The sequence below is a fragment of the Neolamprologus brichardi genome, chromosome 2 (assembly GCF_056152115.1).
Source record: "Neolamprologus brichardi isolate AB-2024 chromosome 2, ASM5615211v1, whole genome shotgun sequence".
Classification (NCBI taxonomy): Eukaryota; Metazoa; Chordata; class Actinopteri; order Cichliformes; family Cichlidae; genus Neolamprologus; species Neolamprologus brichardi.
In genome coordinates this window covers 32,215,614-32,287,702 of record NC_142105.1, presented here as the reverse complement: position 1 = coordinate 32,287,702, position 72,089 = coordinate 32,215,614, and the positions used below count along the sequence as shown (strand labels likewise).

The 72,089-nt window shown below is 41.4% G+C and overlaps 1 protein-coding gene across 1 annotated transcript; it reads right to left on the bottom strand.

Annotated features, from left to right (window-relative positions):
* Nucleotides 1–15,767: 15,767 nt before the first annotated feature.
* Nucleotides 15,768–38,419, bottom strand: apln (apelin). Its single transcript, XM_035910193.2, has 3 exons — nucleotides 37,906–38,419; nucleotides 24,389–24,561; nucleotides 15,768–20,092 (listed from the first exon to the last, which is right to left on the bottom strand). The coding sequence occupies exons 1-2, from the start codon at nucleotides 37,970–37,972 to the stop codon at nucleotides 24,395–24,397; spliced, it is 234 nt and encodes a 77-aa protein (XP_035766086.1). The 5' UTR covers nucleotides 37,973–38,419; the 3' UTR covers nucleotides 15,768–20,092; nucleotides 24,389–24,394.
* Nucleotides 38,420–72,089: the final 33,670 nt, after the last annotated feature.

Genomic DNA, 72,089 nt, shown 5'->3' with positions numbered 1-72,089 from the left:
TGGGTGAGAGAGGCCTTTTTGTTGTTGTTATGCTAAGCTAACAGGCAGAATGCTACAGGTATAGCGCTAAACAATGTAGCATCATAGGCAGTGTAGTCCGTGCTGCAGGAAGAATGGACTGCCATACCCGTTATGTGTCTGTGAGCGAGGGAGGGAGAAAAAGGAAAAGTACGAGCTGTCATCGAGCAGAAACGGGAGCTGGAAGCATGTAAATATAATAATAACCACTGCAGCCAAGAAGAGAGCCTGACGAGCCCAGTTGTAAGTAAGCTATTAAGACTCGACTGTACACCGTGTTCGTGTTTTCCTCTGAAACAATAAGTTCAGTTGGAGCAGCCTTTCAACGCCTCTCTCTGTCTCTCGCAAGCAAAGTTGACCCAGACAACAAAGTAAAGCTAGTTTTCGGCTACGAGCCGACACAGAACCCACCGTATTAGTCAGAGGTCCCTTTACTACGGTTAGGAGCCGCGGACCTTCAGTAACAGTAATAAATCACAGCAATAGTACATTCATGTAGTTGTAAACAGCATGATAATATATTAAGTAATCCAAAGTATTCAGAATACGTTACTCTCATTGAGTAATGTAACGGAATACGTTACAGAATACATTTTGAGACATGTATTCTGTATTCAGTAATGGAATACATTTTAAAAGTAACCTTCCCAACACTGCTTATCTGGCACCAACAGCCATACCATCTCCAAAGTCACTTAAATTAGTCTTCTGCTCCAATCAAATGCTCAGTTTGAACTTCAGCAGGTCAACTTGACCAAGTCTAGTGTAGTCTCAGTGTCCTAAAGAGTTGCAGCCATGTGACTGGCTGGACAAATATTTACATTAAAGATCATTTGAACAGGTGTAGCATAGTTTGAAGTGATCTGAAGGCATTTATTCTTTCAAAGGTAATGCACTTCCTCTCACTCACAGCTCACAAAGAGTTCAAGTCCAGGATGTGGTATAGCAGCTATGTATTTGCATGATGTTTTTTAAGCTTGAGTAGTTGGTTGCTTTAAATATTTGCAGATTGCAGGTAATGAAATGATAGGATAAAGCCATTCTTATATCTTTTAAACAAGAACCTTACCAAGAACCTTGGTGTGTTGAAAAGTGTAAAAAGCTTAGCATAAGTTGCTAACTGTGGAAGCTAACAGATGAGTTCAAATTCCGCAAGCTACCAAAAACAGAGCTGACAGTGACATTAGTGAAGTGTTTCTATGACCAACTGTTATCTTTGTATTTTGTTGTCTGCCTCATACTGTGTTAGCTGGCCATAAAAGCTGTCAAAGTAGCGATTATTACTTATTAGAAATGTTAGCTACTTTAGCTACACGATGCACATTTAAGTAAAGCCTTAAATTGCATTTTAAATTTTAATGGGAGAAAACAGTAATGTTTATCTTGGCTTAATAATCTTTAGAAACCATAAAAATGTGATTAATTCTACAGCCTTACTCTTAGTTTCAGAAAACAATTGTGCATTTTCCTAATATACATAATTAAACACAATGCAAGTGGATGAAGACTTGATATTCATTCATATTAGAGCCTAAGGACCTTAGTTATTATTGTTTTCTTACTCTTGATTACACATTAAGAATGAGATTTATAAGTTCTTAGAGAATGTGTGCTGCTCTCTTTTTCCTCTTTAATTGTTCACTGAGGTTGTTAAGTTCATTTTTCTTACCGTCAGTTTCATTTTTGCTGTACAAAAAATACTGCAGCTCACAAAAGCTGCATTCAAACACCATCAAGTGCATCTCATATAAAAGCAATGTGTGCTCTTTTCAGCATTAACCTCCTGGCCCTTCATCATTTTCTCCACCCTGCGGCCCTCCTGACTCATCTCCACTGTGACTCCCTGTGGCATCCGCGGTCAGTGTGCTTTGTATATTGCTGATCTCTGTGTTTACCAGCTATACATGCAGTGTTAGGCAGAGATGTCACTTACCGCACTCACTGAGAGATCTAACATAAGCAGAGCAACAAAGGAGGGAGAAGTCTTTTGGGTTTGTGTTTGATAAACAATTCAGGGGAGATAATTAGTTGATAAGACATCACTTTCATTTAGTCAGGAGACTCGTTTGCATCTATTGCCTGTGAGCTGAGCCCGACTCACAGGCTTTGTATTACCATATGCTGAATTTTTAATCCATTAACTTCCTGAAGGAGAAATGTGAAAGTGCAGATCTGCTCCTGTGGGAATATAGGGTGCAAGGACAGTTCTCTGATATCTGCATATGGCTCATGCTTGCACTCTTATGTACTCTTACAATGTTTACTCCTATATGGCTTGAGAGACTGTCAAAAACTGCTGTCTTCTCAAATAATTAGTAGCTCTGACCACTCAGACAGCTGGCCAATTAAATGTGCTCATAGCTGCTGCTGCTGCTTGATGTCTGCTGGGCTTCACACAGAGGTGTAGATTGGAGGACAAACTCATTTCTCTGTAGTGGGGGGGGGGATGCCAGGAAAGCTTGGCTGTGTCTGAGAGTGTCTGTGTGCTCCTCAGCTGGCTGTGTGAGCAGATAAGAGAGGAGGCAGAGGGAGAGCTGCTGATTCTGGGTTTATACCACCCCCCTACCTCTTCTCCCAGTCTGTCTCTCTCTGTGCAGCTGCAGGTCTGAGAGCTGACCTGCATTAAGACATCAGAAACTCCCTGACAGGCTAATGGGAACAGTTTTCTAGAGCATCTTCAAAAGCTTGTTAAAGTGTGGAGTTTTGGCAGTGATTTAAGGAAATCTGCTATTATGGTTTAAATAGTTCACCTAATCTGTGTTGGCAGATTAGAAATGCCTGGACACCACCCAAACACTTTCTTGCTAACTGATGACTCTGTCTCCACAGCAATGTATTCATCGGACATGTACAAACACACTTTATCTGTGAATGAGTGAAGCTCAGAAGTTAACATTTCTTTAGCCCTATTACGTTTCATGTATTTATTTCCACCAGTGATTATATTGTGCATAAAATCAAACCCTCTTTGTTCTTCTAAGCTTTGCTTTTTGTTGAAACATGCCCAAAGGATTTTTCCATTTTACTGTAACCATTTGCTTTTATTGTTTTCGATAAAACCCTCTGATGCTGATGGAAAAATAGGTTTGGGGTGGAGTGGTCTAGCCAGCGGGCATCTGACAGTGATTTGCTGATCCTTTGCAATTGCATGATGGCTCTCATCCTCTAAGGCCACAGGGCCCTGAGGGCTAACCAATCACTGCCCCTCAGCTTTCTGCTGTTGGCAATTATAGGTCAGTGTGTGTCACGACATCATTGTCTTCCCTTTGAATGGCTCAGCCCGAGCTCCCGCTTCAATCAGTTATATTTTTGTTTTTGCTGTTTAAAGTGAGCTAGATATCCAGTCACCACTGTGACCACGGTTTCCTGATTTATTGCAGTTTGGGTTGCTTAGCAAGTAAAAACGCCGTGCCCTTTTCAGGGCTGTCGACAAATATTTAAAATTTGCATGTATAATCAAATATTTAAAAGAATAGACGTTTGATTGTGAAAACTGTTGTTTGATTGTGGGAGAAAAAAAACATCACCTTCAGCAGCGCGCTGTCTCCCAAGAAGCACAGAATGCAGGGCTGGTTTTCTGCCTGAAAGGTTGTTTAACCCTGCACTGCTGCTGGTTTAATGAAGCTCTTTCCACTCACAATACCACATACTATGTTTGTCAGAGCGAGAGCAGCTGTGTGGCATACGACTGGGGGCTCTCATTTCTTCACACAAGTAGAGAGAGTAAGGGAAGTGAATGATGTAGGCTAACATAATTAGTGGACATAAGTGGACGGATATCAGCTGAGCAGTTGAATGTAAACGGCGTTAACTCACAACATTTGTCTGGTTCCTGTTTGTTTTCCTTATTTTTTAAAGTCCTTTCATTGTAATGACTCTTTCAGGCTGTTTTTACATGTGCAAGTAATGGTTAATGATAACAGAAAGCTAATTGCACACATGAGCTATCTTAATGGTTTAGCTTGTGTCTAAAAGGTTTGACACTTCCACTGTTTTTTACGGTAAAATACAGCTGCGTCTTTGCAGCTCTATTTAACAACAGAAAGCTGTAAAATAGTGCTGCTATATTAGAGCTGCTAATATGTTATCACTAAAGAAATAAGAAATTCTTCAATTATATGGGACTTCCTAAATATAACACGCACACAGCACTGCTAAATATGTTTTAGCAGTGTGTATTCTAATGAAATTAAAAAACAAAATTCTCCTATAGGACAAAATCACCTCTGTAGGATGTAAAAGTAGAAACACACACAAGGTGTGTTTTGCTAGATTCAAACTACATGATATAAACTTAATTATGGCTTAATCTGCAAAGTGTGAGATGTCACTTTGATGTCAGGTTTCTGAGCCTTTCGTGATTTTTCAGTGTTCACAGAGAGCTCTGCCAGCCATCGTGTCACCCAGACATGGAAAGGCAAGATTTTATGACCCTATCGTCACCTAATCTGACACGTTTGCAAGCTAAAACTATCATGTGGTGCCATCACATCCCACCAGAACAGCTTGAATGCACATGTGTCAATATAAAAGTGTTTAATGGATAAAGTTAATCAAGTTGGTTTGCTGTGGTCCTACCCTAAGCCATAAAGCGTTCCCAGATTATGCCAATAAATGACAGCCACAACATACCCTCACTGTGGGGCAGGTCCCTGCAGGTGGGGTAACCAGATCAAATAAAAGGAAGTGAAAAAATTCAGTATATATCTGGATTTAGCAAAAATTAACCAAACACAGAGTTTAATAATTGTGCTATTGTGCTGAACTTTAAGTAAAATTCATGATAAATCCTTTTTTATTGTGCATGATTAATAAAATGTGTTTCTGAACGTGGTCATGCCAGAAAACAGTGTATAACTACTGCAGTATTATGGCTCAGGTTTGTCCTTTAAGGTGTGGGAGAGTCATAGCTAACGTGTGATGTTACACGTGTGTCTGTTTCCTTAGTGGTTAGACAATCATAACATTGGCTAAATGTGGCTATTAATGCTCAATTAACCATCCTTCCGTAAATATTATCAGTTTAATCCAACAAAGACATTCAGCATCTACATCAGCAGTCAGGTGCCAGATGTTGGTGTCGGTCTTTGAGCGTCCATGTGGTGAGATTTGGAACATCGACGCCTCGTCTGCGGTCACATGGTGGCCCATGAGGCAGAGCGATGCCTTCCTCTCAGCCTTCAGAGACCCAGCCCCTTAACTACCCCTTAGAAGGTAATAACGCCGCATGTATCCCCCGATCAGCAGCAAATTGTTTCTTTAGCAGCGTTGAGTGAGAGGGGAAGAGGAGCGTGCTGACGTGGAACTCATCAACGATCTCTTTAAAGCCCAGGATGTGTCTTTAGATAATCTGTGCCGTGTGCACAGCTGATAAACATTTTTGTTTCGGGGTGACACCCGTGCGATCTGCTTACTCACATCCTGACACTGAGCGCGCTGGGTGTAGTCGTGTATGTAATCTGTTTTGTTTTTTTGTTTTCTTTTTAATGGTTGCTAACAAAAAAACTTCAAGGACAAATGGATGTTTTTGATTCTTGTTTGAAGCCGTTGTTAGAGCTATAACTTGCAGGAAGGCACGAGGAAGTTTAAAGGGTACGAGAACCCTTCCTGTAGAAACTGCTCACTGAAAACTTTCAGGGTCCTTTTAACATGAAAGCACGACACAATAGCTTCTTGCAGCTTTGCCAGGTCACATAGATTCCTTTAAGGTGTTTACCACTTTGTACACTAATGCATCTATATCGCTTCACAGACACCTTTGTGTTCATGTAAGCGCCATTAAGAAAAGCTATCAGGGAGATTTGTGAAAGGTCAGGAGATGTCCTTTTGGCCCCCAAACAGGACACAAGAAGAAAGGCTTTAAATCCAAAGACTGTCAGTCATCAAAGTGTAACGCTCTAATGATGGGAAAGTTATGACCCTCATTATATTACCCTATGGGCCAGTGCACTTGCTTTGTTTCTGGCTTATGAGCTAAAGATAATGTGTCTAATCTGAACAGTGTATGTAGAATAATCCGGAATGAAGTCTTGGCTCATCGACAAAGAACTGAAGTGAAGAGAAAGGTGCAAATTCACTCGACACCGTTCCAACATCTTGTTTTCCTTGTTGAGGTTTTAAAAGAGCAGGGGAAGTTCAGAATTAGAGAAAATCCCAAACATGTGTCCATTCGAGTCTTGGCAACTCGCGTAGTCGATTCTTTTTTCTCTGTCACTTCCATCCCAGTCTTGCATTTCTCTACCAGCTGCCTGCCTCCTTGCCCTGTGTTTGTGCTTGCTTTGTTTTTATGACCACTCCAGTGATCCGTCGCCACTGCAGAGCTGCTGGTGTCAACACAGCTGAGGTGCATTATGCGGCCTGGAGTTCCTGCCTCTTACCTGGCTCCAGGCGTTGTTTTTGTGTGTGTTCACTTGAGAAGTGAAAGCAGTTTTATGCATGCACTTTCTCTTGGTCCACATACACAGGGTTTGGGCCGGTGTATGTTTTGGGTTAGCCCCACTTCTGGCCAGCCAGTTATGGCCTTTTGAAAGGCGTCATGTTTATGAAATCTATATATACATGTTTCATATAGGCAGTGTTGGGGAGTAACGGAATACATGTACCGCCGTTACGTATTTAAAATACAAAATATGAGTAACTGTATTCCGTTACAGTTACCGTTTAAAAAGGTAGTATTTAGAATACAGTTACTTTGTTGAAATAAACGGATTACACGGCGGTACTTCCCTGTTTCATATTGTGGCGGGTCAGGACTGTTTGGGTTTGTTTGACAGCTACGTTCTGTTGTTCCAGGCGGCAGCGTTACGGTTGCCATGGTTACAGGGTGACGCTCTCTGCGTGTTTCCTGGGTGAGAGAGGCCTTTTTGTTGTTGTCGTGCTAAGCTAATAGGCAGAATGCTACAGGTATAGCTCTAAAGAATGTAGCATCATAGGCAGTGTAGTCCGTGCTGCAGGGAGAATGGACTGCCATACCCGTTATGTGTCTGTGAGCGAGGGAGGGAGAAAAAGGAAAAGTACGAGCTGTCATCGAGCAAAAACGGGAGCTGGAAGCATGTAAATATAATAATAACCACTGCAGCCAAGAAGAGAGCCTGACGAGCCCAGCTGTAAGTAAGCTATTAAGACTCGACTGTACACCGTGTTCGTGTTTTCCTCCAAAAACAATAAGTTCTGTTGGAGCAGCCTTTCAACGCCTCTCTCTGTCTCTCGCTAGCAAAGTTGACCCAGACAACAAAGTAAAGCTAGTTTTTGGCTACGAGCCCGACACGAACCCGCCGTATTAGCCAGAGGTCCCTTTACTACGGTTCGGAGCCGCGGACCTTCAGTAACAGTAATAAATCACAGCAATAGTACATTCATGTAGTTGTAAACAGCATGATAATATATTAAGTAATCCAAAGTATTCAGAATACGTTACTCTCATTGAGTAACGTAACGGAATACGTTACAGAATACATTTTGGGGCATGTATTCTGTAATCTGTAATGGAATACATTTTAAAAGTAACCTTCCCAACACTGCATTATAGGGTTATATGATGGACTGGTTTGTATGTACCCATTTTCTACTCTACCTACACGCTCAAAGTGCCTTGTACAACATGCCTCATTCACCCATTCATGCCTATTCATACAACCACCTGTTTCTGTGCTTAATTGCTTTCTAGCTAACATTCAAACTATAGTGTTTAGTATCGTGCTCAAGGATATATTGGGATTGAACTACCAACCTTCCAATTAGTGGATGACCTGCTCTACCTGGCTACATCCACCCCAAGTGTGCAACACAACGGGCTTATTTGTGGTGATGTAGTGCTGAGCTGTCTCACCTTACAGCAAGAAAAGTGTGAGATAAAATTTACTGGAGGTCGCAGGAGTTTGCTGAGCTTCTCAAGTATTTTAAAACCAAATTTAGATGTGAAATATAAGCTGGCACGCTGGCTTTTCTCTTTTCACTTTCATAACCCAATTTTAATGTTCTTAATTTGCGTGACAGAGTTGTCTCTTAGTTTTTGTTGAATCAGTGTCGTGTCACGAGAGCCTCTCTGTCCATAGCTTTCAAGCATTACAATCAAAGGTTCTTAATATTTTGACAAAAAGCATGACTTCTTTTTGCTATTTTTGCCAGACGCCCAGAGTAATGAGTGTGTTGGCTGATAAGTGATCTTGCATCCGGTAGCACATCATTTTCCTGTCCTTTACATAGCTGGATAGCAAGTGAGCACTTGCAGACATTTAATGCTAGCTGACAGTAAATAATAGTCCCGTGGTTATACTTAAGAGCACGCCATATATCTTAATTGTCTTAATGTCCTAACATTAGCTGACATAGCATGGTAGCTGAAGGGAAGACTTTGAGCTGTGGTGATTACTTTATATTACATTTATTTGAAGCTTTGATATGTAATAATTTGATTATTTAACACTTTTTGTGAAATTGTAATGGCATTTTTTGCTACGTGGTGACATTCTGCAGTGGAGCAGCATGACTTTTTTCTGGTTTTTCAGGCAAGGTTGGTCAACATAAATACTCAACACGTTTCACATTATTAGGTACACATTGCTAGTAGTGGTTTGGGCCTCTTTTGCCTTCAGAACTACCTCGAATGTTTGTGGTGTAAATTCAACAAGGTGCTGGAAACATTCAACAGAGAATTTGCTCCATGATGACATGTTGTAGATTTGTCAGCTCCACATGATAGGAATCACCTCATTGAATGACATCCCAAAGGTGCTTCATTGGATTGAAATTTGGTAAACACTGAGGCCATTTGAGTACAGTGAACTTGTCATGATCAACAAACCAGTTTGAGATGACTTGAGCTTTATGACACAGCATGGTATCCTCCATAACATCCACATGTTGCAGCTGAAATCAAAACTTGTCACACCAGACAAAGTTTGTCCAATCTTCTATTGTTCAAAATCTGTTGCCTTCCTATCAGCTCTTCTGGTCTCTGACACCAACATGACTTAAGACCATCCCTGGAAACATTAGAGATGGTTGTGTAGCTTTCTGATGCTTAATTTGAACTTGAACACCCGGTTGTCTTGACTGTGTCTATATGCCTGCATACATAGGGTGTCTGACTAATTAGATATTTACATTAATAAGCAGTTAAACCGGTATACTTAATAAAGTGTCCAGGAGTTGTCGTAAGTAGGGATGGGTACCGGTATCCGGTTCTGACATAAACGGTAGTAACCAGACTGAAAAGCAGCGCACATTTCGGTGCTTTATTTCGGTGCTTTTTTTTCCTGTGCTGTGATACACTTTAGATTCTAGCCAATCATTTTACGTTTCCGAGGATAGTAGGCGGGCCCAGGTACGTACGTTCTTTTAGAGCAGAGCTACAGATTAAAAATGCCCAAGGCGAAGCGGTCAAAAGTCTGGCTGTACTTCACAGCAAAAGATGCAAACTCAGCAGCTGCAACAAGTGCTTTAAGCTGATACTGTGATACTGTCAAAGGAGGTAACACCTCAAATCTGATGAAACACCTGGCGACGCATAGCGTTTTTTTTAAAAGCCGAGAAATACGCTGTATTTGATAGCTTGCTGCGAGACCTCACACCGAGCACATCTACTGCAGGTGTGGTGCCTGTTATCGGACCCGGAGTTAGCAACATCCCCCAAAAACCCGAAGAGGAGAGTCCTGGCCCCTAGCCCTGCCAGTGTAGCAGAAATGATGAGGATGATGATGCAGCAGCAGCCGTTCTTCTCTGCGTGAGTAGCTTAATGTTGTTTGTGTGTAATTTACGTTGAGTAGGCTAACCACGTTATTACATTAATGCATGTAAGGTGAACTAGCAAACATCATCATAGCTACATGCGGCTGTCTTCTTGTTTGATGGCAGATGCTCCCTTCACCCTGGCCAAAAAGGCTAAAATGACCAAAGAAAAAGTGGAAAACAGTTAAACATGAGAGGTTTTTGGACAAAATTTGTGTTTTTTCCATTGATTAAGCACTGCTTCCAGCCAAGAGTGATACCATATATGCCCCATAGCTGCAGAAAAGGCTAACATTGTTATCTTTTTACAAAAAAACAGCTGAACATGAGAGGTTTTTGGACAAGTTTGTGTTCTCCATTCTTTAAGCACCGGTTTGAGCACCGTTTAAGCACCAGCACCGTTTCAAAAGTACCGGTTTGGCACCGGTATCGGATAAAACCTAAACGATACCCATCCCTAGTCGTAAGTTAGTGAGCCTGTGTTACCTTAGAAGCATTTTCCTGTAACTTTTGGCTTTTTGATAAACAAAAATGTATTATACTTTAAAAATAGTTTTTAAAAAATGCTGTCCCTTTTAACAAAACATATAGTTCGGGCTGGATCAGGTGACCCTGAATCCTCCTTTAGGTATGGAGCAATATGCCTAGGCTGCTGGGGGGTTCCCATGATGCATTTCTTCACTGCATTTCTTCTTCACTCACCTTTTTTTCCACTCACTGTGTGTTTTTACACCACTCTGCATTTCATTATTACGTATTGTTAATCTTTGGGTCTCATCCACAGTGTGTCCTTATCCTGTCTTCCTCCCATCATCCCCAACCAGTCACGACAGATGGCCCCTCCCTGAGCCTGGTTCTGCCAGAGGCTTCTTCCTGTTAAAAGGGAGTTTATCCTTCCCACTGTTGCCAAATGCTTGCTCATAGGGTGTCATCCAAATGTTGGGGTTTTCTCTCTAGTATTGTAGGGTTGCTTTAACTTATACTATAAAACACCTTGATGTGACTGTTGTTGTGATTTGGCGCTATATAAATAAAATTGGAAGTGAAATGAATTGATGATTGATGATTTTCCTTTGGGAAAAAGCACCTTTTTTAAACTTTATTAATGCAGTAACGTTGTTGATTATGACAAACTGGCATTAATTAAGTCCTGTTTATTTAAATACTACTCTAATATTACTTCTTAATATCATTTTGAAGTACAGTTCTCACAGTTTTGTCAGTTGTGTGGCTTTAAACAGCTTGAGGAGTACCACTCCCTAAAACTCTTGGCTTAGACACGGCATACCTCCATTTGAATCATGGCGTTATTGCTACGTAACGACAGAATAACATTTATAAAAGTAATCAAAACACTTTGCAACACCTGTTTGTTACATATGTGCTTAATTTGCAATCACAGTCTGCACAGCCTCTATAATGTGAGTCTGTGGATTCCAGGTGGTTGAGAGACTGCAGAGAGCTGGGTAATGTCCACGGGTGTGGGTTTGTCAGCGGTTCTGTGGGCTATGTTGGTGGTACTGTGGGAGAGCCAACTGCAATAAAGGTTTTTATGATGTGGTAGAAGTTGATGGGACTCTGCCAAGAGCAATCCAGATGTTACTTGCAAAGTCTGTTTCTATGGTATACATACTGTACATCGGGGTACAGAAGGCACAGAGCGCTACACGTTTCCTGTGTGTTTTTTATCTAGCTGAGGAGAGGCTGTCAACAATTTGAAGAACCTCACGAAAGTTTGGAACTGTGTCTGACACTCATTATCCACAGTGGCTCACCCATCATTTTGAAAGTTTTGTGCTTTTCTCACAACAAATCCCAACACGCAGTCTCAGTGTCTCCTTCACCCACTCTCTCTGTCCCAGCAGTGTACTGGTGGCTGGCAGGCAGTGACACACATTGAGGCAGCGTCACTGGAGCCACTCTCATTCATAGACCTTGAACTCTTTAGAGGGACGTCTGGCCTCGCTGTAATGCCCCACCAGCGCTGGACCTCACTGCCCGGCCACAAGCTGTAACTCTATAGCCTCATTGTCACGCTCCATATCCTCCTGGTGACCCCGAGCCCAATTATACAGCTGACCCAGGCTTGATGACATAACCTTGGGCGTCTTTTGGAGTCTATTGGGACTCAGTGGGGCACCCCATGTCTATCATGACATGTCAGCTCTATGCGTTAACCAGACACTTCCCTGAGTGGTCCCAGTGGGAGTTAGGGGAGGAAGAATGGCTCCCAAGCAAAGCCCAGTGCAGTTCATCAAATAGCCTCCCCAAGGAGTGTTTTTTGGATTAAATATATGATGAAAAAGCATTGTGTGTAAAAACACGTCTAAAAGTATAAACAGAACAAACCAGGAATCTGAATGTTTGGAGACACTATGTCCTGAATTTTTAATTCTTACTGTCAAGAATTCAGAGCTGGAGGAGCCTCCCTTGCATGTAGATATGACACGTATGCACGTTGATCTCATTGCATTTACACATATCCATACTCTCCATGCATGCTCAGCAGCTGTGATGCATTAATGTTCTCCATGCTTAGCATGCACTATAAACTCTGGGAAGGCTACCTGTCACCAATGAAGTGTTCCTCACTGGATGAAGAGTGGATTAACATTTCCAAAGGTGTACTGTAGAGAATAAATTTCTATACAAGATTCAGCTGAAGTGAAAGGCTAACGGTCATAGCTGTCAAACAAGCATGATGGTTTTTACACAAGTAACTGAGCTGACTTAAGACACTTAAAAAGTGTGAGCAGTTCTGTAAACGAGATGGCTGTTTCTGAGCGTTGAGGTTCAGATTCAGACTCGCTTTGTGCTGTGATTTTGAGATTTTAACTGTAGTTAGTTCTGTGTTTCCCTGTCTTCTTGTTCAGTGTGTTTTCCAATTCTTTGGCATTTGTCTTGATTATTTCTGGTTTGTCTTTTCAGGTTGCTTTTCTTTTGTGTCTTGCATTAGTTTTAGTACTTGATTAAATGATTTACCTGTCTTGCTCATCACCTGCTTCCCATCGTTTATCAGTTCCCTCTCTCTATATAAAGACCTGGGTTCTCTCGCCGCACAGCTCTTCATGATATTTTCACTAAATGCCAACAGTGCATGTGTGTAATTACTTGACTAGAAATAACTGCTGCCGTTGCTGGTTGCTTAAGCTGTTGTATTTATTTGCATTTTATTAATGTACCCACCCATTAGCTAAAAGAGAAACAGCTGACTTCCCTGTAAACTGATGCAGTTCTGTGATACTTTGATGCTGAAAATTCATTAACTATTTAACTAAATAAATGAAATATGAGCTATTGTATGTAGGGTGTTAGAACAGACAGGCATAGAAGCACATATCACCAGAGTAATGCATGAACAGACGTGTACATATTAATCTGTAAGCCGTCAAGGCTGTTTATTCTAGCACTAGTAGTAGTAGAAGTGCCACAAAGCTGCATTTTTAAAGAACTGTTTGAATATTGAAAAATGTGGCTCACTATGTGAAACATACCAGTATTTATACAGACAGTGGTTAACCACTTTTATTTTGACTCTTTTACCTTTAGGCTTGCGATTAGTGTAACTTTTTTTCCCTCTGAACTGAAAATCTGAAATCAGTTACCAGAAAAATCTCCAGTACCAAGTATACATTTCTGGCATCCTGTTGCATGGATAACCCTCAAATGTATTTAATACTCTCTTGAGTTACTCATCTCAAAATACGATCAATTCAACCTGCATTCATGCGCCAGTGATTATTTTACCTGTAAAAACTGCAAATTTCCAGAATTTATTTACATCTGATCGCCTCTGTTTATCACAGTACTGCACCGAGAAGTTAGCAGAACTTTTAAAAACTTTTTAATGTAACCAATTGCCTTTTTTAAAAGTCAAGTAACTTAACCTCCTAAGCCCCAAGCCTAACTGACCTCCTGCCTTTTGCCCCCGTATCAGGGGGCGTTGGGGCTTAAGAGGTTAAAAGTTGAAGCTTATCAGAACTCCAACATTTTGATTACATTCAACCTTTTGACTAAAATAAAAGTAAAATATTTAATAATTAAATAAACTAATATTGAATAACTAGAACTTAAAGTTTTCACTCATTTCTCCCATGGAAATAAGATGACATTCCTTAAAAGGAATGACTACAACAGAGTGACTTTTTTAGTTTAGCAAAACTTAATATTTATTGTCCACTTTTGTAATCCTTTACAATTAAACAAAGGTCAAACATCAACTTTAAAAACATGAAAAAGTCAACCGATTGCCTCAATTGCATTGACTAAATTAAACCTCTTAAGTACATTTGTTCAGTTCAAAAATATTTTCTTGGCCTCCACAAATAACACACTTCATTGTTAATATTTAACAAATATTAAAATCAATCATTTTAAAAAGATTATTAAATACTAAAGGCAATATGTACTTTTGAATATCAAAATAGCAGATTTGATTAATTAATTCATTAATTACACTGTAAACTGTTGAAACTTGAAAATTTTAAAATGTTCATATACCGCTGTCCTGGTTCTGCTATTTTTCAATACCTGCATGGTTAACATTCAAAAATGAAATAAACAACAACAAAAAACAAAACAAGATACAGTGATCCAGCGGCTTGAGTCTCTAAGTTAGCTAACAGTTTACCAGCATCCAGTCTAGTGTACTCTGAATGAATACAGGATTGTTCAGTCCCTTGGGATTATTGCAGTAGTAGGTCCAAACGTGACCAAGAAGTTCATCAGCAGTTCTTGGGAGACTTCCACAAAGTTCCTATGAATGATTTTCACAGACTGGTAATGAACTGAGTTGTTCATGGATCACTATAGCCAGTGCCACAGTATCTTCTCAAATCTACCCCATCAGACTCGTGCTAAATGAATGGGAGCAGTAAATTCATTCTTTCAAGGGTAATAAATTGTATATTTCAATGTTTAAATATTTCAAAAATCAAAAAAAGTAATAAAAAGTATTTTTGAGTAGCAGGTACTTAATATGCAAAATAGTTAAAAATAATAAGTTAAACTAACTCAAATAAAAAAAAGTTAGCTGATCTTGTGTTATTTGAGTTAGTAGGACTATTCTTAAAAAATTAAGTTTACATTACTTAATTATTTCATTACTTGCAGTGTGCTTCTTCTACAATTATTTACATGATGGCTTCTGTCTAGGGATGCACCGATACCACTTTTTTGGAAACGAGTACTTGCATTTCAGTACTCGCCGATGCCGAGTACTTAATAAAAACATGATTTAAATTTACAGGTAACAGGTAACACTCGGCGCCTGTGATTAACCCCTTACATGCTGCTCAAACATAGACAGGTCTCAGACCGTGGTATCGGTCCCCGGTATCGGGGGACTTTTAACGAGTACGAGTACTTTAGAAAATGTGGTATCGAGGCCGATACCCGATACCGGTATCGGTATTGGTGCATCCCTACTTCTGTCTGATTTTTTGCATCATATAAGTGACTGCTGGAGCTACAAAGCCAATAAACATAATTTATGTGGTGCTAGGAGCCGTCATTTCAGTTTGATTGTCAGTTGACCACCACTGTTATGCAGATTGAAATATCTCAATGAATACTCAATGGTATTATGTAAAAAGGGGGCTATGAAATTCATAGAAGTCTGTGTGGGTTCTCTGTAACAGTTACATCAGCTTCATATTTTCATATTTTAAAGAAATATTTCAACAATAATTTGAAGTATTTCATTACTATTAGAGAAAGGATATCCACAAGCACCTGATATGACAAGAATCTAAAGTTTTTTACTTATTTTGAAAATATTTACCCACAAGATTAGTCGATAGGAACATTTTGTACAGGAGGATGAAGTCTGCTAATTTTGCTGATTAACTGACTTTTCATCCACAGGAAGTTGAAAATCTTTGCTTCTGTGGAGCTGAGTTAAGAAACCCACTAACAGACATATCTGGATAACACAGCTGTGTCTAAATCCACGGGTGTCGACTCTTTGTCTTATTTCGTCAGTGTGAAGTTTTCCTTTAAAAAAAGCACAGGACGCAGTCTTTTTCTTAAAATAAGATTTTTAATATTACTTATTATCATAAAGATATATTTACACACTTTACAGAAATAGAAAATAAAAACACAAAGCTACGCATGAAAGGAAAAATAAAATAAGTACTCCAAGAGCTAAAGCTTATCTTTTATAAATTAGAAACCAAAAGTTCAAATATGTACACAGTATTTCAACCATTTCTGATACACTTGTTTTATTTATTTATTTATTTATTTATGTCATTTATTTTTGCCCAGTTCAACATCAAAACAGAGACAGGGACTGTACATTTGGCCTGGTGAGTAATATGAGCACACACCATAAACAGGATATAAGTTTCAGGAGTAATACATCGTCTTTCAAATGGTATCTGCTTGAGACCTAGTAACACTGTTGCGATGGTGTGTAAGCCTACACACTGCGTTTCTCCTAAGGTTGTTCTGAACGTAGCTGATTTTTGACACAGTGGTTACATAGATGGAGAACGTGTCGCAATCAAGGCAGGAGGGGCCTGTGCTATTTTGGGTGTAGGAAGTCTCATTTTGAGGCTCCAAGATAATGACAGATCGTAGTCATTTCTCACGGGAGATAAAATCTAGTTATCCTTTGGATTGCCCAGCCGGTGGAAAAACTGTGAATGCATTGGATTGAATATCAGCCACTCGATCCTGCAGACACCCACTCCGAAGGCCAACATGATACAGTTTGATGGGCTAAGGTAAAATCATGGAATGTGCCGTCTGCCACTTCCACAATGAGTGAAATGTTTGGTTCAGTGTAGAGGAATCTTAGGTTTAAAAAAATAAAAACCGTGTGTTTTTTCTGCAATCTTTTTGTGCGCGAGTGTGTGTGTCGGGGCAGGGCGGTTTGTGTCGATAGCTATCGGAGATCAATGGCTAAGCTCATATTTTAAAACCTGTTTCTAGCTTATTCTCATTTCCACCAGTAACACGCATCTATCTCTCTGCTCATCCCCACTCCTTACACACTCCCAGCCAAATGCATTTGGACGAAAATAACTAAACACAGAGGGGGCAAGTTCTCAGAACAAACATTTTTTCTACCAGGAAAACATGCTAACAAGTGCATAGGAACATTACTCAGGCCTTGTGATGGTCACAGAGAAGAGGAACTGGAGAGGAAACATTGAGAGGATAGGAATCGTTTCTCTTGTGTAAGCCTTGCTGGAAAAGACCATTAAGGAAAATGGTTTTGCTCCCCGAGCATAATGTATTGGTTTACCATTTCAGTTTGAGCCTAGACGTGCTTGTCCTTCCACACCACAAGGCCCATTAACCTGATGTGCAGGGGAGGGCTGTGGGCTATGATCTACAAGAAAAGAATGCCTGAAAGCTTTCACGTGTCCACGACATATTGTGCTGCAGACTACTTTTCTATTTTGTTACATCCACAAAAGATACAGCTTCTCACACTGTATTCAAAAAAGTAAGCTTTGGACAACCAGCTAGACAAGAATCAGACAAAAATAAAAAATAAAAATGTCACAATACACTGGAAAACCATTCCATACCAAGAGACTCTTGTTTTCAGGGTGTATTTTTCCAGCAGCATAATGGAATTGCAAAAGTGCAGCCTTGCAAACCCATGCAGAGAAGTCTTGGAGCAAAGCCACGTCTATTTGTTGGGACTCGTTGACATCGGAGGCTTTGGATCAGTGGGATATTTGGCTTTTGATTTTTGTCTTTTTTGGATTCGACTGATAACCAGGCCGAGATTTAAAAAGGGTTCTGTACATAAACATCGGTTTGCTCTGGTCTCTGAAAGGGCAGCGTGGCTGGTGCGAATGGTGAGGATACATTCATGAAAAACAGTGCGGATACAGACGTTGCTCGGCTCTGTAACGATAACTTCTGAGATGGGGAAACATCGATTTGAACCCCGTGTCATGACCCAGTCTACTTCCAGCATCCCAACTCCTGTGGCTTTGAACTTTCATCCTCAGCTCATATCTCCTTACTATCATCCCCAATAATACATGAGACATCCTGAGCAAAGCTGTCTCACTCCCGAGGAGCATTAATGAAATCTACATCTCTGTCTGAGAGGGTATGAAAAAATAATGGTGGAACTGAAATTATTACACTTCACAGTGCCCTAGGATTTAATACATTTTTAATCAAGGTGAGCTTGGCTGGGTGGATTACCACTGTGATTTTAGATGCTCTCTTAATAAAAGCATCTCACGCTGGGACTGAGAAGTCTCTGCATTTTATTATAATATTTGCATGAGACATGGCGAGAGGGAAAAAGTGTTGGAAATCTAGGTTAATCAGTTGCTTATGTGGTCGAAACTGATTTGAAAGAAACGAGTTTGCTGATTGAACTGGAGCGGATTAAAGAAAACAAAAGCAATTAGCAAGTTGCTCTGCACAGCTAATACACAACAACAAAGGATTGTAAGGTGTCTTTTTCTACAGGTCACAGTCCTAATATGTTACATGGTTACACACTGAATCAGCGGGGGGTTCGGAAATTGCAAAGGGGGAAGGGTGCAGTTTCTGTCTAAGCCAATTGAACAATGAGCTCAGACTAAGTGGCCCCGGCCAACCTTGGGGAGATCCATCTGAGAAAGATTAACTCTAGGATTTAATGAGTGTAATGATCAAAGCCGTGACCACCTGTGCTGTGGAAAGGCAGACCAGGAAGGCAACTGTACCCAACATAATGTAGGGAAAGGATCGTGACTGAATCGGAATAAATCATGGCTATATCGATGTATACATACGAGGGAGAGTAAAGATACAATATACGAAAATATGCTCATATACGTTTTAAATGTATTGTATGTTTGTGTCTTGTTAAATAAATGCACAAAATAGACTGCTCTAGTACAAGCCTCTATCACAGCACCCTGAGAAAAAAAGAAATCAAACTATAACACAGAAATAAACATAAACAGTAATATATTCCAGTATGATGGAAAGGCATAGCATTTTTGTCAGTGAAAGATATCGGTCAAAGGGTCAAACCAGCCATATGCTGAATGTTAAAACAGCCAGAGCACTAGTGGTAGGCTGATCACGGCGGCATATTAACTGAGCTCTTTTTGGTCTAATTGAACTTGTCCTCCTTGTGTTGGATTTCTCTTTGCAGAAATTTCAAATGCATAATGTGTCAGTGTATCAAGACTTCAAACAAGAGGTAATGTGTTTCTCGTTTTCGCCCTAACCTTTCGTTGCTTCGCTCCTGGCAGCATTGTGGAGAAGGTTATTATTTGGCACTTCATTAAAAGGCAAGGCGGCCTGTCGGTGGAGCAGACCGCCACTGCCAGTTAACAGTCGTGTAGAGCAGCTGCGCGGGGGCAGCGGTGTGGTGAGAAGGCTGGGGATTGGGGACAGGATTGGGATTTGGGGTCAAAGGACTCATCCGAGGTGGGACATGTTACAGAGCACGCCCGTAAACCCCGCCTCCCAAGGTGTTAATGAGTTCAGAAACACCAGAATAGCTTTGGATTAAAGAATCTCCTAAATGAAGGACTTATTCTGTCACTTTACTAGATTGTTTTGATAGTATGTGCTCTCTTTTTAGTCCGTCTTTGCTTTGCATGTGGACGTACTGTCATAAGGAGGTACAAAGCACCATTAATAATGATAATTAAGTGATGAGAGTGATGTTATTAAGTTGTGACGCTTTTGCTCGTCCGTTTCAAACAAAACCTTTTTATTCCTTTTTCGCATCAGACATCCAGAGTATCACAAGCGAACTTAATATTTGCCAACTATTAAAACTGACACTGCCCCGTCTGCATGATCAGCGCCCTCACCCGACGGTAAAGCCGTTAAATAGCTACACAGCAATGAAATCAGCGGCTGCAGGAACCTTGGATCCGAGACGTGGGAATACCGCATCGTGGAGAAGGGACAGATGCTTTAGGATTCAGATTGTTTTGACCAGGCTCCCTCTCCACCACATGTCATGCAAAGTGTGTGAGACACTCAGGGAGATTGCTATGATTGGGCTCTATTAAGCAAATAATAAGAAAATTGAAAAGAAAAAAAAAACACTTGGGAGAAGACAGAGATAGATAAGTAGTCAGGGAGAGAGAGAGAGAGAAAGAGAGACAGAGAAATAGAGTCTGATAGCTCGGGCTCAATACCCCCCACCCCCCTTCCCTGCCCCCAGTTCCTCCTAGAGCTGAGGGTGAGCGGCTTGTCCTGATTTTTTTTGTGGACAGAGTTGCTTGAAGAACCAGCAGGTGCTATGGACATCACTCTTCAGGCTGGGCAAGCGTAGGCCCTTCATTGCAAGGCCCCCCAAGGCAAAGGAAGAGCATAGAAATCAGAACCTGGGGGAGGGCGCTCAAAGCAGTGCCTGCAAAACAGGAAGACGACACAGAAAAGAAAGTTCATGAGCCCACGCCGTCTGTTTCTCCTGAAAATCATTCAGTCATGCAGACATTAACTTTAGACTATTGTAACATTTGTTATGCAGCCAGTGAAGATGAATGCACAAAAAATATTGAGTGATTAACCAATTTCTTTTTTAGTTTTTGTTTTATTTTGAAGGGATAATTCACAGCGACCCAGGGTTACTTTCATTTTCCACTTATTTGACGTTTTCAGTTCAGTGTTAGTTTACTCTTAGGCCTTTTGATTAGGATCATTTTGAGGGTGTTTGTCAGGAGTGAGATGTCACACCACGTCGTGGAGGCAGTTGTCTCTCCGCCACGTTTACATTCCAGTCTCAGTAAACATGCAGCAAAGACTCAACATGTTTGTTGTGTTGGGAGATTTGACCAAACTGATGATTGACTAAAATTGAATATTTATCTATTATAGTCTGGTTTACAAATATACAATGTCATTTAAATTACTATTTCCTCATATAAAAACATATATGTCTAAAAGATTTATTTAACTAAACTATGCTTTGACATCTGGTTTAAATTTGTAATATTTTGTATTTATGTTCTATGATAACGATGCTATGAACAATCCTGTTAACTAGGGATGCACGGGCGGATACTGTAAAATGTGTGTGTACTCATACTCGTAAAAGTTAACCGATACCATGAACCGATACTAACTTATTTCATTAATCAGAGGGTGGCTTGTCATTTCTGTTGTAGTTTTTTAGATTGGCCACTAGGGGAACATTCCGCGCTAAACAGGCACAGGGTTAGGCGAGTGAGACTGGCGGCTCCAGATAAAAAAGAGAAACTGGAGGCTGCTGTAGCTAGGCTAAACAAAATGTCAGAAGTGTGGACCGGAACAGCCAACTTTAACTCAGGTTTTGGAAAAGCAATGAAAAATGTCAAGAGAAAATCCACGGGCAGTGTGTGTGTGTGTGTGTGTGGTAGAAGTATCGGTTTTTGTACTCAGTATCGGCAAGTACTCAGATCCAAGTATCGGTATCGTATCGGTTTGAAAAAATTGGTATCGTTGCATCCCTACTGTTAACAGTGTGCGCTACCTGTTAAAATCATTTTTAATTTTCTGTTTTACTATTCTGTAAATGCAGTATTGCTAATGTGTTATTATTAGCAATATATAGGCTCAGTAATTTTAGCATTAAATCCATCTATTCATCAAACCTAATCGTTTTCTGTTGCTAGTACCAATATTTTGTTAGTCTTTGTTGTTGATAAACAGAGTTATCTTCATGATAAAAATTGTATTTTAGTCTTTCTGTATATATTTTTATGTATTAATATATTCCTGAGTTTAAAAAGTGTGTTTTTGGCAGTGTTAAAGGTCATCACACTCGATTTCTTACTACGTCTCAACTCACATTCTAGTTTGTAAAATTTTCTATGTGTCATACCTTGTGTTATCTTGCGATAAACTAGAATATAAGTCTGTCCCAGACATGTTTCAACCAGATTTCACTGCCTTCAACTGGAAGACGCAGCAGGGAGTAAGAAAAACAATTGTGTATCTTGCTGTGAAACACAATCCCAACGTTACACTGCGCTCGGGGCATTGGATCACTGCTTGACAATGACGAAATCTTGGATCTTCCCGCATCTTTTATCTTTTCCTGGTCTGTGATAATTTCAGAAGGCTCGGACAACGAGGTTCATTCACTGATAAGAACCTGTTTTTGTTTCGTGATAGCATTTTTCTGAGGTCATGCAATGCCTCGAGACCTGATGTATGGTATATCTAATCACCACTGAGCTGTACTGTTGTTTGTTGTTGTTGCCCCGTTTGGTGTATGGTATGATCTCAGTACAGCAGCCCTCTTGAAGTCATACTCTACCACATAGTGAGCGTATGGGAGAAGATGCAGGCCTGATTTACATTGTTTTGATGGGAAACTCTTTTAAAAGATTCATTCACTGAGCTTTCTCACACTCAAGGCCACTAGGGGTTTTCACAAATTGCCTCTGGCTTTAAATCTAAAATATCCCGTCGTCTTTTAGACTGTCACTGGCATGGCTTAGATCCAAGAGTTGTAATAGCATGGTTTGATCTGAGCCTACTCAAAGAAGATGACCCAGGTCGCTCTCTTTCTTCTCAGAGTGGTTCACATCTGGAATGTGTAATGATGAGAAAATCCAGCTTTGCCTCTGGTGTCATAGATAATAAAAGACGAGCTGTTGTTGACGCTGAAATGGGGTGATGTTGCTAAATAGCTCAGAGCTGGAGGATGGATGATGCCGGGGCAATAACTGTTCTTAATCTTTGATATAAATAGTCTGGTAATGAAGTTTAGGAGAGTAATGACAAATCCATAGACAGTCTGCATGTGTAAGAGTCCTGTCCTCAGCTGGATATATCCATTGAACTCAAGCTTTGATCGAACAAACTGCAACTCCAGCTGCTGCTAGAGGTGGTTTTCCCATCATCAGCACAAACTGAAGAAGAAAGCAGGACACATGAGGAAGAGCAAAGCCTTTCAAGCTGCTTGTTGGACGGACTGATGTGAGACATCAAGTCTTGTGAAGACTTAATTCCTTCAGTCAGGCTGTGAACAAACTGGGACTGAAGAACTTCAGACTTTGAACTCTGATTTTCTTTGGATCATTTACTCAGTGAAGGTTGGTAGTGCTATCACTAAAATGCTGCTAATGGAGAGCCCGATTCCCACTGTGGGGGTGGATTGGCATGGTATGTGGGGAGCAATCTATGAATGAGGTGAACTATGAACTCTGTGAGAATGAGGGGAGCCAGAGAGGGAAGTGAACAAAAAAAGGAAATCTTTAGCTTGTTGTGGTTTAAGTGGTGTTTGCGGAGACGGCATTGTGACTCACTGAGCCGTTCACTTTTACAGAGCTTCACAACTTCCTGAAGCTCCCCTCATTATCTGGCTAAAACTCTGGCACTGAACATAAGCTCTGACCACTCAACTCCGAGAGGATTCTCACATTTTATTGGCAGACCGAGGGAAGTTGTAAGACCCACACTGTCCTTCAAGTGCAAACTACTTTGGCTTGGTCCTTACTCATTGTTTTCACCTTTAGAGTTCTGGAATGAGTTCAAAGGAAGTCTAAATCTAAAAAAGTACAATAAAAAATAATCACCTATGATTGTAAAAATGGCTACTTTAAAGAAAAGAGCTTCCAAACTTCTGCAGCTTTGATCCTTTTTTTCTTAAAACTGATTAACCATCCATTGACACACTCTGGCTGCAGCCTCCTCTCACTACAGCTTAAATTTATGGTGGACCTCTGCAGGTCAGTGTTGTATAGTCGACACCTCCTGCAGGGATATTGTGCCTTGCCTCTCACGGCGTCTGAGGCTGTGACATGCTGACATCAGTAAATTTAAATCTGTATGTTCTGTAAATTTGATCATGTTATTTAAATGTCCGCGGTATATTTTAGTTTCCCATTGAAGCTTTATCTGGTTTTTATTGAAACGCAGAGTTTGTTTTGGTTCTGATCAATGTGAAAAAGTGATAAGTATAATGTTATCTCAGATCTTGGATGAAAGCTTTTTCACACAAAGCCTTGTTTTATTTGACAGCAAGTTAAACATCCCCTCGCAAGAAAAATGGTGCCACCCACAAACCCGGCTCTACAGAGTATTATTTTTGAGGAAAATGTGTTTTAACTGACTTAACCAGGTGGACAGTAAAGATTTGTTCCAGCTGAATTGGCTCAAAGGTAAGATTTCTAAGTATATCTTTCTACTGTATGAGGAAATAAATGAGGTTGACTTAAAAACCACCTTAGTCATAATAGGAAATCATGCAAGCTGGTGGGCTAAGTCTAATAATCTGCTTGCCAACAATAACATCCTTGTGTTGGAGCTCAGTCTGGCTGCCATTAACAGAGTTTTCAGTATTCCTGTAAGAGTTTAAGTTTCCCATTCAATCCAAAACATCCAAAGGGATTCTGCCAACACAGTATTCCAGGACTCAAAATAACATTCCCCCTAGAAATTCCTCTGTGAAGTTGGGTTTCCTCACTAGTCAGCAGTTAGAATTTAATATATCAGGAGGTGTATTGGCTCATATTCTCTGGAGAAATGTGGAGCTCTGACTTGACAGAAAATTGGTCTAATGGGCAAACACAGCAGAGATTAGCACATTGTTTTTTCCGCAAGATATCCATAGAGAGTAGAAGACTTTTACTGCTTTAAATTCGACTGTTTTACTTTGGGTTTGTTGCAGCATTTCGTCAACAAAGCCTAGTGAGTGGTCAGTTAAAGACAAACTCACCTTGCTCTAGAACGGCATGGGCCCCTTGTGGGAAAGACGGGGCCGTGGGCGTCTTCTCTTCGAGCTGGTTGGTCTGTGGGTCTGACCGCCCCTTGCAGAGTTTTGCTGGACCATTTTTCTCACCATAGATGCATCTTGCAGCTCTCTGCCATGCACCGTGGAGGCCATGGGACCTGGAAGACACACAGAGAGAAAAGACCAATTTAACACCTGAAAATTGTCTCGATGATGGTTTTTCACAGTGTTTTTTCATTCAGGATATCTGCCAAGTCCATCAGAGCCTAAGAAAATATGTCACCGGATGCAGAGAAGAATCACATCGGTAATAGATGAGGAAAGAAGAGATAGACATAAATAAGTGTGTGAGAGAGTGTGTGTGGCCTTCTCTAAGCCCACCCAGTGTTGTAGTTCATCAACTCAGTGTGGTCCAAAGGAAAGCATAACAGATACACGGCCATGGCAGAAGCAAAAAACCCCTCAAACCCTCATGTCTCATGTCTCTGTCACCCTCCCTCAAGATTACAAACAAGCACCAAAACTCGTGGAGGTGCATCTCGTTGCAGTGTTTGATCCATTCTTGGGGATGGGTTTAACAGCGTTGGGTCTCACAGAGTGCGTGTGAATGTGTGCATGAGAGTGAACCCAGATGTTTTCAGTCATCTCTCAATAAGTGTGCCCTGATCCCCTTAAGCCACCCCCCCCCCCCCCCCAGCGCTTCATCCCCCAACTCCATTTTTTAATGGTTTGGTCCACCCTAAGTGTCTCTATGACCTTTCAACCTATTACAAACTAGCAGAGACCCCGCACTCCCAACCTCTTTTTGGGGATCAAGAGATCTTCTCTTTAAAATATTTTGCTGCATATCTTTGTGTGTAACATAATATTTATCATGGATGATCTTTCACACCACGCCCAGTTTGTTCGTCCAGTAAAATTTGAGTAAAAGCAGCAAAGGGCTTTGGACACGTCAAAGTGATTAAACGTCATACCAGCAAATAATACAGGTATTACATACACAGCGATGCATTTTTCATTTTAACTAACAAATGGATGTGTGCAACCAACCATTAATTTCATATAATATTAAGTTACTGAAATGGAGCTGCACACTGATTGCATGGGCACTCTAGAGATTTCTGACTTGTAAAGATTGAAGGACTCACAAAAGGCTGACTTACATTTTGTTTCAGATTGAAGTAGAAGAGGAAGATAGTCTGTAGCATAGGTCATACTTGAAAAACTCTAGGTCCTTCTAACCAAACACAATAGTTTCTTTCATTAAATCCCTCCTCTGCCTCAAAAATAACCTTCCCTTATAAACTCCATACCACGGTGTAATCTCAAACTAAAGCCCCAAAGACAGATTGGGGGTTTTAGAGTGAACCTTTCTTGCTTCAGTAAAATACTTTGTTCAGCAACCTTATCTACGCATAAGACAAAGATTTCTTCAGATCCAAACTGCCAACCTTCCTCCTTTCTCTGGGTGTCTCTCATCAAACAAGCTGATTGACATTATTCACATGAGGTCACGACATTCCCGTCTCCCCTCCTCGGAGAGACCGGCACCATTTTTAGAATTCCCCAGAGAATGACCTTCCCTGCCTTTACAAGAGCTGGGGTGAGGACGCAGCTTAAGATAAGTCAGCCAGTTGACTGCATAGGCTTGTAAAAGCAGAAAATACACTGAGGACAGCACTTGAGGAGCTTAGAAAAGCCATAAGTTCCCTGCTTCCTTAAGACTGTTTCCATCGGTTTGGTTGCGGCACAGTCATGATATTAAATGAAGAAGGCACAGCTGTGACCCCGAGGATTTTGTCTGTCTGAAACTTTAAAGACTGCCTCCAGAACTGCATTTAAAACCCTCAAGTTTCTCTAATAGCTAAGATCAGTGTGGTTGAATAGAAGGCAAATTTCTTCAAGAGCAGCATTCAAAACAGTCTTTCTGCAGCCTTTATTAATTAATGACCTTCAGCTGTGGCTTTATGAAGACGTTTTAAAAGACCAGCTTCCACTGAAAAGGAGGAAATAGAGAAGGGTTTCTAGCTTTCAGGTTTAAATAATGGTGTATGGCGTGACTAAGCCAGACAGCTTGTTGAATGTTTTTAACGTATATCCCCGAAACACCAGACATCTCAAGTTGCATTTCCATGCTAATCTTCTCCGGCGAGCATGTTACACAGTATATTTGCGCGCTAACAGTGGGCTAATTCATTGGCAGCAGGGAAAGTCTTGGTTGCATATTTCCGCATCTAAAGCACATCTTTGCCCCTTGGAGCACTAATCTGCGCGTTATCCTTTTGTTATTGTTCCAGACACGCAGTGAATGAGGAACGTTTACTCATTCTGAAGGCATTCGGTTCATTTCTCTCAAATCCAGGGGATTGAATGTTAATACTCTCTGTGTTTGAGAAGATTTTGAGGCTAACAGAAGTTTTATAGGGAGGTCCAGTTTCTCCTCATTCACCCCTGAAACACCTTCGGCATTTGGACGCAGAACACACAGAAACACAATGGAGGAGTCTTTAGCGTGCTTGAAATGAACGTGTTTGTACAGTTTTTTAGAGACAGAGTTCGTTGAAACGTGGCTGGGTGGTCATATTTGGAGGTGGAAGACATGGCAACGGTTTCGGGAATGGGTAAATGGTGCATGGTTTTTGTCAGGATTTAAACATTTAAAAGCCTGCTTATTTTCTGTCCTCCTGCTCGATAGCTCTATGAAGTGAACATGATTTTCTGAGTTAAGAAGAAACATTAAATTGGGGGTTGCAATCCTCCAATCTCCAGCTTTAGAGGGGGCAGCAGGCAGTCCACTTAAAACATACTGACTTTTTATGTCTCACAGTGGTGCCTGCAGTTCTGCTCAAAGCCCAACTGCAGCTGATCTTTGAGTGATGGACTACTTTAACAAGTGCTGCAAAGCACACATGGAGTCAGTCACCGTGCAGACCTACACACACTGCAGTGCAAGATGGTAAAGTAATTGTACCTCAGCTCACACAACTCATCATCCTCTCCGGGTGGCTCAGCCTGTCATAACCCAGGTCCATAATGAGACAATTTAGATGTCTCCTACCATGGCAAGCTGTCAGGCACCGCTCGGCACTGGGGTTTTGAAAGGAGAACATCTTGTGATTCTCCTGACAAATCTCAACTCATACAATGTGCCTATGGGATGGAGAAGTGCAATGAAAGCTGCTAAAAATAAGCCGGGCCTCAGTGATAACACTGGCAGTATAGATTAACTCTTGCAGCTTGTAGGCAACGCATGGAAATGTGACAGAAACAACATACATCAACAGCTAGCCTGGGATCACTGGAATACCTGCAGGATGATTACTGCAGCATCTGTTGCTTGTGCAGAAGATCCTTTGATTGTTTCCATGGCAAGTTTATCATTGGATAACACATATTTCATCTTCATAAACAAAGATATCTCAGCTATCTTACTGCTGTGAAATTGGATCCAGCTTCTGTGGTATCACATTTGATCTTTTCCCATGAGACATCCACGTGTTTATGTCCAGCTGGCACAACAGTAAAACGGCAGGATAGTATATGTCTCACAATAAGAAGCCTCTTATCGCTACTTCAGATGACCTTGGAGCCCCAGTTTTGCCCTCAAATCTCCACACTTTGTAATTTCCGAATTAAAGTTCAATAAAGAAGGATTTTCAGGAACGACTGTTTATTGTCTGTGCTGTTGCACGAGTGAGGGTGGGTAGAAGAGGAGAAAAAGACTAATGATGAATAGCAGCTGGGCTGCTCCCTATTTCCAAGCCCTAATTTCACCACCTCCTAAGGTGATATCTGTTATGTTGTGTTTTTTTTGTGATGGCTGGTGCTCTGTCTTATTACAGCCAGGCGAAAAGTCGAATACTGGCAGCTTATCCCTGTTGATTCTGCAGCAGTCCATCAACGGAGCCTGGAGAGACATACATCTTCCAGGACTTGTCCATCTAGTCAGAAGAGAGAAGAGAAATAGCCGTCCTCTGGTTTAATGCCAAGTTCATCAGCTGCCCTCATAGCTGGCAAGAGCAACCTATATATCACAGTGCTGTGTCAGTGCAGGAACACAGCACAGCAAATGGGCCAGAGCTGCTTATTAATAGTTGTAAAGCTGATTTGTGTGTATTGACTGCCAAAACGACCACATAACAAATGTCTGCTCTTGTAAATGCAGCTACAGCGTAATGGTTTTTCTGCCACTAGGACATAAGAGATTAAACCAGCCCATGAGTCTACAGCAACAAGTATACAGGGGGGGGCTGTGTTCATTAGAAACTGTTGCATCAAATGTAAACAGGCACAGTGAAGAATGGCTACTAAAATGTAATCGTAGCTGTGTTTAATTTTCTTTGTCACCTCAAATTGATTTGCTGTCCTCTTGAATCTTATTTGTTTGTTTACTCGTTGTGCCTCATCACTCACAGTCACACTGATTATGAATCAATTGTGTGCAATCTCAGAGATGCCTTTTCACGGTCGGCTGGGCTTTTCGAATCTAATCTCTCCTGCGTTTTGTTTTACCGCTGTCCCTACATCACTCATCTGACACATCTGTGCCTCGTGCGCTGCAGTCTGTACCGATGTATATCAGGCTGTCAACAAATAGCTGGCAGAATGGGGAATGTGAAGAGGCATCAAAAACCTCATTAATGTCCAGGATTATCAAGTAATGTCAGCAACTATTATAATTAACAATTTTACAGAAATTCATGGCGTCCCGAGGATTAATCCTTCGAGAACCGTTCTGCTGTCCCAAAAGTGCTTTTTTGCATTCAATCACTGAAATACCACAACATGACCAAGAAGTCTCAATTTTTGCACAAGACTTTTATTATTTGTAAGTTGAAATGTTTGATCCCATGTGAGGATGAGTCCTTAAAGTGAACATATGTCATGTTCAGCTCTATATTTTTATTCTTGGACTCTCCTAGAGCAGCTTTGCATGATTCACAGTTCAAAATAATCCTTATTTTTATCACACTAAACACCGATTTCAACCCTGCAGTCTGAAACAAGCTCCTCGACACCAGTTCCTCTTTATCGCAACTTTCGTCTGATTGGGTGACCCCTGCAAACACAAGGTTCAAACAGCAGGTGGGTGGGGCAGAGCTGTGCACTTGACATACTCATATTAAGAATATTATTTTTCTTGAGATCATACAGAAACAAAACCTGTCAGTCTGAAGCCTGAGATTTTTCCCCAAAGGATGCTCAAAGTGTATAGAAATATAGAAATTAAAGAAAACTTAACAGGTTGTCTTTAACTTTCCATGTAAGCCCCTTCACAAAATTATTTACCTTCCCATCATTCTCAGTTGTACTTCATGTAAAGTGCTTAAATCCTGTTACCTTAGAGAAGTGTGGATGCTTTTCTTTCCAACCTCCTTAGATTACGATGACCTGGATGACTGAGAACCCACACAGACTTTAATCCTGTTAAATGTTACAATAATGACTAGTTAAAGTAAGATAAACATTATATGCTAATTATCCCTGAATGTTAGTGTTATCGTTTAGATGCTACAAGTAGTATTTTGCTCAAAGTACAACCTCAATGAGCAGCTAGCACAGCTGGAGACTCTTAGTCTTATTTCTTGTGTCTCTCGGGGTTAAAAGCCTGTTTGCATCATTATTGGATTAAATGAGAGACACAGAACTAAAGCTCTTGTCCTCTTTGCACAATTACAAAAGTCTTATAAACTTAAACATTAATAATATAAAAGTATTCCTCACTGCTTAACAACATTTTCTCATTTAGGCTCAAATGACACAGGGACTAGTATTATAGTATTTGTTTGTTATATACACAATAATGTGAGGACGGTATCATTATTTAAGGGAGATAGTTGTTGCTTATTATGGGACTGTGTAATTCTTACGGGTAGCAAAACAATATTTGCGTTAGTGGGAGAGAGGAAGAATAAATACCCTGGTGTGTGTAGCCATGGTTATTACATGACGTTGGAGGCCTGCTGTCTCCATCGTGTGCCTCCCTCCTTCATTCACTAAAAGGAGAGGAGCAGTCGCTTAAGCTAATGAATCCCTCTATGACACGCCTTTGCCACAGACATACTAACCCACACTGCCAGACACAGACATGTCATCGGCAGAGATGCTCCCACTACATAAGCACATTAGGGGATCAGGGTTATTAAGCTAAGGATGAAATGTGCTAATTGTGCCAGATACAAGCCAAACATTTTCTTTAACCTAGAATAAGCCTCAGCTCTGCCACAGCATCACACGGCGGATTTGCTCGCTGCCTGACAGCCTCCCCACACATTCATCCCGCACATATGGAATGGTGCCTAACTAAGGAGGACGTCCCTCGTCGTTTATCCTGTACAATCCAGCATTTAGTGTCGGAAATGCTGCATATTGCATTCCTACCAGTAAGTCTGGGCTTTGGCAGAAACTGGTACCAATTGCTTCCCGACTTTCAGACCACGTTACCATGGCAGCCACCATGAAAGGCGCTCAGTTTGGAGCAAAAAGAATGACATTGTCAACCGACCAGGTTCTCAATTTACAAATTTCACTGCACTGAGTCTGAATGCCAGATCAGCCCTCTGGCTGAGTCTGTGGTGTTTTTAACCTCCTCTGTGGGCCACTGCGCTTGGAGTGTTCCTCTCGGAGGAGAGGAGGGGGGGTTTGTTTTGGTCGTGAGCACTTTCTTTTATTTCTGTCGGGGACTGTTTGATATGCAGCATTGTTTTACTGTGATAATACTAGGCTTGTGGTTGAGCTAAAGGCGGGCTTTGTCTACACAAACTCCACCGAGGACACAAAGTGCATGAAAAGTTGCTCCTATTACTGCAGCTTTCAAACTTAACCCTGTGTCCAGCTCGCTCTGAAAGTTACCCCCAAAGCTCTGAACTAAAGGTTCAGACGTGATTAAAAACAAACCGTACAGCTCTCTGGTTTCGGGCTTTTTGTGTGCCTTTGAGTACGTCAGCTGCCTGTGAAGTGTGATGCTGTATATACTCCTGAATTAGAGAGCGTATGAAATGATGAGGTGTGAGGCTGGTGGTCTGCTATGATCAGAGCACTATGAGTTCAAAGGGCCAGCAGCAGCATTGAGCCAGCTAATGAAGCCACTGCCTCTCCCCACCACTTGACTGCATGTTGGTTTATTCACAGCCCCCACTACAGCTGAAGAGGTGAATTTGTGGCTACAAGGTTACTGCAGGTTGGAAGCTGCTGCATGAACTAAGTAGTCCGAAAAGAAAACATAAAGTAAACACAAGGGGAGATTTCCTTTTACAACTTTCCACTAGGTGTGCCCAATCAGCTGAGGGCAGGAGCAGGAGAGATGCTTGCTGCTGCTGCTGCTGCTGCTGCTGTTTCCGCTAACATCAGCGGGGGTAAATCTCTGCGCATGGCAGCTACAGTAGGTAAGGATACCAACCGTTGCCCTAATCTCTAGAGATTGCACGTCAAGGGCAAAGGGATCCTCCAACCATCCGTTTCCATGGGCACACTAATCAGATGTGAAACACAGCCCCTCCCTCTCCTGTGTCATCACCCCCCCATGCTGTGAACCTGCGTTCCCATTTGAGATGTGGGAAAAAGAGAGAAACAGAAAGAGGGAGAGAAACGTCGCTGCAAAGGGTTCACTGCAGCTTTTAAAGCCAAAGGAGACCACTGCCTTTCCCCGTTGCATATTCAGAGCTATTAAAGGAAAATAGCACCTACATTGCATCAGACAGTGTTACCTGTCAACCAAAATACAAGGAATAGTGTAGAAACCTGAAGCTTAATGCTAAAGAGTAGTTCACAATAAGGTATTTCTATATGTAGAAATAATCTGTAGGAGTAAATCTTGCATTTTCACTTCTGTATATCTATAATCCAAAGTGTCTCCCCTATAAAAATGATATGCGGTGCGTGTGGCGTGCAGAGAAATGACATTTAGTTAAAGGCAGTGCAATGAAATATAATAAGCAATTTCATCACACAGATTTAGCAAAGAAATAAAATTGCAAAGACTTTTACTGACAGATTTAGCTGCACAGTGCTGCAGGTGAGCTGAACCTCTGTGTTTATCGGCCTTCTGCGTCAGCGAGGTTTCCGTCCGCTCTTAGGATAAACTGTTTGCCTGATGTGGATGCATGTTTATGAATTCCATATATTGTATTTCTTTCCTTTTTTTGTCAAAAACATCTGTTCATGTTCAGGGGCTCTGAGTACTGCAGGGTGGGCTGTCTTCCTCAATGAATGAGGCAGAGGCACTCAGTGAGGGGCCGGCCCCTTATCCATGCTATTCAGTCAGCGGCGGATCATTTCATTGACCAGCGTTTAAATGTACGTGTAGGTGTGAAATAGTCTCCCAGGGAAAATAACATTTGTGATCAAAGACTGCGCAATTGTGATGAATAATGCATGATTTGAGTTCTCAGTCGCTGAAGGTACCCAGTTGCGTGGAGGTTGTACATTTCCCATTTCCAAGCACTTAATTTAAGTCGAGAACATAAGGTACATGACAGTCTGAAACCACATGAGGTATACCACAACATCCTATAATTCCCCGAGTATAAGTGAGACATGCACATCGTGTTGCCTGAGGCTTTGAGTTTAAGCAGATCCCAGTGGGGGAGTCACTAAATGAACCCAAAATCTAAGAAGTGCGGCTACACTTCCATAGCCCCAATCCACACTGCCATCTTCACAGCACTGAAATCCCTCATCTGAGGTAGAACTGCCTAACATCAGCCAGCTGTGCAACACTTTTAGCCATATATGAAATCTCACTATCCAAAATGCCATCCATAGAGATTTGATGTTAGAGGCGACAATACTCTAAGCAGTATTTATTAAATTCTGTTTCTGCATAACTGTTTGGTCTTTAAATTTGTACTTCTTCCACAAATTATGTCTTTAAAGTAATTCAAAAAAGTCCTTTTCTGGCTTTTTACAAATCGAGTATGAAAGTAATTAAGGCACCTGCTTTCCCAAAGACCACAGTATTTATTCTGCGGTCTGGCAGGCTGTTAATAAAAATGTCCACTCAGATCGCGATCAGGAATCTGATCTGCTGCTACAACCGCTATAAATGTAGCACTTAATGTTCAAAAAGAGAGCCATAAGTCAATTTAATATTGGACACTGGAGGAAAAAGGGGCAGATTTTGAAAATATCTGGCTCTAATTAAGTTGTAAGGAGTGCCCCGAGCCTGATGATAGGGTCTGGTGATCACACGAGCTCTGGTTAACACAGGAGCCCCTTAAACTCACGCTTATCCGAAGCTAAAGGGCTGTGTTCTCAAAACTCAAAGGAGATCTGGTCTCCAATAAGAAAAGGAAAGAAAATGTAGCTTAACAGAAGACTTATTTACAGAAAAGAAATGCAATTATTATCCATTACTGCAGGCTGAAACATCCACTTTGAAATTTTAGGTGTAGCTGTAGCTGTCTCTTCACAATCCAGATAACATCTCTTCCTGCCAATCCGTCTCTTTTCTGTCTCTTGGACGTTCCTTAGGTCCTCCCTTTGCTTTTCTACCCCCTTCACTGGATTAACTCTCAAGGGAAGATCTAAGTGAGTAGATTTATTCATTCAGTGGGTTCTGCATCACATTACAGCAGCACAACATATGCCAAAGTCTTCAACAGCTGACCTCTCTGGGGAGTGTTCACCCAAAGGTTAGCCTTATATCCCTACCAAATGAGTTATGATTTTTCACTAAATCTCTTCCTCAACTTCCACTCCAGAGCAATTATTTGCGAGTGCCAGAATGCCATTATCAAAGCTCATGTTGGGTGATATTATACAGATCTCAGAAAGTTGTTTTTATATGTGCTTCTCACAGAAACTTCAAGGAACTGAAGCTCACATCATAAACCCAAGCATGTTTGGGTGATATTGAATGAAAATAGTATTGTTTAATTAACAAACAGATTAAAATAACAGCGTATTTTAATCTATGCAGTAAAGCAGCGCTGTCTATGTGCTGTTTAACGCCTTATTTATGCAATGTCAACACAGAAGACGTGAGAACCTCGTGCATAATAAACTCTGGGTTTGTAGCTGTTAACAAGCAAATCCAGATACCTGCAAACTGTTTTTACACTAAATTGATGGTATCACTGTTTATATTGGACAGATGTAAGAAGTATCGTCTCTGTCAGAAATTCCTGATGCAACACCCCTCGTGGCTGTCCATAATTACAGTCTAAAGAACGTGATATACAGTGCAATATATCAGCACATCCATACAGTATAAGTAGGATGGAAAAACAGCTGACAAATTTATTTTCATCCTATGTCCCAAAGTCAACCAGAGTGCATATATATATATATATATATATATATATATATATATATATATAATCATAAAAACATTGTTCTGGTGCTTCTATTTAAGCCAACAGTGAAGTCAACAAGAGGAAAACAAATCACTCTTTACTGAGACTCCAAACTCCGCTTAGATTGGTGAATGTCTGCGTTTGTCTTTGCAGAAGAGAAACTACAGTGATGCTGCAGGTCGTTGGATCTATTTCCTTCTTAGGCTGCATCAAGAGGAAATCCAGGTTCTTCATGAAACAGATTTTATCTGACCCTGTGGATGCGATATAAACCCAACTGGTCCTCACAAGCTTCTCTGCCTTAAACTGGCTTTGTGATTCTCTGTAATCCTGTAATAACCTTTCCACTGCTCCCCTTTTGACACAACTGTTTTCCCGCTATTACTACATTATCCCTGGACATCTGGAAAAGTTTAGCTGCTTTTCTTTTCTCCACCGTAATAACATCCACAGGCACAAACACCTTCATTACTTTAGAAAACTGGGGGGTTATGATTTAAAGCTTCCTGGTCACGGTAGGTTTACATCTATAGATGTTGTTTAACAAAATAATCACACCTAACTAGCCCGTTTTTATGCCTCTACGTGACTTAATGAGTGGCTGCGTGTCTTTTGACCCGTAACACTTGGCTGAGCATCTGAGCGAGGCTGGAAAGAGTACAGTATGTAGATGCATGCTGGTAGCACTGAGCAGCCAGCCCCAACAATACATCAAAGTTTAATATGGAATAATAGCACTGCTGACAGCTCTCATAAAATCGGCCCCTTCCTAAGCAGACGATTTCTCTACCAGATAATGGCTCGAATCTGGTCCTCGTGCCCCGCTCACACTCACCACAGCCTCACCTGTTCATCCCAGGCTGCACAATTGTACCTGTGTGTGTCTGCATGTGCATATGCTCGTCTGAACCAGCTGCTATTGTTTTTACCCCAGGTGAAGATTGGCAGGGTGTTTCCATGGCACGGAAAAATGAAGCTTTGTTTTTTTCTAAGAGGCTGTGACAGACGCGAGACCGAACACTGTTTATACCCCAGTTTTTAAAGTTCCTCAGACGCAGGAAGAGTGATCGGCCACGGGATGAATTATGGATACCACATGTCCAAAGCTGGAGCCTACTCTTGTGCCAGAGTGCTTTTCAAGGATGGGTAATTGAAGTGCGCTGCTAAAGGATGCTAATATTACATAGAGAAGGCCACAGCAGCTCTTTTAGCGTGCTGGATGAATATTGGAAGTAGCTTTAGGTTGTCTAGGTGAATTCGCCTGTTGCGCGAGGAGTTTTTGCTAATATGCATCTGCACCCATAAATGCAATCAAGGCATCAAAGCTCACACTTCCCCACCCTATATCAGTCAGATCCAGATCTATATTCACTGCTTCCTGCAAGTGCACACACACAAACACACACACACAAACACACAAACATGCTTTCTCTGTCTTACTCTCTATGTATCTCTTCTTTCTTAGACACACATGTACACACGCACAGATGCCCGAGAAAGCGAAAGCCCGCTGAACTGGAAAAGCATTTGTCTCAAGATGAAAGGCTTCACACCCACTGCCTACATGCAGAGCCTTTTCCGACACCTTCCCGCGACAGCGCATACTGTAGCAGAGGCTTGTGCTACGCAGGCACACTCCAGCTAGCATCCCTCCCCACACCCATCAACGCTGCAACACACTTGCATCCCTTCCTCTCTCTTCGCTCCATTTCTCTCTCTTCCTCTCTGTCAATGGAGCTGTGGTACTACAGGAGCGGCCAGGGAACAGAGAGGCGCATAGGCGGCAGGACTTGAACGTTGAGACGGATAAGCTGCCGTGAAAGCCCGAGGCACAGCAGCTTTCTTTTCCCTGTCGCTGGTGTAGCACGGTGGGCTCTCAGGCGTGGAACATGCTTAGCCACACGCAGGGCGTGAAAAACGACACTGACCATGATGCAAGATAATTGCTTCCCATTTTACTCATGTGCTGAGAGCCTCAGACAAAAATAGCATGTCGCTGTAATGAATGTGCTGGGAAGCATGGGAACCGTGAGTGCTGTGGCCACGGATCGATACGGAGTGGACAGCATCTTGAAAGCTTAAAGTCTGCACAGTATCTCAAAACACTGTCTGTACAGGACCTAGCAGCATAAGGAGTCTCACAGTGAATACGCTTAGGCCTTTATGCTTCATAATGTAGTCCAAATAGCATGGCAGTAGGCTAAATGTTATAATAAATGGTCTATATCCAGCAATATGGACATATTGCACAACCTGCCTGTGTGTTTTTCTAAGCAGCTGTACTTGGTGGGTAGGTGATAAACCCAAGAATAGTCTAGACATTTACACAGGCCTAACTGTTGTTTTTTCACACCATAATGTTACCTGCATCAAATCTGCAGATTGTCTAAACTGCGCCCCTCAGGATCAATTTACTTCCACGAACCAGCAGAGTGGATATGCCCTCTTGCTGTTTAAATGTCCCAAGTCAGTGTTTTTGTTCCAAATTGCAGACATTTGAGGTCCACAGTAGAACTGATATGTTGTTTAACAATGGCTCCAGAGACGCAACAGCACTTTACGGAATTTTACTGTGACAAGGCATCAAGCCCGAGCCCCTCCAGAGACAATCCACGCATCTGGGATCTGAGTTCCCCTCATTGATGCGTATAACAATTACAGCCCTCATTATCATCGCCACAGGAGGTACGCGTGCACATATATATGTAGGGTGCTCTAATAATTATATAGGACTTGGTTCAGATGGAATACATCAAGCAATAAATGAAGCACTCCACCTTACAGAACATGTGCCATGCATATCTGATATTTCATAACAGCCACAAACATCCATGCATCCAGGATATGTATCACTCAGCAGCAGCTCAACACATGAATGCCCATCAATAAAAAGCTCTTCACATTTCATCTCTTACAAGCACACATCAAGGTGAGGCAGGGAGGAAAACGATCAATCCGAGCTAGAACCCACATTCAACTTTATCTTAAAAGCCGTGGCAGTACAATAGCAGACAGTATAACCACTGCAGTGCAGTACTGTATACAACCAGGTGCTGATATTTATTCCTGCCTTTCAGAGCCCACACAAGGCTAACCATGCTGGGTAACTGATCAACTACAGCTGCCTGCACAAGCCCAAGGCACAGAGAGAGAAATACAAAGCAAAGGGAGACGACCAGTGACGAGACCGGCCGCTCCTGTACTCACCAGCACTGGCAGAACACAGCAGAGACACCAAGAGCACAATCACCAGCGTCAGGATCTTCACATTCATTTCTGCACTCCCCTCTGGCTCTCCGCTAGTCACTCACTGATATACTGTAGTGGTGTGTGTGTGTGGATGGGAGGGAGTGAGAGAGAGAGCGAGAGCAGCTGAGCGAGCAAGCGAGAGAGAGACTGTTTGCTCCCCTGTGTGTGAGAGAGAGAAGTGAGTGTGTCAGTTTGTGGGAATGCGTGTGCGTGCGTGCGGTGCTGTGTATTTGTCTAAATATGTATTTGTGTATCAGTGTGTGACAGCGCCACTCCAAGACCGAAGGCGCGTCTTTATCTGAGCTCTCCCACGGAGGTGTGTGAACGTGAATCTCTTCTTTTCTTCTGTCAAAGAAACGCCAACGTGAGTTCAGCGGAGCTGTGAATGTGCTGAAAGTCAGCCTGCGGGTCTGAGTGTCGGTGTGCCTGTGTGCGTGTCTGTGTGCGCGTGTCACTCCTGTTTGCCTTGGATAAGGAGACTAGTTGGTCATGTGGCTTATGTATCATTGACTCTGTGGGTCACGGAAAAGCCCCCCTTGCCCCCATCATCATCACCCACCATCTCCACCCCTTTTCCTCAAACATGCAAGTGCACACGGCGGATGAAGGAGAAGGAGAGAGAAAAGGGAAGGAGGAGAGGGAGGAGCAGGGAGGTGAAGGGTGTGTGGTGGGGGGCACATGCAGGTTTATGATAATACCCAAACAGATGCTGTTGTTGAAAAGTCTTTGAATTGCAAAAAGGGGCTGCTCGCCAGGAATCCACAAATCAAAATACCAGCTTATAAGGGGACGTAGATGAAAGAAGGGAAGGTGTGAGATGAGGTTCATGCTTTCCTGCTTTTGTATCTCCGCCAGCTGTACAGCTCTTTCTTCCTCATACTATTCTTTGCCCCGGCAGTTGTGTCTCGCCAAAGGTACGGCTTAAATCGTCTGTGCCGTTTGAAGTTAGCGTCCGTGACACTTTGGAGTAAATGCAGGAAAAAACTTATCAGCCTGATTCTATCTCGTGCATTTGTTTCGCTGCCCCTGAAGTCATTTGTTTTATTTTGTTCCACAGATTATATTCTTTCTACGAACAAAAGCCGCACGAGAGCCAACGCCCTGCGTGGCTAGAAAATAACTCAACTTATTTTTTTCATCTGTTTATCAGACAATAAACAGGAAAGGTTGCATTTCTTGCTGTGAATTGTGAGAACTGTAAGCAAGCACTCGAACTTTTCTTATCGCGTTTAACCACAGAGCAACTTCTCCGTAGACTCTTGGGAATAAAATCATTCAGGAAGGGCCATAAATTTTGTGTGTATTATATTATACATACAGAATGCTACAGTAATGCTGAACCGCCCTATAACAATCTTTTAAACTGCGCAAAACAAGGAGGATCCAATAAACGCTCAGTAGATTTGCAGCCTTTAAATGATAAAATACTTATTAGTGATGTCTGTGAAGGTTCTCAGTCATCCAGGTCATCGTAGTCAAAGGAGCTTGCAAAGAAAAGCGTCTGGACTTCTTTAAGTTACTTGAAGACATTTCACCTCTCATCCGAGAGGCTTCTTCAGTTCTTAGTGATTGAACTTATTATTACACTTATTAGTGATTGAAGCTAATTTTTAATCTTGAACATGATTTTTTTTGTAAAATATTGTCTATGTGGTGTTAGTTTCCAATAAGGACTGCACTTGCACGTGATAGATGGACCTGCTTTGCTCACGGCTCACAGAGACAACCCCTCACCCACCATAATCCTCCACACAACTTCTTTTCTATGTGTTGTCACTAAACAGTCACTTCGGTGGTGCAGACCTGAGAAAAGGGGCCCCGTGACCCTAACTCCACATCTCCCGCTTCGCACAGCCTGGCCATTGTCTTCCCAAGGCCCCGGGTCCCAGAGGGCAACACGTCTGTGCCACCCACTTGAGATCCAACAACAAGAGCACCTTCCATTTTTACATGCAGCACTTGAAGCCTTCACTTCGTGTGAAGCAATCCTCTCACCTCGGGGGGTGGCCGAGCCCCCGGGGCTAAAGATGCTTATCCAAGCCTGTCCTTTTTTTAGCTGAAAGATAATTCGCCCAAGTGTCTTTAAAGAATCTGTTCACCACATTTTCTCAGAAGTGCTCACTGATCATTGACAGAAAGAATGGGCAATTCTTTCCAATTGTACATAATGAGAGATACTGGGGATTATAGCGCCATTACCAGCCCACTTAGTAGTTAGGAGTAATTCAGAATTTGATTTAATACAACATTCGAGGATAATTTCGAATCTATGTAGGATAACCGCCTGCGGAGTTCTTTCAAATTAACAGCTAACACAGGTATCAAGGCTGAAACCGAAGCAGATATCCAGAATGTGGAGAGTCCAGATGCTAGCGATCATAATTCACGACTGTGGATTTACTTGTCATTAAAACGCAGGTTGGATAGTAATAAGAATATGCGAGACATTATAAAGTTGGCAGCATGGGCTCAAACATTTGCACTCTATTAGCTTTAATTGTCTTAGCTTGAAGCAAAGCCTGTAATGAAAATGTAACAGATGGTGTTTCCTTAGAGTGTATCAGTGGACTGTGTGCCAGTGGAGGATTGCCGCCTCACGTCCGGGGATATAGAGCGAGTCCTGGCAGCACGGCGCTGGCAACAACAGTCTGAGGGCAGCAACGCTTCCACATGTGCCTCAACACGGGAAACACTCGGCTGTTTACAGGAAGCTTTTGTTGAAGGAATGCCGTGGATGGCTGGATTCGGTCGCTGCTGACGACTTTTCCTGATTCCTGAGTTTTTAATAACAGACAGACATTCCTAAGATAAGTGTTCCATGGGTGATGGAGAAGGTATCTTTTAAAGATAAGTCAGCGTGTGCCGCAGGAACTATCAACAGGTGGCCTCTCAGCTGTGGCTAAATCGGTCGCCTGATCTCAGAGAAGATTTGCTGCATTATTCGCTCTATTCACAATTAATGTGTTTCCTGTTTACCATCCGCTGCTAAATAAAGCCCCCAGATATCTGAAATGCTGATGAATTTTGCGGATGTTTGTTTGCATTGTTGTTGTTGTTGTTTTTTTTGACGATTGAATAAAGTGAACCGAACACTTCCGCTTCCATTTCTTGAGCATCTTATCAGATGCAGCGCACCTTTACTGAAAAGGAAAACAAATCAAAGCCCCATCATAACAAGCGTCACAGTCGTGTCGATGTGAGATCGGGTTCGGTTTGCTAATTGGCTTCTTGGGAGCAATCAGCGTGGAGGGAAGAAAGTGTGACATCTTCATTAGGACGTTTCAAAGATGAGATGCGAGAGTCTAAGCTCTGTTTTGCTCATTTTGTGATCCTTCCCTCAAGCAGCCTGCGCGCCGTATCACGAAACGTCAAGAATCAGAGGCTCGGTGGATTAACTTATCTGCCTTTATTTGTCACATTGACATTTAACTGAACCCCATGAAAGATAGGGCAGCAATTTCCCCCCAATTTCAGGTCCTCATTCTTCTGACTTTTCTGTATTTTCATACTTGCAGAAATTGAGTTCCTCGCAGTCATTAAACAACTATAAAGAACTGCTGTAACGATGAAACGTAGCATCTGCTTAACTCGTGTTTTTCATGCAGATAACACAGCGAAACATCAAGTGGCTGTCTCTTTATGAAGACGTTCAAACAGACGGGTCTGTTTATCACTAAATTTGGACACCAGCTGAGGTTTATCTCCTCTAATGTTGGTCAGAATTTGAGCACACTTACAAGAACAATCAGAAACAAATGAGAATAAAGCAATTTACACAAACGTAATCATATAAATACAAATTAAATTCTCATCTTCCTCCTCTTTTTCTACTTTTAAATCCAAAATAAGCAAAATAAATAATAGAAACGATGACATTTTTCATCGGGAGATTCCAAATTGTTTCCACTTGTGCTCCTTCTTTGTGTGTGTCGACCAGGCAGGTTATCCCCTTGTATCTAATGCTGCAGCGTTGCGTGACTCTCAGACAGTATAATCAGTGTGATATGGCTCATCAGTCTACAACTAAAATTGCCAACAGATCTAAGAAGGATATGTTGTGAGTCCCTTGAGCTGCCTGCAGACAAAAAGGCAACTTTTCACCGACGCTTTTATTAATCACATTAATCCCGTCAGCTGACTTCCATCTCTGTGGATTCGCAGGTTGGGAGGGCAGATTTTTATCCTGTGATATTGCACCTGCGTAATGTCTATTTTTAAAGAAATCTGTTCACGCCGCAGAGCGGTTCTTCAAATCATGAGAAAATTATACGTGGATTTGCTCTGGTTTGCAGTATCGAACTCAAAGCATGTACAAAACAGGCTTTGCACCCTCATGGTCCTGTCAGGCACAGATTCCTCATAGATATGGTTAAAAAAAAATAAAAACAAACAAGGGAAGTCTTTTGAATGGTCTGCACTCTCCCCCAGCTAATCAGCAATAAAAATCTCCTGAGGGTTTTTCTCCAGGTGGCAGGTGATACCAGCCTGTCTGACATCACCCTCGGGGCAGATGTTTCACTGCTTCTGCTCAGCACAGAAACTTTCTTAAGTATGACTCCTCACCTTTAACTTTACTGTATGTCTTTGCTGTTGATGTGTACCGGTATGTGCTGTACAGAAGGGGACTCGATGGCGGCACGCCAGACTTTTACACGCTCCCGTGATCTTCAGCATACCAATCTTCTGGCTCCTGAGTGCACCATTCTTCAGCAGTGTTGTTTTCCTCAGTACACAGAAGATATAGCAATCATCCACCCGTCCTTCATTGTAGCAGAGGATCAAACTGAGTCAAAACATGCTAAATGGAGAGGGTGTTGAATCTAAAGTGGGTAACTGCCCTCTTCCTCTGCAATATTGTCGCAGTTATCAGAAGTTTGATCTGTCTGAACAGTGGCATGCAGTTTGGAAATGGCCGATTTGTTTCTTATAGACTATGGGGTTTTTTTCTTTAACTGTCAGGGACGGAGCATGCCACGGCTTGGACTCGCTCAAGACAGAGAAATGGGACTTGACAGATGAGCGATAAGGAAATGTTCTTGGGGAGGAGAAGACAGACTCTGAAAACAGACATTAGGTGTCTTTGAAAGCTCACAAAGCTTTCGTCTGTACTGCGAATTGACGGAGCTAAAGATCAACTCTTGTCGGAACTTGGCTCATTGAACCTTTCACTAAACGTATTTCTTCTTCCTTGATGCAGGTCATGTTTTAAGGAGTAGGAAAAGCTTTTGATAGCAGCTAACTGTTGTTATAAGGGCATTACTTTTTAGGCTGCCTGAAAATCAAAAGAAACTGCACTAAACCTCTTTACAGATGAAATATGTGTTGAAATATGTGATCTAAGAATAGGGGGGAAAAAACCCTCAAAACATCCCTGAGCTCTTAACTGTTGGCATGGTTGTGTTTGGCTTCAACGTAGAGCTATGCACACAGCTTTGCACGCTGTTGTACAATTACCAGGGGGCAGTGTCAAAAATATGTTCTCCTTCAGATTTACATGGAGAAGTTATAAAATACAAAGAGCTGAAGTGAAACTTATGTTGTTTTTTTTAATCTTTGCTGTTTTATCATCCATCTCTATGTGGTGAACTCTCTTGTCCCTCTGTTTCTTGTCTTTACCCATTAGTAATATCCAGTGTTGGGAAGGTTACTTTTAAAATGTATTCCATTACAGATTACAGAATACATGCCCCAAAATGTATTCTGTAACATATTCCATTATGTTACTCAATGAGAGTAACGTATTCTGAATACTTTGGATTACTTAATATATTATCATGCTGTTTACAACTACAAGAATGTACTATTGCTGTGATTTATTACTGTTACTGAAGGTCCGCGGCTCCGAACCGTAGTAAAGGGACCTCTGGCTAATACGGTGGGTTCTGTGTCGGCTCGTAGCTGAAAACTATCTTTACTTTGTTGTCTGGGTCAACTTTGCTAGCAGAGACAGAGAGAGGCGTTGAAAGGCTGCTCCAACAGAACTTATTGTTTTTGGAGGAAAACACGAACACGGTGTACAGTCGAGTCTTAATAGCTTACTTACAGCTGGGCTCGTCAGGCTCTCTTCTTGGCTGCAGTGGTTATTATTATATTTACATGCTTCCAGCTCCCGTTTCTGCTCGATGACAGCTCGTACTTTTCCTTTTTCTCCCTCCCTCGCTCACAGACACATAACGGGTATGGCAGTCCATTCTCCCTGCAGCACGGACTACACTGCCCATGATGCTACATTCTTTAGAGCTAATACCGGTAGCATTCTGCCTGTTAGCTTAGCACAACAACAACAGGCGCTCTCTCACCCAGGAAACACGCAGAGAGAGCGTCACCCTGTAACCATGGCAACCGCAACGCTGCCGCCTGGAACAACAGAACGTAGCTGTCAAACAAAACCCAAACAGTCCTGACCCGCCACAATATGAAACAGGAAAATACCGCCGTGTAATCCATTTATTTCAACAAAGTAACTGTATTCTAAATACCACCTTTTTAAACTGTAACTGTAACGGAATACAGTTACTCATATTTTGTATTTTAAATACGTAACGGCGGTACATGTATTCTGTTACTCCCCAACACTGGTAATATCTATATATAAGGTTTTTCTCTCTTCGGGGAGCATTCATTAAATGAAAAGCTTAATGCTTAACGAGTGCATAGATGAATCAAGAGATACTTTATTAATCTAACTGGGAAATTTCATGGAAATTCAAATAAATAAGTAGAGACAAAACATTAAATATAAGCGGTACATAAAATGCAATGGAGTATCTATCGATCACTGTCATAAAATATATACTATAGGTAGGAAGCAGGCCTTAGAGAAAAAAATAGAGAGGAGCTCAGAAGAAATGATTACTTGATAGTTGTAGCCTGACTACTGATTTAACTGCAACGGACCATCTTGTTTTGTGCGTGAACACAATCGACTGTCTGTAGGAGATGATGACAGATGATGCCAGCCATGATCTTGTGAAGCGAATATTTAGACAGGAGGTTGAAGTGCTAACTCATCAGTTAATGCTAATAAACCTTTTATAGCAAGGTGAACTGATGGACTGTGTGCTACGTGCATCACATACAAACACCTGCTCATTATAAATAAGATGCTAGAATTTCACTCACCAACACAGAAAGCGAGTGTAAAGTCTGTTAGTACAATGAACTGCATCAAAAAGCACCAACACAAGCAGCACTGAGTCAAATTATTGAGGTGATTTGCGGGTAAGGGGGTTACATTCCAAGCAGCCCTGCTCCTAATAATACAAAACAAACTTTAAGGAGCAGATTTTCTAAACACTGCAGTGGAAAGTTGTGTGGATGATTGACTAATGGTGCAGGAATTTATTAAGAAGTATGCAGTTAGGTTATGTGAAACGTGACCAGCAGTTTATCAAGCGCAGCTTATATTAATGGATCAAAAGTAAAACACCTGATAAACCAAATTAATGGATTTACACATGTGCTTCTCTCTGAAAACAATAAAGACATTCAGACCAATGAGAAGCAGCTGAAGGAGAATTAGTTTGTTAATGATATAAAAACTGCAGTAATGCGGACGCTGCACCGGTCCGTCGTGGTGAAGAGGGAGCTGAGTGTAAAAGCGAAGCTCTCAATTTACCGGTCGATCTACGTCCCTACCCTCACCTATGGCCACGAGCTGTGGGTAGTGACCGAAAGGACGAGATCGCGGATACAAGCGGCAGAAATGAGCTTCCTTCGAAGGGTGGCTGGCCTCTCCCTTAGAGATAGGGTGAGAAGTTCGGCCATCCGGGAGGGGCTCAGAGTAGAGCCACTGCTGCTCCACATCGAAAGGAGCCAGCTGAGGTGGTTCGGGCATCTGACAAGGATGCTTCCTGGGCGCCTCCTGGGTGAGGTGTTCCGGGCATGTCCCACTGGGAGGAGGCCCCGGGGCAGACCCAGGACACGCTGGAGAGATTATACAGTGGGGCAAAAAAGTATTTAGTCAGCCACCGATTGTGCAAGTTCCCCCACTTAAAATGATGACAGAGGTCAGTAATTTGCACCAGAGGTACACTTCAACTGTGAGAGACAGAATGTGAAAAAAAAATCCATGAATTCACATGGTAGGATTTGTAAAGAATTTATTCGTAAATCAGGGTGGAAAATAAGTATTTGGTCACCTCAAACAAGGAAAATCCCTGGCTCTCACAGACCTGTAACGTCTTCTGTAAGAAGCTTTTCTGTCCCCCACTCGTTACCTGTATGAATGGCACCTGTTTGACCTCATCATCTGTATAAAAGACACCTGTCCACAGCCTCAACCAGTCAGACTCCAAACTCCGCCATGGCCAAGACCAAAGAGCTTTCGAAGGACACCAGGAAAAGAATTGTAGACCTGCACCAGACTGGGAAGAGTGAATCTACAATAGGCAAGCAGCTTGGTGTGAAAAAATCAACTGTGGGAGCAATCATCAGAAAATGGAAGACATACAAGACCACTGATAATCTCCCTCGATCTGGGGCTCCACGCAAGATCTCATCCCGTGGGGTCAAAATGATCATGAGAACGGTGAGCAAAGATCCCAGAACCACACGGGGGGACCTGGTGAATGACCTGCAGAGAGCTGGGACCAAAGTAACAAAGGTCACCATCAGTAACACACTACAACGGCAGGGAATCAAATCCCGCAGTGCCAGACGTGTTCCGCTGCTGAAGCCAGTGCATGTCCAGGCCCGTCTGAAGTTTGCCAGAGAGCACATGGATGATACAGCAGAGGATTGGGAGAATGTCATGTGGTCAGATGAAACCAAAGTAGAACTTTTTGGTATAAACTCAACTCGTCGTGTTTGGAGGAAGAAGAATACTGAGTTGCATCCCAAGAACACCATACCTACTGTGAAGCATGGGGGTGGAAACATCATGCTATGGGGCTGTTTTTCTGCCAAGGGGACAGGACGACTGATCCGTGTTAAGGACAGAATGAATGGGGCCAAGTATCGTGAGATTTTGAGCCAAAACCTCCTTCCATCAGTGAGAACTTTGAAGATGAAACGAGGCTGGGTCTTCCAACATGACAATGATCCAAAACACACCGCCCGGGCAACAAAGGAGTGGCTCCGTAAGAAGCATTTGAAAGTCCTGGAGTGGCCTAGCCAGTCTCCAGACCTCAACCCCATAGAAAATCTGTGGCGGGAGTTGAAAGTCCGTGTTGCTCGGCGACAGCCCCAAAACATCACTGCTCTTGAGAAGATCTGCATGGAGGAATGGGCCAAAATACCAGCTACTGTGTGTGCAAACCTGGTAAAGACCTAAAGTAAACGTTTGACCTCTGTTATTGCCAACAAAGGCTATGTTACAAAGTATTGAGTTGTATTTTTGTTATTGACCAAATACTTATTTTCCACCCTGATTTACGAATAAATTCTTTACAAATCCTACCATGTGAATTCATGGATTTTTTTTTCACATTCTGTCTCTCACAGTTGAAGTGTACCTCTGGTGCAAATTACTGACCTCTGTCATCATTTTAAGTGGGGGAACTTGCACAATCGGTGGCTGACTAAATACTTTTTTGCCCCACTGTATCTCTCGGCTGGCCTGGGAACGCCTTGGTGTTCCCCCGGATAAGCTGGAGGAGGTGGCTGGGGAGAGGGAGGTCTGGGCCTCTCTGCTTAGGTTGCTGCCCCCGCGACCCGGCCTCGGATAAAGCGGATGAAGATGGATGGATGATATCAAAATTGCTGGGGGCTATTCCACAGCTGGCCTGTGTAATGTGCAGAAAAATACAAAATATTATTCACTGTATCGTCCAATGAAGCCATCCTTGTGTTAATGAGGATATTTTTACTGTGCTTAAATGCATAGATCGCTTTCTCAATATTCAATATAATATTCAATATTCACTCTTTAATTTAAACAACACAATCCCATTAAACACTAGATTTTGAGAGACATTAACGTGGTATGGAACAGTTCCAATAGAGAGAGAGAAACTCAATGAAACTGTGTGCGCACTGCTGAGAAAAACTGCGTGCTGATCTCTGTGTAGAAATGAAACACCACAAATGTAACAAGTAACAGAGCTGACTGTAAAAAAGTCACCAAACTGGCCCCGAATATTTAAGATGTAAGCAACTGAAAAAACCTCAAACATTGCACACATGGCCACAGAAAGCAGATCAATTTTTTGTACCTAAGTGTAAATAAAAAGTGCTGGACATTTTAACATGTAAGTCTATGGAGACCGACTCATGTGGTCATTAGGGGACCTTCAGATTTTGGCTCTGGTTTCATATTTTTAGATCCAGATGTGACCGCTGGAATATTTACATTTATATTTGACTGTATCCGGAGTACCCGGAGGGAACCCACGCTTCCTCCCACCGTCCAAAGACATGCAGCTTGTGGGGATAGGTTAATTGGAAAATCCAAATTGCCACTAGGTGTGAATGTGCGAGTGAATGTGAGTGCGAATGGTTGTCTGTCCCTGTGTGTTGGCCCTGCGACAGACTGGCGACCTGTCCAGGGTGTACCCCGCCTCTCGCCCTATGACAGCTGGGATAGGCTCCAGCGCCCCCCACGACCCTGAAAAGGAGAAACGGAAGTGAATGGATGGTTGGATGGATGGATTTGACTGTATCCGGTTTTTGATGTTGTTCTTTTATGCATTAAGATGCTGCATTAATCTTTATACACTCAGACAGGAAGACTGGGTGATGGTATGGGAATATTTAACTGATTCATGCAAAGCTTAGTAATTCATATCATTAGCACAATAGTTTGATATATAATGGTAATAATTGAAGGAGAATAAGCTGCTCAAATGTCCAATGCATTGATTTCTTTTTTTCAATACTTAATTTAAGTAAAGGTGTCCTAAATTATAAATAAATGCAAGAAAAATAACTTATCAACTTGTGGAAGTGAAGAAAAGTGGGGGTATAAAGAGCAAAGCCTAGAAACTGGCAGTGTTTTGAAGTCTTTTGTCTCTTATCTGTGTATAAGACTTGTCTTTGATGTCTTGTCACCTTCCCCCCATTCTGAATTCTCTTTGCTCTTTTCAACAAAAAAATAAAAAAAGCGACAACCCTTCATTTAAAAAAAAAAAGACTCCTTTTTTATTTTTCCGATTCGTGCAATCAAAGTAAATTATTCATGGTTGCGCAGACTTTAAAGCATGAGCAGATCTGGTGACGGTTTCCCCCGCTGCTATTGTTATGAACGAAAAAAGAAAAAGGGGGCAAGAAAAGGCAACTTCATTAATGGCACATTATGTTTTATGGCAGACTAAAACTTCAAGTGTCCCGAGCTGAATTTGTTTCTGTTTTATGTGAGCCACCCCGGTCCCCACCTGCCTCAGGAGGGGTAGATGAAGGGCATTTCTCAACATGAGCTTAGACTCCCCTTAAACAGGCTTTTATATGAACCCCAATGAAATGCAGATGGAGAGCACCTGACAGATGAATGAAAGCTTGCATATATCCCTTAAATTATTTTTTTTCAATGTTTTTGGTTTAATTAGCTGCCAAATAGTAGGACGCAGTTTTTATGGGCCTTATCTTAAATTTGATTGGACAAGAAAAACAGTTGCTCGTGCATCTCTGCTGACAAAGTCTTCCTGCCTTTAAAAGGAAAGAAATATGGTCGTTTCTCTGTGTTGTGGCTATTATAAAGAAGTTAAATACGACTCTGAAAAGAGTTTAAAAGAAGAAAAGAGACAGGAAAGACAAACAAAAAGGGAAATGGAGTCAACAAAAGATATGCTGTGCTTTGTACTTTTGGCACGGTGGCAGCACTTGATGAATGGACGTCTCTGAAGAAACGGCGTCTCTTCACAGGGAACGCCTGACCTCCCTGAGTTACATAGCAACTAGGCTTTTGGTATTAGGAATTGTATTTCACATCATTTTTATCTATGAATGCACGCAGCTCCATAAATTTAAAGCAGACGTGTGCTCTATTAAAGAGGGAGGTTTCTACTTATTCACTCACAACTCCTCAGCTTATGTCGGGGGTCAATCGAATAGTTCCTGCTATTCGGTTTCACTAACTGGCAGACTTTGTTTTTTTGGCATCAGATCTGACAAAGCACAACAAATGGCTAATGCCTCTGAATCAACTCTCCACACCATCACGCAAAAACACATGTACACACACAACCACTCTAACATATCGAGACTGGATGGCTTGAATCATTCACACCAGAGCTCAGAGTTTTAGCCCTGTGATGTCAACACATTTAGCATATTTTCACCATCATATGTGACTTTTGTACATGATTTATCTTAAACAGTAATCTAAAATGAAATATACAAATGGTTACATTTTACACAGTGGTTGTAGGCGTGTTAGTGTTTATCACGTCTGCTCTTACCGGCCACTTTATTAGAGCCAGACCTTAATACTGTTTTTTTGGTCCATGTTGACACGATAGCACCACGCACTTGCTGCAGATTCTTCGCATAACCACGATGCACATTTTCTGTTACATCACATCCTAATTGTGCTCTGTTGGATTGTGATCTGGAGACTGTGGAGCCTATTTGAATACAGTGAAATCATTTTCATGTTCAAGACACCAGTTTGAATTGATGTGAGCTTCGTGACATGCTGCATGCTGTGCCAGATAGGTGGCCTGTCCAGGGTGTACTGTACAGCAGCAGTCCCCAACCCCTGAAATTTATGGTTTTCAGGGTTTTTATCGTTATTTATTTATTTTTATCATTAACTCAGTTTCCCTGGGTCTTTTGTTTGTGTGTTATGAATAAATTTTCTTTTTTTGGTACTGGTACTGGTTTTATTTTGTTGTATTTATCCGCGACACCTTAACAGTGTTGAGGAGTAACGGAATACATGTACCGCCATTACGTATTTAAAATACAAAATATGAGTAACTGTATTCCGTTACAGTTACCGTTTAAAAAGGTGGTATTTAGAATACAGTTACTTTGTTGAAATAAATGGATTACACGGCGGTACTTCCCTGTTTCATATTGTGGCGGGTCAGGACTGTTTGGGTTTTGTTTGACAGCTACGTTCTGCTGTTCCAGGCGGCAGCGTTACGGTTGCCATGGTTACAGGGTGACGCTCTCTCTCTCTCTCTCTGTGTTTCCTGGGTGAGAGAGCGCCCGTTGTTGTTGTTGTGCTAAGCTAATAGGCAGAATGCTACCTTATAGCTCTAAAGAATGTAGCATCATGGGCAGTGTAGTCCGTGCTGCAGGGAGAATGGACTGCCATACCCGTTATGTGTCTGTGAGCGAGGGAGGGAGAAAAAGGAAAAGTACGAGCTGTCATCGAGCAAAAACGGGAGCTGGAAGCATGTAAATATAATAATAACCACTGCAGCCAAGAAGAGAGCCTGACGAGCCCAGTTGTAAGTAAGCTATTAAGACTCGACTGTACACCGTGTTCGTGTTTTCCTCCAAAAACAATAAGTTCTGTTGGAGCAGCCTTTCAACGCCTCTCTCTGTCTCTCGCTAGCAAAGTTGACCCAGACAACAAAGTAAAGCTAGTTTTCGGCTACGAGCCGACACAGAACCCGCCGTATTAGCCAGAGGTCCCTTTACTACGGTTCGGAGCCGCGGACCTTCAGTAACAGTAATAAATCACAGCAATAGTACATTCATGTAGTTGTAAACAGCATGATAATATATTAAGTAATCCAAAGTATTCAGAATACGTTACTCTCATCGAGTAACGTAACGGAATACGTTACAGAATACATTTTGGGGCATGTATTCTGTATTCTGTAGTGGGATACATTTTAAAAGTAACCTTCCCAACACTGATTAGAAGCACACAACTTCAGCACAGTCTGTGCTTCTAAGACGGTCATTCAGCTCTTTGATGTGATGGCATTGAGGACCACACTGGTATCTCATGGGTCTGGCTGTATTACAAGTTGGCACCAGTTTCTCTTGCTTCAGATTTCAGCTACTAGAGATGAGTAACATACCGGTCAAACCATTACAGAAGAGTACCAACGCTGCAGATGAACCAGTAGACATGTACCGCACTTCAAACCCATAGTCATTTAGTTTGAGGATTATATGATAATATTTTAAGAAAAAAGTTTTTAACAACTTGTCAGTCACAAGATATTAACCAATGAGCTCAATGCTTCTGCCTTTTTCAGATGCTCCCTGGAAGTCTCATTATGACCACTTGCATATCAGTTTCTTGTTTATTTTTGTTTAGTTTGTTTTTTTTCCTGAGCAATCTTGTTGTACTTCAACACACACTTTGACTTTCTCCAGAAATGCAGTGCAGGTGGCTTTCCACCTGCACTGCATTTCTGTTGTTCTCTCTCCTGCTCTCTGTGATTTCTTGTGTTTTCAACTTGATCCACAGTAGCCAATCTTTCTGGAGAAGAACAGACTTCACCATTTAGCACATGTAGCTTTATTTCAAATGATGGGCCCTTCTGGATCTCACATCTGCTCAATTGGAGCAGATGTACTAGATTTAAGGTAGTTTTTGAAGTCTATTGATAGTGATAGATTAAACTTTTTGTCAATTTATGTAGTGCCATCTGCCTGCTATAATGCTAACTGTTTAACTAAGTGCTAACTGTTAAGTGATTGTTGATTGCTAATTGTGTGGTGGTATAGCACTAAACAGCACGGGGACAGAAAGCCACAGTTGTTCAGTTCCTACCCATATGGAAAAGAAATAGTAAAAACTTATATGACTTAACTCATGAAAGTGGCCACTTTCATGAGTAAATCATATAAGGCTTACATGATTTACTCATGAAAGTGGCCACTTTCTCATTACTTTCATATATTGTTTTAGTAAGTATCCAAAACATACAAGTTTCATTATATAATTTTTCAAGGGATCTTATATCTGTTTTTACTCTTGTATGCTTTTCATACAAGTTTCACACAAGACAGATACAAACTTTATAAGATTTATATATATCTTTTCCATATGGGTAGTTTCACAATATAGAGAATCTAGGACATACATGTATATCTATCTATTAGGGGTGCAACAATACTCGTGTCGATATTGAACCGTTCAATACAGTGCTTTCGGTTCGGTACGCATATGTATCGAACAATACAAATTTTTAAATTTATTTTATCAACTTTTCTTCTGACGGTGCTGTCTGTGTTGAGCGCTCAGTGGATCTGCGCTCGACAGTGCAGCCTAGGCGGAGTAGTCGAACGCAGATTCACTGAGCGCAGCACAAGCTAGCGAGACAGAAGCTAAGCTCGTTGCAACATGGCAAATTGAACCTCCCCCACCCTCATTCAGATCTGGCGTTTGGAACTATTTTGGTTTTCATGTCACGTATGACCCTGAAGGTAAGCGTGTCATGGACTAAAGTAAAGCAGTATGTCGGATGTGCCACGCAATGCTCAATTACATTGGTGGGAACTAGTGTGTTAGCGCAGTTAGCTTGTTAACGTGTTGGTCGTCCAGCCCCACACACGGGCGATCCGCGGTAGCTCGTTAACGGAGATTTGCCGTGTTGTGGCATTAACGTCATTTCAGATTAACGCTGACAGCACTAGTGGGAACACAACGAATATGACTGCACATTTACTCCGACATCATCCTAGTGCAAAGACAAGTGGAAGCAGACAAAAACAACAAGCAGCATGCTACAAACTTTACCCGAGTCATTTAGACAGCCGTTAGCACATGATTCTCCTTATGGGGACCTGATATGTTTAATATGCTGCTGAGAATATAGCCCAGAAGAAGCGTATAGTATAGCTTTTATTTTGGAAAGAGCCATTTCTCCATAATAAACTCTCTTTTCCAAAGATGAGGGATTTCTGGATCAGATAGATTTTTTTTTTTTATTACTTTGTTGTTTCAGCAACATTAAATTTAAAAACTGTACTTTTGAGTTAAAATATATATATATAATTTTAATAAATGACAAATTAAAAAGGCATGAACATTTTTTTTGTATTGACAAAATATCGAACCGTGACACCAAAGTATCGAACTGAACCATGAATTTTGTGTATCGTTGCACCCCTACTATCTATCTATCTATCTATCTATCTAGATAGATAGATAGATAGATAGATAGATAGATACCTATAGACATCCAAAGACAAGCTTTAAATGTCCTTCAAGCTCCCTGAAGAACTATTTCTGAAGACTACTTAAAGAAAGCTTAAGAGACTTAAGGCAGTTGAAAATATCAAATATTGACTTTCAAGCTTGTTACAACTGCACAAACTCTGCATTTGCCTTATTATGTTTACACATGTTTCAATAAGTTGCTGCACCCATTTCACATTACCCTAGCAAAATCTAGCAAAATGAAAGGTGGCTCCAGACTTTTAAACAGTAGTGTATGTTTGTCTATGCTAGCAGTTACACAACTTATTTAACCAAGGCAAAAGGTTATCTGAAAGCAATCTGTTGGATTTAGGTAAGAAGTTATATTTAAGCTTTACAGGGTCAAAAAAGAAAAAAGGTCACTGGAAACGTAGGATTTCCTGTGGTTATTGCTGTGAATTCTCAAGCTAAACAGACACGCCATCCAACCAGTATAGTGTAACTTAAGGTACACCACAAGCCTCTTTAGTCAACCTTTAGACAATATGTTTAAACATTCATTCAAAAAAATTCTGGTGTTTGGAACCATGTAGCACTCAGTAAATACTCAGATTTGCTTATTCCAGTGCATTTTGTGTCAATATTTCTCTTGTCAAAAGTAAATCAAAGCCAAAAGGTCCTGAAGAGATTGGAAAAATTGCAATATGATCTCCCAGTGTTTGCCCTCATTCTGTAACTTACTTCTTTTAGAGTACTGTTTTGTGGCTTCAGGCCGCTTCGGCTGTTTGCATGTTTGAATTTCAGCACCAACTGCTCGCCGATATTTCTGCCTGAAAAATCAGAGGAGGTGGTGAGGTGACTCAGTTACCATGGGAAAACAGTGGATGATGCTTGGTGGGTTGAGGTGTCCAATATGGCAGCACATTCCCCTCTCTGATCACCCCTCCAGCTGGTTTAAATGAGAGTTGGCTGCTGAAGCATTTTGCCCCACTTGTCCTGATGTGTTTGTGATCAAATGAGCAGTCAGACCCTTCAGTGCTCACTCATTATCTGGACATTGAGCCTGAACTCGATGTGGGAGGCTCCCCTGCTCAGATAAGCCTGGAATGCTCCTTGTTTAGTGACACTTCAAAGCATACAGTGCAATGAAATCGATGCTGCTGTTGTTTGAAAATCGCATTTTCAATTTTTGAGAGGTTTGTGAAACCGCGCATGAAAAGTCAACATTTTGGTGATGTGTGGTTTTACCCCCAGTGGGGGATATCTATAGCTTTGAGATTCTTTCTAAACAGCAAAGATTTGCCTTAAAGGAAAACAGCTCTGGGCAGAGGAATAAAAGGCCTTATTTCAGGATTTTGGGAAAAACAGCCTCGTCCGATATCACTCAAAGCTCAATTTTATGGTTTTGTGGCGCGTTTTCAAGCCATATAAAGTCATTTTCACACTCTGCCTCCCCTGGCAGCAGTCGCATTGTGCCTCTGTGGGTTGCTGGAATGGTTTGTTTGCTGCACATGAAAGAAATGAGTCTGAGCTGTTTTATGCAGCTGTTTATTCACCATGGCACTGCTTCAGAAAAAGTCAGAGAGAGACCGATTTCTTTGTGGTTGGCAGTTTGTAAATTAATTGGTTTATTTGGTTTTGGAAGATTGCATGCACCACATATTTGGAGCAATCAAATAGCCAATTATGTGGTTTCAGATTTCATGTTTAGGTCCAGCTGTGACAAGCTCAACTATCCATAGACAAGCATGGCTGGATTTAATGTCTGTTAAAAATGGCAGATTGCATCGCGACTAAAGACAATGCAAAACAATAATTTGATTGCAGAAATGTATAGTGGTAGTAGAAAATGACTACAGTATCATCTTTCATGTATTAAACCCTTATTATTTCAAGAGTTTTATCACTTCATCTTGGGTAATGTCATTACTGGAAATCAAGTTATAAATCTGATATTCCCTTACAGGGTTAGTAAGTAAAGATTTGACATTTTGGGGAAAACATCCAAACACTTGTGTGGAGAAAATCTGCAAAACTGCAGGAGATAAATTACATGTATATTTTTCTTACTGTATAACTTGGACAGTGAAATACAGACATTTATATAAAGAAGGCTTGCTGACAACAGAAACATGAAATAGGATCCGTCAGTCCTGCAGTTTACTGTTGGCGAAAAAGGTATTTTTATTCACCAATGAATTACAACATTAAATCTACTGACAGGTGAAGGGAAAAACCTGTCATTTTAAACAATGTAATGTTCTGCTTGGCATTCATGTGGATGCTATCTTGACGTCCACCTGAACGTTATTTCAAGTCAATTTGACTCCCCAATGGCACCAGCCCTCCCCAGAAGGTTGAAACAGCCCACCAGATCCAAAAATGTGCTCAGAAGCAGCTTGAGAAATACCACAAAATCACTATAGCTATAGAGGAGTGTATGGTCCTGGCTAGGGATGGGTTACCGGTATCCGGTGCCATGATGGCTTCTGTCATAAGCGGTAGTAACCAGACCGAAAAGCAGTGCACATTTCGTTCATTTCGTGTGTAATTTACGTTGAGTAGGCTAACCACGTGATTAAATTAATGCATGTAAGGTGAACTAGCAAACATCATCATAGCTACATGCGGCTGTCTTCTTGTTTGATGGCAGATACTCCCTTCACCCTGGCCAAAAAGGCTAAAATGACCAAAGAAAAAGTGGAAAACAGTTAAACATGAGAGGTTTTTGGACAAAGTTTGTGTTTTTTCCATTGTTTAAGCACTGCTTCCAACCAAGAGTGATACCATATATGCCCTATAGCTGCAGAAAAGGCTAACATTGTTATCTTTTTACAAAAAAACAGCTGAACATGAGAGGTTTTTGGACCAATTTTGTGTTCTCCATTCTTTAAGCACCGGTTTGAGCACCGTTTAAGCACCGGCACCGTTTCAAAAGTACCGGTTTGGCACCGGTATCGGATAAAACCTAAACGATACCCATCCCTAGTCCTGGCTATAGTTTTAAGATACTCTGCTCTTCACTAGTTACCAAAAAGGTAAAAATGTTAAAAAGAAGAAATAGGTTAGAAAGTAAGCAGAACAAATCTTAGTCATTCTCATTTTCTGGGCTTCAATTAAGACTGTTTAGTTAAAGTCACTAACAAGAACAGAAGGTGCAAAGCCTGGGGGGAGGGGGGGGGGGGGGGGATGAGATTGATGAAAGGCATCTGGAAATCATCCCAGTACAATCTCAGCACCAAACTGAAACTCTACAGGAGCTGTTTCCTGTCGACTCTTCTGTGCGGATCAGTGTGGTGGCACATGGCCAAGTGCATGGCTGACAGGTTGTCATCTTTCTGCAAAACATGGCTGAGAAAAATCCGGCATGTTTTGGCCAAAGAAAATCACCAACAGTGACCTTCACCATCAGTATAATGACATGGAGACCGTGGTCATCAGGCTGAGATGGAGATCGATCGGCCATGTCCTCAGATTGAAAAGGGATGCATGTGCAAATAGTGCAATCCATTGTTTCACTATAGGGAAGCAAAAAAGAGGAAACAGACATGGACATGGACAGCTGAGGAGGAGACAAAGCACTTGGGTCATACAGTCCTGATCAAAAGTTTAAGGCCACTTGAAAAATGGCAAAAAATCATATTTTGCATGTTTGGATCTTAACAAGGTTCCAAGTAGAGCTTTAACATGCAACAAGAAGAAATTTTGAGCATGCAGTTTATTGACAACAATGCTTAAACTGAAACAGGTTGTTTTACACCTGATCAAAAGTTTAGGGCCACATGCCTTTTAAAGGCTAAATCTGTGCAAAATGTGGATTCGGTGTCATTTTCTGTCAGGTAGTCACACTGTCACGTCGTTTTGATGGCAAAGGCAAAAAAACGTTCCCTTTTTGAATGTGGTCGGGTTGTGGAACAGGGTCTCTCGCAATGTGCCATCCCTGCTGAGGTGGGACGCAGTAAGACAGTCATTTGGAATTTCTTAAATGATCCTGAGGGTTATGGAACAAAAGAGTCAAGTGGAAGACCCCCCAAAATTTCACCAGCACTAAGGGTCCATTTGGGTGTCCGTCAAGACACTGGATAATCCCTGACCCAAATTAAGGACGTTACTGGTGCTGACTGCAGCCCCATAACCATCAGACGACATCTCAGACTGAAGGGCTTCAAAAACAAAGAACGTCTTCAAACGTCTCGTGTCCTTGAACGCCACTGAACTTTCCGTTTGGACTTTGCAAGAGAGCACCAAACATGGGACATTGAGAGGTAGAAGAAAGTTTAAATCTCCAATGAGAAAAAATTTAACCTTGATGGTCCTGATGGTTTCCAACGTTACTGGCATGACAAGCAGATCCCACCTGAGCTATTTTCTAAGTGGAGGGGCCGCCATAATGGTCTGGGGTGCTTTTTCCTTCAGTAGAACAATGGAGCTTCAGGAGGTGCAGGGGCATCTAACGGCTGCTGGCTATGTCCAGATGTTGCATGACTGTTGCATCACCCTCGTCTGTGTGGTAACGGCTGGGTTTTTCAACAGGACAACGCTACAGTACACAATGGCCACAGGACAAGGGACTTCTTCCAGGACAATAACATCACTCTTTTGGACCATCCTGCGTGTTCCCCTGATCTAAATCCAAATGAATACCTTTGGGGATGGATGGACAACAGTTCCAGACAGTAGATGCCTGTCTTGGGGCCATCTTCCCCACTTGGAGAAATGTTCCCACTCACCTCATGGAAACACTTGCACTTTGAGAACACTTTTGATCGGGACTGTATGTGGACATTCATTCAGAGGATGGCTAAAAAAAAAAAGTCAAAATCTGACACACTTTGTTGCTGGGAGTTCCACCAGTGGGCGTAACAGGTGTATATGACTTCACTCAGTCGTAGCCAATAGGATGGCTTATTTAATGATACTTTTGGTGGCAGAATCAAGGCATTCGTGCGATTGAACTGTTGCTCCCAACTCATTATTTTTAAACTGTATTATGATTATAACCAGTGTTGGTCAAGTTACTTGAAAAAAGTAATCAGTAACTAATTACTGATTACTTCCCTCAAAAAGTAATCCCATTACTTTACTGATTACTTATTTTCAAAAGTAATTAATTACTTAGTTACTTAGTTACTTTTTAAAAACACGATTTACAACCTGAATAGGTGATAAAGTGATAGATCTTTCAGCCCAATTCTACTTTTTCTACTTAATCCATCATACAAAATGTAATCAAATGGAAAAGTCTCTTTTTAAAACTTGTTTTATTAGTTTTAATCTTTTAACTTTATGCATCAAGCAAAAATTTAATTATATGCAACATTCTCTGACTGGAAGAAATTAGTTTAATATTTAAACTTATTTTCTGCACATTCCAGCACATAAAATTATTTTTTTTGTGTTTACACTCAGTCTTTCAAATAGATGCAAGTAAAACACAGCAGAAAATAAATAAAGTCAAAGACTAGCGGTCCTGTTGCTCTATTTTCACCTGTAAAGCAGGAGTGGGGTAGGCGGAGGTTTACCCTGGTGCAGGTGTGCAGCGGTCAGTGGAAGAATCCGCGAGTTTCTCTGTGAGTTTCCCATTACGTCGTAGCTACTCGGTGCTTGCTCGCAAGTTTAGGGGTTTTTCGCTGTAAAAAGAAGTTTTCTTCCCACGCACAACGGACACTAATGTTTTTGTCCCTTTTTATGGAATCAAACTCAAAGTAAGGTCAGTACTTCTACGCTTTAAGCGCTGCATGCTCATACTCTCTCTGCACTCGATATATGATCCATTGTTGATCTGCACACAGCTGTTGTCACAAACGTCGCACTCGCTTACGTCACTGTCATGAGACATTCTCGCAAAAAAATCACGGTTTTAGTAACGCAGTAACGCAGCGTTCCTACGGGAAAGTAACGGTAATCTAATTACCGTTTTTGCAATAGTAATCCCTTACTTTACTCGTTACTTGAAAAAAGTAATCGGATTACAGTAACGCCTAACGCGTTACTGCCCATCTCTGATTATAACTGTATTATAACTCTTATGAAGGGATATATGTTAACCTAAGCCATGATGTTTTCATTAACCTAATCATGTAATTTTTGTACCTAAACCTAATCAGTAAGCGAAAGCAGGTTTTCAGCTGCTCCCTTATCTGCGAGGGTTTAAAAGTGAGCGAGTGAGAAAAAAGCAAAAATAAACTGCAAAATACAAAATTACCAAAGGTCTCGAACCACAATACCAATTTGTTAAAGCCACTAGGATGTCTAATTTACACAAGAACTATGTGCGTATTGTAAAGCAGAGTGAACTGTGACTTCTAACACATCATTCGTCAGTGAGCAGGGTTACTGACCCTAACCTTAACCTAGTTTTAAGCAGCACCTGAACCCAATAGACACTAAAAAATGAGCATATAGTATGTAAGTGCAAAACACAAAACTCCCAATGGGGCCTGAACCAGGATGTCCTGACTATCAACACTTGAAAGTGTGACACCATCACCTCAGCCTCTTCATGAGGACTTTGCACATTTGTCAGACATGGATGTTACCTGTCAACGGCTAAAATATAGCTGCAGCTGAAGTGTTAGAGCACCTAACATGTTGGCTTAAAATCTGACAAAAATCTGGCAAGTAAACAGTTCAAAATGTGTTTAAACAAGAAGGAAAATACACTGAACATGCACGTGCTTGTTCGTGAAGTATAACACAGTCTAATTCGGTGACCACTGAAAAAGCTTCCTAAAACGTATCCATAAACAACAGTTCAATTTAAACTCGCATCCATCACTGCTGGTAGAAATCTGCGCCCAAGTTTCCCTGCTCATTTCAAATCCTTGGCTTCTTTAGTGCTCAAGCAGGTATGGCATCACATGCTACAGCCCAAGGGCAAACAATGATGGGGGTGGGTGGACAGAACTTTGGTGTGGGCCATCTGTGTGCTATTTAGTCCAGTCCCAGCAGTCATGGTTGCTTAATTCAAAAACTGTCAGAGAGTTTCATTAGGTGCAGACATTTAAAAGCTTCAGATTTCATTAGCCACAGGAAGGGCCACATTACCCTCAGGATTAATGTCAGGTTTTGCAGTTCAATGCTACATCAGTGGCTAGCATTAATCTGATTGGGTTGACCTTCTTGTTTAAATACACCCCAGCTCATTAAACATTATGCAGACTAAGAGCAGCGCTTGAGCAGCCAGTGAATTATAGACATGTTGTACAGGCAGCATTCCTTTTACACCTCAAAAATCCGAACAATCGCCCACCACTTCCTGCAAAGCTTAAGATTCAGTCTGTAAATCTTCAGCTGAGGGGAGTTACACACAGCCAAATGTTTTGTTTATACTCTTAAAGGCAGCGTTGCTCCCAGTGTTGCATCATCATGGCTGTTTCATAAGTCGTGCTTCCTGGTGTCTTGATGATGTGGGGTGGGGGGTGGCGGTGACGCCATAGTGAACATGCCAGGATCTGTCCCATCAGGAAGCCTGAGCCACAAGCTCGCTATCTAGAGGAAAACATGGAGAGCTGAGTCATGCAATAGTGAAACGTCCAGAATATGATAACTCATTGAGGATAAACCGAGTCATCCCTCTTCTTGCTTTAATTAGGTAACACGGGCCCTTCGGCAGCCAGCGACTGTAGATAGGGAGTTGTGTTTGTCAGGCAGTGAAAGCGTCTTGAATTCCAGCAGCTCAGTTCTGTTTTCCTCAGTGTTACATCCAACATCCTTTGCTTAATAACAAACATGAAACTGTCAGCACTGGAAAAGCAAATAAGACTTAATCTAGCAATGTGCAACACTCTCTGCAGTTCTGCTACATCGTGTTGACATCTTCCCAAGGCTGAAGGTTTTGAAGGTAAAGCATTCAGTCCTCCTGAGGGGGCGGCAGCACTGTTTGTTGTGGGGTCACGAAGCCTCTGTGTTTCATCACTTACCGATACATCACACTGTCACCCAAGCGCCTGCGTGTCAGGACTCTCAGCATGCCTTACCAGGTGCGAGAGGGGTCTGAATTCTGGGGGCTCCTAATCAGGAAATGATCACAACCAGCCGAGATGCACGGTGTGGTCTGGTTGTCATGCCACATATGCCGAGCTGCAGAAGCAGCATCTTAAGGTTGAAATTTACCGTGCGCTTACGGTCCTGGGAGCTTTACCTGCACCGACGGGATCAGTTTTCTCTGCAGAGCCGAGGCCTGATCTCACTTTCCAGAGTTTTGACAGATCTCTAGAGGCAGAACAATATAAATGTTTGAAAAGCAGTTTGGACTCGATTCCCTTTCATCTTTTTTCCTTGACACAAAACCTGCAGACTGTTTTCTGTGTCAGCCAGAGGGGGTTAGACCTCTGTGGAGGAGTAGCAGGAGCACAGCCATACTGCTGACTTGGCAGTGAATCCATCTTTTGCAATTAAAACGTTGTTTATGCTCCCACTTTGTTGCCCAGTAGGCTCTGAAGTAAGCACATAATCCTTAAAGTGGAAAAGGGGCATCACCGTTTAATGCCCTGTATTACTCAAGTGCTGCTCAGTCAGTAACCCCTCTGCAGCAGAGCATGTCAGACAAGTATGCAGTTGATGTTAAACTTTAAACACATCACTGTTATTGCCAAAGAAGTGGAAATAAACAGAATGGCAGGAATAATGTGTTTTTGGTTGCAAATGATTGTCCTCCTCTGTTTGATGTAATGTGTATAAATGACTGTAGACTGGGGAAGAAACAATGCCGTGGCTTGAAAGAACCTTGACCCACTTTTAAAAAGACAAATCCCTGAAATAGGAAATGAATGAAGACACTTTTAAAATAGAGAAACAATGAAAGAAATACACCCAAAAGCAAACAATGCGAACGCTTCCTTACTTTTGCCTACGTGTTGGTGATGCCAACAAGTCTTGTACTGTTCACTAAAGTGGAAAAATCCTAATGATGACTACACTTAAGTGTGAAGAGCTTATTGAGTTTTCCCTGGGAAGCCTCCCCAGTGCATCGTTTGGAGCTGTGCTGTAGGCAGTCACTGCAGAGACTCCAATTACTGACCAAGTCCCACTTGGCTGGCTTCTAACTGTGACCAGCAAATTAGAAAGAGAGAGATGGAGAGAAATGGCATTTAAAAGGCAAGGTGAAAGTTTGTGGTTGCGGTGCGATAATGGGCAACGAGAAGCCAAAAACGACAAACGTCAAGCAGAGTTTAACAAGTGCATTGCCCGAGCAGAGGGAGAGATAGGCCGCTCTTTGTTCACGAGTTGGAAAAGCGCCAAACGCCTGCTTCTTAGGATGTTCTCCGATAATCCAGCAGCGAGCAGCTGATGTATGACCAGCGTTAATGTTCTGCCTGAATTTCCTGAGCAGAATCTTCCAAAACACATGGAGAGCAAGTAAAATGACAACTAACCAGGATGTTTAACATTTATTCAAAAGCATGGGTGTCGGTGTGTTAAGTAACAGCTGGGGCAGGAAGTCAAAGTGAGATTCGAATGCTTCTTATTTTTTGTGAATCAAAATATTAAGGTTAGCAGTATAACAGCTTCTTTACACATTTAAATTTTCTAAATTATGCATTTTTTTGGTGTGTTTTTGTTGTTATGTCATTTTAAGCTATGTCATGTCGAGTGATGTCACCATGTTGACCGACTGGTCCATCAAAGACTTCGATTTGGCCCACTGGGCAGCTTTGGAAAATGTGAAGAAGGGGATAAATTTGGGACTTTTAACTGTATTTTCGAACGTGTTACAGCTTCTCTTGCTGATAAAGACATTCACCTGGGCCATTCATGCTATAACAAAGTAATTAAGTAACAGATAAACAATAAATTGACACAAAGCGCTGTTTTTTTACTACTACGCAACACATGTGCTTTTTTTAAAAAAAACTGATTCACATTAAAAATATATAATTATGGATTATCTACACAATGAGCTAACAGAACGTTTTATACATTTATTACATGTGTTACAACTTAACACCAAAGAGTTGTGCTGACAGAGTTTTTTCCACCCTGAATTACATAAGGAGAACACGATGGATGGATGGATGACCAAGCATCAACCTCAGAAACTCAGAAAAAGCCACCATACTTGTTTGTTTGTTTGTTTGTTTGTTTGTTTTTGGCGGGGGGGGGGGGGGGGGGGGGTTGCGTCTTTTTAAGGTTGCAATTCTCATAGAGAATGACAGCATATATGTGCAAGTGTTGCAGTGTTGTGTCCTTACTTGCTAAAGCAGAAGAAAGACACGTACAAGCACAGGAAGCACTAGTGCTGGAAGTGCTGCTACTATACCTCCTTGTAACATTAGTACTTGTTAATCATCTTTTCATAAAAAATAAAGGCTCTAAAGCCGATATATGTTATTGATTTAAAATTGCTTTTTAATGGAGGAGTTTAAGGGATCAACACATTGGGTAATTCCACATCAGCTACAAACTTTGTGCAGCCTTGTTGAAACCTCTGATCTAAGAGAGCTGAACAAGGTGTCAGCACCATAAAATGAATATGAAACATGGACATTAACCATTTTTTATGATTTTGAATCTTCAGTGTTACCTTGTAGCTGCCACCATGTTGGGTTTTTGGAACCAGAGGTTAAGATATTTGGAGGACAGACAAATCTGGTAATTAGTGCTGAGAATGACAAACTTCTTGGATGGGTTAGTGAAAAGAAAACATCAGTAAAACCTTTCGGGGGGATTTTTGCTTTTATTGGACACTGCAGTGAGAGGAAGTCAGGAAAACAGGAGAGAAAGTGGGAAAGACAAGCACCGGAAAATCTTACTTTGGGGTTGAACCAGGTCCACTGCATTGAGCCCTGCGGCATATGGGCACCTGCTCAATGCTCAACCTGGCGCCCAACATCTGTAAAACTTTTGACACTAGATCTCCAGCAGCAAACAAGGTTAGTTTTTATTCCTTTATTATGATTTATTTTCAGTGTACGGACGTTTTACGATTTTTAAAGCCCCTCCAGCTTATAAAAGCCAATTACATCATAATGTAACAGCTCACTCAGTGCGTGAGGTATTTTTTGTGAAAGCGAGCAGGACCATCCCGTCTTAAGCCATGGCTTAGGACTAGATGGGAAACACATTAGCAGGATGTCTGTTAGAAACGTCTGCTCTTAGATATTAAAGCAGCCTGAATTTTATATCCTGCTTTCACAAAAGATTCTACGGTTCTTTAAAGTACACAAAGTTTTTCCTTCCTCATATGAAAAGTGAAATTATAACTTCAGGACAGATTTATGCCTGCTGTAGTAATGACAGCAGGAGGTCAGTGTAAGGTTTCACTCATTGACTACGTGCAGCTCAGTGCACGGTGTGGTGCACAGCCAAAACTAGGAGTCTGTGAGATAATACTTCCCGTCTGTTAAAACACCTCATGTGTTTGCAACATGTAGGAGGCACCATGTTGAAGTGGAGTATTAAGCCACAGTTGTGGTGAAAAATTAGATGGAAGAATGATTCAGCCTCTGCAAACAAAACCAATTATCTTGAGTTTCGCGGGCCAAGACCAGCTGCCTGTTGTATTGTAAATGAAAGCAGAGGACTGTCATCCTTTTTTTGTGACACTGAGCACTTTCAAGGGATCCCAGGCTCTTTCAGCCTATAACTTATTTCTGTTTCTCCACTGTTTTGACGTGATATCATGTTTCCCAAGACAGGAGCTTGTACACTTGGGAGTGGAGGTGGATAAGAGTGGATGTGCTGCGTTTTGACACCGAAGTAAGATTACTCTGTTCTCTGCGAGCAGACACATTAGCCAAGTGAGAGATCAGGGGAGCAGAAAGACACATGAGAGGTAGATGTGTGCTTGTGCACTTCCACATTGGGCTTAAGAGGCAGAAAGGACAGCTGGTTTGCTCATCCACGTTCCATCTAAAGTCCCCAGACGGATTGTTTCTACTAGAAAACTGATGCGCAACTGTTTAAAAATGAAAAACACGATTTTCTAAAGCACCTCAGGGGGTTTTCTATTTTGGTAGTAAAATGGTTTAATTAACAAAGTAATGTTAGCCTCAAGATGTTAATCATTACGTGTGTAGCTTGTGTGTGTATCTAAGCTGTGGGTGGGCTTAAAATTGCTTGTAATTTTTTAAATCAGACTTAAACTTTAGCAGATTTGATCAACTCTAACTGATAGCTGCATTTTGTTGTAGTTCTCTGTCTTTCAAATAAAGAAATTGCAGTTGTTCTGGTATTACACTGTAGAGCTGGTATAGTACTTAGACCAGATAAACAAGTTTAACTTTATTATAGGACAAAGTCAAATGCATATTGTAATAGATATAGAATAATGGCATCATTAAAATTTAAAAGAGCATATAAACATTGATTTTTATTGCCTGGAGGTCTGTCTACCCCCAGCTATGAAACCTTCTGGGAGACCAGAGGTTTCACTGTGCAACTAACATGCAACTGCTTTTGCTTTCCCTGGTATTAATGAGAGCTTTCCCCAGCCACCTGAAGTGACGGACATGGAGTTTTTGTGGAAAGAGACTCTTTGTCAGAGGAAGCATTACAGCAGTGACGTAGTAGCTTATTTGGCCCATGATCCATCACAATTCACAGGTTATTCTAATGTGTGAAGTACGGCAGGGCGATATGACCAAAAATATTTATCACGATATACATTTGAAAATTTGCAATAACGGTATAACTGACGATATAATTGACACTAGACAAAATACTTTACAACTCCACAACTTAAACAAGCAGCTGTTTTTATGTGCATTAAAGTTACATAAAAATGTAACAGTGCAAATTCCTCGCTGACAGTTTAACCAAAAGGCATTTCCAGTGGAAACTGGTCGACATATCCTCAGCATAACCATGTGTAATATCCACAAAACTTAAAAAGAGGTTATACACACACAATACCGTAATATTATGTTGAAGCACAGTACGTATCACTCCGCGAGGTGATACATACTGTCGGAGCCGTAATGCTCCGACAATCCATCGAGCGGTGCGGCTTCGTAGCTTAGCAAAGTCGTACTGAAACATCTGACAGATTTTCGAGCGCCGTGTACATAAAATCGTTTCGAGGTCAGTAAACACAACCAGAGTTCATACATAAGGCACACGGGATTATAAGGGGCTCTGTCGATTTTCAGAAAAATCAAAGGATTGATTTTAAGTGTGCCATATTTTCCAAACAACACGGTAATAACGACGGCCCGCTAGCATGCGCTACCAAAAATAGTGCTTTGTTGTGTATCTGACGGACGAAAGCTAAACCAGTTCCACACCACTGAAGCTGCAGCATTTTTACAAACCAGTTCTGATTCATCCGTTTCATTTAACGATCCGCTTTCGCTCTTCTCATGTGCGTATGTAAACATAGGCAGTGCGCATGCGCGTTTTACCCATATTCTATCGCGATATTTCATTTTCCTATCGTTGCCCGAAATTACACCGGTATTACCGTGAACGGTATGATATAGCCCAGCCCTAGTGTGAAGTACACAATGAAAGTGATAGGTTTTGTCACTGACTGACTGTATTGCACAAAATGATGAGGAATAAAATTCAATGAGAGTGACAAATACGACCTTGAACTTCTGCACAGTGAAGATGCTTTAAATAGTCATTGGATGAAAGTTTGACTAAAATCTGACTAATACTCCAGGGAGAAGCAGCATTTCTTGCGATTATTAAACTTCCTGTAAATGTTAAATATGACTTTGACCTTGAGGTGACTAATACTGTCAGAGGTGTAGCAATTATTGTGACCTGTGGACGGATGGACGGATGACAGATGCCTCGCTGTGGCATAAGCTCGCTAGTCCTTTGCTTGGATTAGCTAAAAATATATTCCCAGAGATAAAACAAAGACACCGAAACAGGATTTAAGGAAATAAAGGCACGAAAGTGATGATGCTGCATTATCAAACTGTCTGAATATTATTTTATATCACTTTATAGTTCCTGTTAGTCAAGAAAATGCAAACTGAATAAGTCTATGAAGGTGTGTCCAGTTTATTCAGCTCATTAGAGTCTAGCTAGCTGACTGCAGTAAGGACTAAGGCAGCTGGACGGCAAATGATACTGCTTATCGTGTGTGGAGTTCAACTTTAGTGAATAATCTTATACATAATGCATTTCTGTTGTCTAACAGACCTTATAATGAACTCAGCGGCTTACTAAAATACTTTCTAATTATGATGTTCTGTATTGCTTTGTGTAAACTATGATTCTTCATAACTGCAAAATGCTTCAAACAAGTCTGAGTTTCATGAAAGGATTTTGGACGAAGGATGACATGTTTTCATATTTCTCTTGCTTATATTCCACCTGCATGCACTCTCCGTACAGTGACAGCTTTCGTTTTTCACTCCCACATGATCTGTTGACACTTTGATGAATCTTTTGTTATCCCGCAGTAAATGCTTCACTCTCGTTTGAACCGGTGTTTACCTTTACTGTTACAGCCTAAAAATCGCACGTTTTTCCATGGGAATACGTTTGGAAGAGCATCTTTGCTTTAGTGAGGTTAAAGAAGAGGAATAAATTTAGATTTTTTTCTTGGATGTCTGCATCTTGGAGATTAAAACCGTGCTGCTTGCCAGGTACTGTATGTATGTGTTGAAAATCTGCTGTGAGCGTTCAGAAAATCTCTTCGGGTTTTGTAACACTTTCAGCGACTATTTGAAGAGGAGCTGTGGGTATAGCAGACGAGTTTGACTGACCCGTTGAGGTTACCACTCTGTCTGTTGTCAGTGTACCTCTCCCAGCGATGAAAACATCCTATCGGCTCCTCACGCTTGGCCGGCTCAGACCCATCACAACAAGCCTGTCTCTCTCTGTGCCTGTCAGACGCAGTGTGTGTATGGGTGAGATGGCGTGGAAGACGAGGGAGTGATGGACCAGAAGTGACACATGACCCCTGAAACAGCCAAGGATTAATGGCCTCAATAGGCAGGCTCCTCTAGAAAGATGTGGATAATGAGGACTTCCACAAGCCACGCAGCATTCATACATTTGTTTTTCCGGACCCACGTTCTCCTGCAGCTGGAGCTTCCAGATGTGAAGCCACCTGTAGAAAAAGGGACTGATTTCCTGCCATGGTGGCAGGGGAAGACTCCTCCAGAAAATCGCTCTGGACTTGACATTCCCCCGGTGGTTTCAGTACAGGGCATAGCGTTTTTCAGTCAAGGGCACCTTTGGTGGTCTGGCGGTTCTTAGGTGAGGGCGACCTCACTTGTGGCGTGACAGCTCACACACACACAGGTTTAAGAGGGTGCAAAGTCTCCAGTCAAGGAAAATGAAAAATGGAGCCATTGGGGTATTCTGACACTTTGCACTATGAGTGAGTCTGAAAAGGTTCAAACGCCGACTGGGAAGTGAAAGCGGCAGGTATGAATATGAGTCACCTTCATGAGAAGACGTGCTATAACCCTTCAGAACTGTTCATGTATATATACATATTAATCAAAGGAAACTCACCAACGGCCGCTTGGCAGCCTTAAATTTCGTCAGAGGTATTATATTTAACTGATGGAATATGTTTCACTCTGTTGGGGAGAAGGGATGTATTTTACCATCCGGAGTTTGTTTTGTCTGATTTTGACCAAAAGTGGAGCTTTGGAAATTCCTTCATTTCACAATATGAGTCAGTGTGCTCATAGTGCGTGTGTGGTATCTTTTCATTAACCGGAAAACTTTTCTCTTACTTTTTACAGTTAAGAGTAGAGGTGGGAATCACCATACATCCCACGATACGATATTATTGCAATTTTTAAAAATATTTTGCGATATTCAGATTCTGTACATAAAGGTAAACTTTATCAATATTCATTTTATCTAATATCAAAGTCTCACACTCAGTCTTTCTCTCATTTCAGTTTTATTGTTGACAAACTGAACGGTTTGTATTACAGTCTAGTCCAACTTAACTGAATCAACCATCTGGTACAATTATAGCTATTCTGAACTATGCAGTTTATGAAAACTATGCAGCCCCTTCAGCAACTGAAGAATTTGAAAGTAAATTAAAACAAAATATAATTTTACATGAAATAAAAAAGTTTTAAACTTAATTAAAATAAATGTCTTCAATTAAAATAAGTAAACTGTCATGTTTATTGCTGCCAAAAACAAGTTAAACACATTTGGACAGTGAAGGAATGTCAGGATTCTTGCTCAGAAAAAGGATCAACATGCTCTGAAGTCAGAGCACAAAAACCTTTTTTGTAACAAAATATCGATTTCTGCTGTCCCTGTATCCATACATTATTAGCAAACAAAATATCATGATGCTACACAGTATCGATTTTTTCCCCCACCCCTAGTTAAGAGTGAGTTCAGCCAACTCATACAGACACAACCACATTTCACATTCCTTTTCACTTAGAGTCAGTGATCATTCTTTGTGTTTTGTCTGCTGGTGTTTTTGAGACTTCTGATCTCAGTTTTTGTCATTTGGTTGAAAACTGTTAACTTGGGACTTGTTTTTTACCTTTCTGGGAGAGAGTCCTGCCAGTTTATAAGTAAATTGGTCGTCATTTTGGATTGGGATGGAGAAGAATTCACAGTTAAGAAGATTGAGGGATAGGGATGCAACGATACCAATTTTTTCAAACCGATACGATACCGATACTTGGATCTGAGTACTTGCCGATACAGAGTACAAAAAACGATACTTCTACCACACACACACACAAATGCAATGAATTGGAAGACAGGTTTTATTTTATTCTCTGCCGATAAAAAATAAAATCGTAATAAAAATGACCACAAAAAAAATTTCAAGTGAAAAATAAGCACTTCTGTTAAATTATTGCAGAGTCTCCACATTGTAATTTTACAAAATATCACTGAACTATTGGCACTGTCTCGAGCTTTCAGAATAATAAATAAACACTTCTGTTTGGAATAAGATAAATACAAATTAGGTTTCCGAATAAATTAAACTTTTAAATTATTGCAGAGTGTCTATATTGTAAACAAACAAACAAAATAATTATTATAAAATAAATAATAAATAAAATAATAATTGGCCCCCTAGTGGCCAATCTAAAAAACTACAACAGAAATGACAAGCCACCCTCTGATTAATGAAATAAGTTAGTATCGGTTCATGGTATCGGTTAACTTTTACGAGTATGAGTACACACACGTTTTACAGTATCGGCCCCGATACCCGATACCAGTATCGGTATCGGTGCATCCCTATTGAGGGAGATAAGCTGTTGAAGAATTGGACTGACTTAAAAAAAAAAAACAGATGTTATTTTAACTGGAGGAAAAAAAAACAGAACTCCTTGGACAAAAATTGTGTAGATTTGGTCCAAAATCTTCATTGATCTTGGCCACTCAGTTAACTCCCAAAGATACTTGTGATTCTTTGACTTGGCTAGAAGTGGACTTTGAATCCGAGCACTGCTTGGGCTGTGACATTTCACAAACCTGCAAGACAGCAGCCCGTCACATTGCTCTTCAGAATAGTCCATGTTTACCTGTTGACTCTGTGGCCTCAGACAAAAATCACAAGACAGGAGGCAGATGAGTCTGTTTCCATAGGGCATTAAAAGTGCCAGGAGTGAAAAAATAAACACCTGCTGTTAAGATCTCCCACTGTCAGAACCAGCAGGAACACACAAGGTCAAATAGCCGGGGCAGCGCTTCATGTCCTAGTCTATTGGATTTTCAGATGCTCTGCTTTTCACCGAGATCAAATCACTTCCTGCCAACCTGATTAGAAATGCTGGTGGGGGGTGAGGTGAGGGTTAGTGGTCTGATATTAAAAAGGATCCATGCTGTTGCTTCTGTCTTTGAACGAGACAAAGCAACATTCAGGGAAGATGGTTTCCCAAACCTGTTCTGGAGAACATCTGACAGAGAAACTTTAATTATGGCTCCAGTTAAACTCGGTGTTGTGTCTGCTTCTTACTTGTTTGGTGCGACACTTTGCTGGTATGTCTGGAGTCATTTTAACACTCATGGTCGAGCTTAGTAATCTCTTTACTGAGTGTTGTAATCTAAAGCCATTACACTACAAAAAATATGACAGGGACACTTCAAAGTGAGCTAGCTTCCGATTACAATTAAAATTTAAGTTGTTTATAAAATGATTTATAACATATCTATTACTGATATAAAGAAATCAATCGGTGCATATTAGAAATAAAACGTATCACCTTTCTTGCAGTTAATCCAACTGATCTATCCACACCTT

Coding starts and splice junctions, on each gene's coding strand:
- apln (XM_035910193.2), bottom strand. CDS start 37,972: ATGAATGTGAAGATCCTGACGCTGGTGATTGTGCTCTTGGTGTCTCTG. Junction 24,562..37,905: donor GCTGTGTTCTGCCAGTGCTG/GTGAGTACAGGA, acceptor TGTGTCTTCCAG/GTCCCATGGCCTCCACGGTG.